General features: G+C 41.3%; 1 protein-coding gene and 1 long non-coding RNA gene across 2 annotated transcripts; one reads left to right on the top strand and one right to left on the bottom strand.

Moving 5' to 3' along the window:
• Window positions 1-15289: 15289 nt before the first annotated feature.
• Window positions 15290-23132, bottom strand: FABP12 (fatty acid binding protein 12). The gene is made up of 4 exons (XM_086335402.1): window positions 23054-23132; window positions 21046-21218; window positions 17503-17604; window positions 15290-15364 (listed from the first exon to the last, which is right to left on the bottom strand). The coding sequence occupies exons 1-4, from the start codon at window positions 23124-23126 to the stop codon at window positions 15290-15292; spliced, it is 423 nt and encodes a 140-aa protein (XP_086191528.1). The 5' UTR covers window positions 23127-23132.
• Window positions 23133-25084: 1952 nt separating this feature from the next.
• LOC147359283 (uncharacterized) lies at window positions 25085-37137 on the top strand. Its single transcript, XR_015140222.1, has 2 exons — window positions 25085-34799; window positions 36616-37137. It is a non-coding gene; the product is annotated as an uncharacterized LOC147359283 (long non-coding RNA).
• Window positions 37138-72089: the final 34952 nt, after the last annotated feature.

Raw genomic sequence — 72089 nt, 5'->3', positions numbered from 1 at the left:
CACCATTCTGAATCTCCCAACCACCTCCCTCCCCTACCCCATCCCTCTGGGGCTGTCCCAGAGCACCAGCTTTAAGTGCCCTGATTCATGCATTGAACTTGCACTGGTCATCTATTTTACATATGGTAAATACATGTTTCAATGTTATTCTCTCATATCATCCCACCCTTGCCTTCTCTCATAGTCCAAAAGTCTGTTCTTTACATCTGTGTCTCTTGCTGTCTTGCATATAGGGTCGTCTTTACTGTCATTCTAAATACCATATATATACGTTATTATACTGTATTGGTGTTTCTCTTTCTGACTTACTTCACTCTGTATAATAGATTCACTCTGTATAATAGTTTTGAGAAGCAATATTTTTGGAATTCTACCTCCTTTATTACAGCTAATACTTATCTAGTGTTTACTATGTGCCCAGAGATGTTCTAAGACCTTCATGTAGAATAAATCATTTACTCCTCTCATGAGTTCTAGGATTTGGGCATAATCATGAACCATTTTTACAGATGAAGACGCATACATTTCTGATAACTCGATCAAGGTGAACCAGATGGCATGGCAGCCATTGCTGTACTGTATGAAATTATTGGTCCTCATGTTGTTGACTTCAAAACATTATGCAGTACATTTTAAATGATTTTAGTTTTGATGTTACCCATCTGCTCCCCCTCCCAGACACATACATACCACATGCCAAGCATTGAGAAAGGAGAGTGAAAGGGGGAGAGAAGAAAGATAAATTAGTATATTCTCTATGTTTATGTAGCTTACTAATATTAGTTTACATTTGTTATGTTTAATTGAAACACTTTATATTTGCATTAATGTGTGATTGGAATATACATTTTGCATGAATACTGTGAAAGAAGAAGTCACAATATATTTGCTAAGCCAATGTATATTAATACAAAGAGGTGGAGTGGGCCTAGTGCCTTTTTGCGCTTCTGAGAGCTCATTTGTGGTATCTTCACACATGAGTAAGGTGAAACCTTTACAGCTTTGTAGAGAGCAAAGAGGAGAGAGATTCCTCTGCAAGTGGGAGTTAGATCGGTAGCCTGCAGCCCCTGGACAAATCAGTCCCTTTCTGGTGCTTCTATATTACATCTCCACAAGATCGCCTAAGAGGTGAACTTGTCCAGTGATAGGAGAGAGCGGCTTTGAAGGAGCCATTTTCTCAGCAACACTTGGTTTTAAAAGGAGGCTCTTGAGGACAGAAAAACTTTAAAGAGCCAAAGAAAATAAACGGTGTCATTTGAGGACTCCTTATAAAAGGAGATATCAAAGAGGTAGAAGGAGAATGAGGAAATGGTTTCATGACACCTCTCAAGTTATTCCTCCTAGGCTATACTAGTCTCTCCTATATTCAAGGCTAATAATACATAGATCCGGTCAAATCTAGTCAATCTTTTTAATAACTAACCATACTCTTTCCATATCTAAACAGGCATAGTTTTCTTCATTCATACATTTTCTCTTTTATGTCTAATAATTTACGTCAGTCTATATAAGATTTTATGGAATTCATAAAAACTAAACATGTATCTAAAAATAGGAAATTGATGTTGAAAAGTGATCAGTCATCATTATACATATATGGGAATAGCTAAATTAAAAAGACAGACAATACCAAGTGTTGGCAAGGATGTGAAGACACTGAAACTCTCACATACTACTGATAAGAATGTTAAATAGTACATCCACTTTGGAAAAGAGTTTGACAGCTTCTTTAAAAGGTAAGCATTCATTTACCATGGTTCTTTTTGTTTGCATTCCATCCAAAATCTATGTCATGAATGTTTACAGCAGCTTTTTTTTTTAATATAATAGTCAAAAGCTCAAAAGAACCCCAGAGTACATTAAAAATGAGTGTCTAAACCAATTGTTGTATGTCTGTGACACACAGATTGTAGTCCACCAGACTCCTCTGTCCATGGAATTCTCTAGGCAAGAATACCGGAGTGGGTTGCCATTCCCTACTCCAGGGGATCTTCCTGACCCATGGATCAAACCTGGGTCTCCTGCATTGCAGGCAGATTCTTTACCATCTGAGCCATCAGGGAAGCCCAATGAAATACTATGCAAGAGTAAAAAGAAATAAATGATCGATACACATATTTGTGATGAAAGAAGCCAGAACAACAAAGAGTAAATAGCATATGATTCCATTTTACTTAAAACTCTAGAAAATAAAAACTAAATTATAGTGACAGAAAGCAGGTTAGTAATTGCCTTCTGATGGTGAGGTGAGAAGAGAGGGAGAGAGTGGGGAGGGTTTGTTAAGGAAAACAAGGAAACGAGAGAACTGGATATGTTCATTCTCTCTACTGCGGTGATGGTTTCACAGGTGTATGTACCTTTCAAAGCATATCAAATCGCATAATTTAATATGTGCAGCTACTCTAAGCCAATTACATCTCAATAAAACTATTACTTTAAAAAAGAATAGTTAGCTTAAAATTGAACCAGCAAAACATATGGACAGCAAATACCTAGAAAAAGTAAGGGACTAGAAAAATAAAAAACTTAGCATTGAATGTATCAAAGTCTTTCAGATAAATCCTTCTATGATAAATAATAGACATAGTAGGAAGAAATGAAGCAGCATATGTAATATCTTTCAAGAACTGTTCAAAGGAAGATGTGCTTGTGCAGTTAGGTAGAGATAAATGGTGGGCTGAAAAGACAAGAAAGCCAACACATCTGATAATCTTGTAAAGCCTCTTCCAGTAAAGAAAATAAATCTAAAAGATTGAGAGTTTAAAAAGATGAAAAGGTTTAAAAAAATACATAAAGGAAATCAATCAGCTATCAAGGCAATATTAGAAAAAAAAATAATGTTGCTCAAGTCAGCTGTCCCCAACCTTCGTGTCACCAGGGACTAGTTTCATGGAAGACAATTTATCCATGGACTGGGGGGGGGGGGGGGGGGGGGGGGCAATAACAGTTTTGGCATGATTCAAGAACATTACATTTATTGTGCACTTTATTTCTATTATTATTATTTCAGCTCCACCTTAGATCAGCAGGCCTTAGATCTCAGAGGTGGGGGACCCCTGGCTTAAGTTACCTCTTATGCTGTACATAGCACCACCTAGAGGAAAACCACAGGAAATGCTATTTCACGTTGACGAGAAAGTGTTCGTCTCTCAGTCTTGTCTGACTCTGTGGCCCCATGGACTGTAGCCCTCCAGGTTCCTCTGTCCATGGAATTCTCCAGGCAAGAATACTGGAGTGGGTTTCAATTCCTTTCTCCAGAGGATCTTCCCAACCCAAGGATTGAACCTGGGTCTCCCACCCCACATTGCAGGCAAAATTCTTTAACATCTGAGCCACCAGGGAAGCCCCACTTCATGTGTAATAGAGCCCAATTCATTTACTGATTCATTCAACCTTCATTTACCATGTACCAGCACTTCTAAGTATATTCAGCATCATTCCAGGTGCTTGGAATACAACAATAAATAAAAAATAACAACAACAACAACAACAATTCCCACCTTCTTAGAGCTTATTTATCAAGGAAAACAACTTTGCTTTAAACAATTCATGGCCATGTGTGAATTCATTTTACAAATTTAAAAAAATATGCACTTTAAGATTTCAGAGGAAGCCTTTGTATGAAAAATAAACATAAAAAACCACTGTACATTTTTAAGTAGTTTTCTCACATAGGGATTTGGGTAAATCAGAGGGTTTTTTGGTACCACTCCATAGTCAATTCTAGGATTGTTTAAAATAAAAGGTATTCATTTGTAGGTGAAGCTAATTCTGATTTTTAAACCCTAGTGCTGATTGCCCTCATTCACTTTTGGAAGAAGGCATAATGATTTACTGATCACCAATGGACTGTCCAAAGCAAACCAACTACAAACATCATCAACAAGGGCAAAAACCTGCTGATGTTGTGAAAAGACGTAGCGATTCAAAGAGAGGGACTGAAGGACCAATCTGAACATTCAGCACAAATAGCACCCAGCAAAAGAAATATATTCAGGAAGTAGGGATGAACTTTAAAAAAACGTTTTACTTACATTTTTAGTGAGAGTTGAGATGCTGTAATGTTGATTTAAAAATATCATTCAGAAAATAATAAAGAATTATGGAAAAGAGAAAGAAAACAAAGATAAAAGATATGTCCTATACTTCTTTCAGGACTGAGGCGCACATCCATCCCATCTTCAGAGATGCAGGCTTATTTGGACTTACAGCTGTGATTCCATCCTGTAATGATTCTTCAAGCTGGCTTAACGCTCAACACACACACACAAAAAAACTAAGTCATGGAATCTGGTACCATTACTTCATGGCAAATAGAAGGGGAAAAAGTGGAAGCAGTGGCAGATTTTATTTTCTTGGGCTCCAAAATAACTGCAGATGGTGACTGCAGCCATGAAATTAAAAGATGTTTGCTCCTTAGAAGGAAAGTTATGAAAAATCTAAACAGTGCATTAAAAAGTAGAGACGTCACTTTGTCAACAAAGGTCTGTTTAGTCAAAGCTATGGTTTTTCCAGTGGTCATGTATGGATTTGAGAGCCGGACCATAAAGAAAGGCTAAATGCCAAAGAATTGATGCTTTTGAATTGTGGTGTTGGAGAAGACTTTTAGGACTCTCTTGGACTTCAGGGAGCTCAAACCAGTCAGGTCTGAAGGAAATATTGTACTTTTCATTGCCTGAAGCTTTATTTTCCATTAATTTTATTATGCTCAGGTTTTCATTAAATCCTTGGGCATTTCAGCTTATAGGTATACCCCATTTTATTGTGCTTGAGCTTGTTGCTTTTTGCAGATACTGTATTTTTTTCCTTTCTTTTAAAATTAAAGTTTTATGGCAACCCTGCATTAAGAAAATTTATTAGATCAGAACCTTTTTTTCAATAGCATTAATTTTTAAATTAAGGTATATAAGGTTGTTTTCTCAGATATAGTGCTATTATACACTTTGTGAACTACCATATAGTGTAAATTTAACTTTTATATGCTTTCTGGAAACAAAAAAATATATGACTTACTTTATTTGAGATATTTTCTTTATTGTGGTGGTCTGGAAGCACACCCACAACATCTCCAAGGTATGCCTGTACTGATATATTTTAAAGAAATTTTAAAGTCTGTGTCTGCTAGTTGCATCATCTCTGGGTCTGTTACTATTGATAGATTTCCCCCCTCATTATATATCTTATTTTCTATCCTTTTTTTTTGGTTGTGCTTTAATTATTTTGTTTGGGTGCCTGCACATAGTGAATGTAACATTGGTGAGTATCTGAATGCTGTCTTCCTTGAAAGAGTATTGGTCTTTATTGTCACAGGAACTTAAGTTCCTGGCAGATTAGTTTAATCCTTCCAAGGCTTTTTTTTTTTTTTTTAATGTTTGTTAAGGTGCTACTGGAGAAGACTCTTATGGGTCCCTTGGACAGCAAGGAGATCAAACTAGTTAATCCTAAATGAAATCAACCCTGAATATTCAATGGAAAGACTGATGCTGAAGCTAAAGCTCCAGTACTTTGGCCACCTGATGCAAAGAGCTAACTCACTGGAAAAGACTCAGATGCTGGGAAAGATTGAGGGCAAGAGGATAAGGGAATGACAGAGGATGAGATGGTTGGATGGCATCACTGACTCAATGGACATGAGTCTGAGCAAACTCCAGGAGACAGTGAAGGGCAAGGAAGCCAGGCATGCTGCAATCCATGGGGTCTTAACAAGTCCATGACTGAACAATAACAAAGGTGGCCTGACCTCACCGTTACTCTAGGAATAGTTTAGTGCTAGTACCAAAAAACCACTGTTCTGGGGTCTTCCTGAATGCTGTCATTGAATGTCAAAGGGCTCCACAAAGTCCTAGTGCAGGAGAAGACACAGCTTTTCCTCTTTGCCCATCCTTCATGGAGTAGTGGGAATGGAGGTGGGTGCTGCCCTGTATGAGCACTGTGAGTTGTTTAGTTTACGGCCCTTTGGTCATTCTCTCCATGGTCTCTAAAGTTTTATTCTAATATAAGCTGAGGATTTTGCCAAGATGGAGGAAGACCTTTAAGAGTTTTCTAGAGCTCTTTCTTCTGTAAATCTTTCCTCACCAGAGCCCTGCCCTGCATCTTTCAGCTGACTCAAACTCTCTCCCTTTTAATCTCTGTCTTCTCAACTCAGTGAGCCTAGTATCTTCTTGTGATTCGCCTCTGTGCACTCCCACTGGGCAGGTGTCCCCAGGCAGAAAGCTGGGACAATGGTGAGGTTTCCCCTCAAATGTTTCCCTTCTCTGAAACATCATGATCCTATATTTCCTGTAAATTCATTATCTAAAAATGCCTGCTTCATATACTTTGTCCAGCATCCTAGCCATTTTTGGTGCAAAGGTAAGTCCAAATCCTCTTCAGTATATTATGGCTAGATCAAATTTTCTTTTGATTTCATCTGCACTTGCAATACAGTGTGAGTAAGGACATGGAAACCCACTCCAGTATCCTGGAGAATCCCATGGACAGAGAAGCCTGATGGGCTACAGTCCATAGGGTCGCCAAGAATCAGACACAAGTGAAGCCACTTAGCACACATGCACACTTATACTAATGAGTATAGATGCTCACTTCAGTAAAGCATGTAGCCAGCTTTATGAGATTAGAATTCATTAGAAACATGTATCTGAAGTCCTAGTGCAGGAGAAGACATAGCTTTTCCTCTTTGTCCATCCTTAATGGAGTAGTGGGAATGGAGGTGGGTGCTGACAATAGAGACTTGAGAGGTTAATACCCATCAGTACAACATACTGCCTCTTTGAATGCCTACATCTGTTCAGGAGATGGTAACTCTCTAGGGAAACAAACAAACAAACAAAAAATGAAGTGTAGTACTACAAGAGAAGAAAGGAACTGGAATCTAGATTGAAGACTATGCTGACCTGAACTGTTCTATTGCAAACTGTGGGCTTTCCAGGACTTTATAATTTTGAAACACATTTTAGACTCTCCTCAAGGGAAAAGACAAAATAAAGATTGCCAAACACAAGATGTTACATCTTGCATTCCTATGTTTCACATGTGATAAATCTGTGCTTGGTATTCATGGGTCACTATTACCAAAAAAATAAACACAAAGTCCCAATACTTTACCATGTGTGTGCTTAGTCGCTCAGTCATGTCTGACTCTTTGTGAACCCATGGACTGTAGCCCACCAGGCTCCTCTGTCCATGAGGATTCTCCAGGCAAGAATACTGGAGTGGGTTGCCATGCCCTCCTCCAGGGCATCTTTCCAAACCAGGGATCGAACCCAGGTCTCCCACACTGCAGGCAAATTCTTTATCATCTGAGCCACCAAGGACAGCCATACTTTACTACAGGCACTGAAATAATAGTAATAGAATTCTGGAGGTTAAATTACTCTTCCGTTCCTTCTCCATCCTTTGCTAGCCTTCAATATCTTTTAAAGTAAAATGTAACACACAATTAGAAATAATCCTGGCTTTAAGCATAATCCCAGAAATAAAGCTGAAAGACCTACTTTTCTTTCAAAGCCTTCTACCTGACTGCAATGTTACTTAGTGACTGAGGGCAAAAGCTTTATAATGTGATAGCCTGGGATCCTGGATGTGTCATTAGTATCTCCATAAGCTTGGGTATTATTTAACTTCAGTGACCTAGTACATGTCTTAACACACAGTAGACAGTCTATACCAGTCAGAATAAGTAGAAACCACACAGCAAAGAGTTTTTAATATAAGAAATTGTTGAAGCTGGTATTAGAGAACTAAAAATGTCACAGAGATAACAGAGAGAGAGAGTAAGCAGCAGAATTCAGCTACTAACACTATGCGTTGCAGGAGCAAAGGAAGAGGAATGGGGTTTTAGACTTTAATAGCTTGGAGGAAGCCTCCCATATGCTGGGACTCAGACTTCAGAGTAGAAGGCACACTGCCAAGCTGGTGCTGGTATCCCCTGAGTATGTGAAGAGACTGGGTTAGTGAATGAGCTTATCTCATTTGTTTCCCTTCTCTCAGGGACTCCTGTTCTAATTTTTCTGAAGTCCTGTGTCTTACAAACCAGTGTTTCATAGAATGGGTGTGTTTTTCTGTTGTTTCAGGTGGGAAGTAAATTTGACCCCTACTACTGGATCATGGCCAGGAAGCAACTCTCTAGTATTTTCTAAGTAAATAAATTAGCCACTTTGGGCAATCAGTTTAGCTGGTTTTCATGTCCTGTTTAGTTTTCCAGTGAACTTATGAAATCAGACATTATATGGCATAGCTTTGAGGCAAAGTTACTTAATAACACAACTCTCTAAAATCTAAGACCAAACATTTTAAATCATGCTTAGCACTCTCCTTCTTTCAAATTCAATCTATCTGTAAATTCTGTTAACTCTAATTTAGAACTGTATTCCAAATTCCATGACCTCTTGCTATCCCCACTGCCATCTCTATTGCAAGTCACATCATCAACATACCTGGATTATTGTTTCAACTTCCTGATTGATCTGCTTAAATGACAGGCTCATTTCCCAACTCCCTTATGTGCCACGTCGCTTCAGTCATGTCTGACTCTTTGCGACGCTATGGACTGTAGCCCACCAGGCTCCTCTGTCTATGGCAAGAATACTGGAGTGGGTTTCTACATGCTCTTCCAGGGGCTCTTCCCAATCCAGGGACTGAAACTATCTCTTACATCTCTTAAATTGGCAGGTGGATTCTTCACCCTAGTGCCACCTGGGAACTCGCTCCTAGCTTTACTCAAATGTCATATTCTTTGTTCCTACCAGCATGACCCAGCAATACTTCAGACTGCCAGCAGGTCTTCAGTAGGTTGCAGTAGCTGCATTTGATTTCAGTTTAGTTTTCCAACTCTCTCAGAACCATGGCATCCCAGCAGAGGAACCAGCCCCACTCATATGGAGTCTCCTTCTCAGAAATCTGGGTCTCAACCCCACCGGTCTCTCATGAAGGTCGCTCTCAGCAGACGGGAAGTGAGTAAAAGGTGTCCTATAGAACACGGGTCCCCAACATCTTTGGCAACAGGGACCGGTTTCATGGAAGACAATTTTTCCACAGATGGGCAGTGGAGGTGGGGTGCAGGGATGGGAAAGGGTGGTTCAGGTGCTAATACCAGTGTGAGCAATGGGGAACAATGAGGAGAGGCAGGGGAAACTTTGCTCTCTTGCCACCTGCTCACCTCCTGTTGTACATCCTGGTTCCTAACAGGCTGAGACCAGTACTGGTCCTCTGCTGGGTATTGGAGACTCCTGCTCTAGAACCTTGCTAGAACATGGGAAAAGCCGATGGAATCATGCATGGGATTTTGGGACGTCCTGCACAAACAGAAGCGTTCTGCATTCATCTGTTTTATACATTAAGGCTCTGCATATAATTTATTTGGCACAACTGTCAATTAATTGAAAAAAAAAAGATGTTGAAAACTGCCTGTGACCAAAATCAGGTCAATAAGTTTTGCAGCTTATGCAAAGAAGTGCTTAGATCACAAAATAAGGCATGTGTAATTCTTTGCCATAAGGCTTAAATGAGTCTGTTTCTATCAGCTAAAGTCATGTATGTATCTGGTGCTAGACTGGATTCAGTATATTCATTTTGTTAAATGTCAAAGATCATCAACAATTCTGCTCAAACTAGGTTTAGACTAGTGGCTTTAGTTTTCCTTTCGTTTTGTCTATAGGATTCCAAATGGTCTCTAGCAATTGCCAAGAACAGATCTACACTAGACGCCAGAGAGCAGTCAGAACTTGGACAACCACAGACAAGACCTCGCACCTTCGTCCTCAAGGGCACCTCAGTTCTCCAACCTCTTGAATGAGAAATTCTATTTTATGAGCCTCAGAGCCCTGTCTCGTGCTAACAGCATCTTTCTGTGTCTTCTCCACACAGAAAGAAAGCAAAAGTGAAGTTGCTCAGTCATGTCTGACTCTTTGTGACGCTATGGGCTATAGCCCTCCAGGCTCTTCTGTCTATGGGATTCTACAGGCAAGAATACTGGAGTGGGTTGCCATTTCCTTCTTCAGGGGATCTTTCCAACCCAAGGATTGAACCTGGGTCTCCTGCATTGCAGGTAGTCTCTTTACCATCTGAGCCACCAGGAAATCTGTGTCAAGGTGAAAATTCCCCAGATTCATAGCATGCAACTGTATTCTTCCACTGATTCTTATACATAATTCTCATCTACAAATGCTAAGCTAAAACTTACTTGACTTTCTGTTTCTCTTAGTCAGCTCCTCCAGTCCCTGAATCTTAGATTTTATTCCTTTTGATTGTACACTAAGCAAGGATTTCCTGACAAATCTGTCTCACACAAGGATAGATTAGTCATTGTTTGGCTGCTTTTGCTTCTTAAATCTTCAGGTGATCTTTCTGAACAGTTTAGGGCATGAGAGTTTAGGTAGGGCAGGTTTCTCAGGCTTTACACGTTCAGATTAATGGTTTTAACTATGCATTTATTTGTATTATTATTACACAGAAAGACTCTCAAAGAAACTCTAATCTTGATTTTTGGGAGAGGCATTCTGGCATCAGGGTTAAAGAATATAGACTTGGAATCACAGGGACCTTGCTATGAACATTGACCATGATATTGATGACCTGAGGAACTTCAAGCAAAAAAAATTAACCTCCCTGGGTTTTAGTTTATACCTTTGTTAATACTTTACAGAAGAGAAAGAAGATAAAGTTTGCACAAACAGTGGTAAACACAGTGCCTGGCCCTTAATAACTACTCAAAAAGCAGTCTGCTATTAATATTATTATTTTATTTTCCACCTCAAATTGTCAACTGAATTACTCAAATGGAACATCATTTTTCCAAATGTGTTTACCAGAAAGAAAATGCTCAGCATTTTTAATTCCACTGTTTAATAAAACCCAAATATCCTTCCTTTCTGTAGTCAGTGGTTTTCTGATTTTTATTCTAGTAATACTTTGGCCAAATCTGAATCAAAGAATATAATTTTTAAAAAACAATAAAAATACTTTAAACATTTTTAATATTTATATTTTGACCGTGCCAGATCTTAGTTGAAGCATATGGAATCTTCAACTTTGTTGCGGTAGTTGCAGCATTGGGCATGTGGGATCTGTTAATAGTTCCCCGACCAGGAATTGAACTCCCTGCATTGGGACCAGGGAGTCTTAGCCACTGGACCACCAGAGAAGTCAAAAACTTTCCCAGCTTAGGAAATACAGGTCAGGTCATGTCTTTCTAGGAATGCCTCCACGTTCCCTAAGTATCCTGAATGATGATCATTGACTTGAACTGTGTTGGTGCAGTCCACACGGAGGCTGCAGCCCAGAAGGCTGCGTCCCTAGGACAGATGGGAAGGACACAGGGTCCACCTGTTCTCCTGCCACCATGACTGCTGTCCTCATCCTTGCTGCTCCCGCCACCCTGATTGTTAATATTCTTTCCTCCTGAGCTAGACAGTTATTCACCAAGAAAGTGGTATTAGACCTTCCTTTCCAGGTGGAAACATTTGTTTTAAAATCTGCTACAGATCTTCCTCGACTCACAATGGGGTTACACGCTGATAAACTCATCCTAAGTCAAAAACATCATGTCAAAACATGCGTTGAAAACATCTACCCTACCAGACATTATAGCTTAGCCTAACCTACCTTAAATGTGCTCAGAACACTTATATTAGCCTACAGACAGGCAAAATCATCTAACACGAAGCCCGTTTTATAATTATATATACTTTTTATATATTTTATAATTTTATAAGTATATGTATATATTTTAGGAAATATATGGCAAGAATACTGAAGCAGGAAATGACAACCTACTCCAATATTCTTGCCTGGAAGATTCCACAGACAGAGGAGCCTGGCAGGCTATAGTCTATGGGATCACAAGAGTCAGACATGGCTTAGCAACTAGACCACCACCACCAGACTGGGGAAACAGATCAAAATTCAAAATTTGAAGTATGTTTCTACTGAATACGTATCTCATTTACACCAGTGCAAAGGTGGAAAATCTTGCTTGGAACTGTCATATGTTGGGTCTTGTCTGTATTTATAGATTCCTTGAGATTAGCATACTGATGTGGTACTTTCCAACTGATCCCTTCTCTTCTGAGTCAATCCAGGACAGTGAACACAACTTAGCTCTCCTTCCATCGCCAGTTCTCACACGGCACCTGGTACATATTGAATGTACAGTGAATCCTGAATCACAGCATCACTTTAAAGCAGTGGTAGTCTTGATGGATTTGGTTATAGATGGATTGCCAATTTTAAATGGATACTTGAGGGATATTCCACATCCATCAGCCAGAGTGGGTGACCTTTTACTTTAGTAATTTTCAATCAGGTGAAGGGGTGAGAAGAAGGTAAGCTGTTCACTCTCCCTCTTGGAAAACTTTTGCTTGCTGCAGTTGTATTTGTGAGTGTATGTTTTGGAATACTCTAAAGTGTCTAGACTTGATCAGATTGTTGACAAAATCATATTAACATCAATATTCAAACGCCCAGGAGTCATCGGGGGGTCCTGTGTTCTGCTGGAACTGATACCTATCCCTTTACCACAAGGCTTCCTGCACTGGCTCCCACTGCCCACAAGACTGCTGCTGCTGCTGCTGCTAAGTTGCTTCAGTCGTGTCTGACTCTGTGCGACCCCATAGACGGCAGCCCACCAGGCTCCGCCATCCCTGGGATTCTCCAGGCAAGAACACTGGAGTGGGTTGCCATTTCCTTCTCCAATGCATGAAAGTGAAAAGTGAAAGTGAAGTCGCTCAGTCATGTCTGACTCTTTGCGACTCCATGGACTGCAGCCTACCAGGCTTCTCTGTCCATGGGAGTTTCCAAGAAAGAGTACTGGGGTGGGGTGCCATTGCCTTCTCCGGCCCACAAGACTACCCCTTACCAATGCAGACAAGAACCCCTCATACCAAAGACAGAAGCACTGTTAGGGAAGGTCCCACAGCCACTGACCCGTGTGGTGTCAAAACGGTGCTGGGTTCAGTTCCAATGCGGGAGAAGGGTCTTTTCTGTCTCGATGCAGCAAGCTGTTACCTGGGCTCTGCTGCAGAGCCTCCCACATCTACAGCCTACACCAGGTCCCAGAGAAACTGCTCCTTCAGCCTCTGCCTAGACTCTTTCCTCTGTCAACTCCAAGAAGTCCAGAGGATGTTTTCCTATGCCTTCCATTGTCTTCTGCATTGTTCCAATATGCCCAAAGCAAGCACTCCTCTCACTTCTCCGGAGCGCCAAGACCCCTTATAGACCAATGCAGGCAAATAAGCAATGACATGCCATGAGTTCAAATGGTCAAACTCCATGTTCTCACCTGGACAAAGTTGTAGCGCCCCACCACATGTTTTAAGATGAAGAAAAGCTTGTGTGTTCCTTAGTTTGATGTAGTGTTATATTTGATTCATGCTATATACTGTGAACCTGTTTCTACCTAGATTCCCTTTGTTACGACTGTGGGGTAAATAATTAGGAAATATGGATTCCAGTTTCCAATTCTTCCTGAAACCATTGGGGTGATATTGACATGTACAGTTTGCCAGTCTTGATCTGTTTGCTGATCTGACCTACAAGATAAAGTGATGAGTCCACATTTGATGCAAATAAAACAATGTATTTTCCTTTGTATTGGTTTTCAGTGATAACTTAGATGATCAGCTATTGCACTCCTTCCAAACCTATTTATTTCCCTCTCACATACAGCTGAGATATAACCTGTGAGTTATTCTCTGTCCCGATTAGTTTATTTAAAATTTGAATTATTTTCCCAATATTTTGCAGTTCATGTTCATGTTGAAATTAAAAGATGGACACAATATGCCCACAAGAGAAAAGTTAACATGAATCCGCCTCCCCGAATATATTATAGCAATTCTGACTTAAACAGGATGTATCGTTCCAGTTTCTCATAGAAGCCAATGCCAAGGTACTCTATCAGTTTACTTCAGTCGCTCAGGCATGTCCGACTCTTTGGGACTCCATGGACTGCAGCATGCCAGACTTCCCTGTCCATCACTAACCCCCAGAGCTTGCTCAAACTCATGTCCATCAAGTCGGTGATGCCATCCAACCTTCTCATCCTCTGTCATCCCCTTCTCCTCCAGCCTTCAATCTTTCCCAGTATCAGGGTCTTTTCCAAGGAGTCAGTTCTTCATATCAGGTGGCCAAAGTATTGGAGTTTTAGCTTTAGCATCAGGCCTTCCAGTGAATATTCAGGACTGATTTCCTTTAGGATGGACTGGTTTGATTTCCTTGCAGTCCAAGGGATTCTCGAGAGTCTTCTCCAACACCATAGTTCAAAAGCATCAATTCTTTGGTGCTCACCTTTCTTTAAACAAAACCTTTTTTTCTTTCAAACAAAACCTGTGCTCACCAGGACCCAGGAGGAAGGAGCAGTGATCCAACAAGAGGCTGACCCAGACTTGCCTGTGAGTATCCAAGAGTCCCCACCAGAGATGTGGGTTGTCAGTGGCTTGCTGCAGGATCGAGGGCACTGAATGCAGCAGTGTGTGCATGAGACCTTTTGAAGGAGGTCACCATTATCTTCATTACCTCCACCATAATTTGGTCTCAGGCCAATCAACAGGGAGGGAACACAGCCCCACCCATTGACAGAAAATTGGATTAAAGATTTCCTGAGCATGGCCCAGTCCATCAGAACTAAACCCAGTTTCCCTCACAGTCAGTCTCTCCCATCAGGAAGCTTCCATAAGCTTCTTATCCTTATCCATCAGAGAGCAGGACAGAATGAAAACCACAATTACAGAAAACTAATCAAACTGAACTCCAGTACTTTGGCCACCTCATGCGTAGAGTTGACTCATTGGAAAAGACTCTGATGCTGGGAGGGATTGGGGGCAGGAGGAGAAGGGGACGACAGGATAAAATGGCTAGATGGCATCACTGACTCGATGGACGTGAGTCTGAGTGAACTCCGGGAGTTGGTGATGGACAGGGAGGCCTGGCATGCTGCGATTCATGGGGTCGCAAAGAGTCAGACATGACTGAGCGACTGATCTGAACTGAATCAAGCTGATCCCATGGATCACAGCCCTGTCTAACTCAAAGAAACTATGAGCCATGCCGGGTAGGGTCACCCAAGATGGATGGGTCATGACAAAACATGGTCCACTGGAGAAGGGAATGGCAAACCACTTGAGTATTCTTGCTTTGCGAACCCCATGAACAGTATAAAAAGTACTCTATTGTACAGGCGTATTCAGCATGGCATCCAAAGCTGTTGGCATTTTTGCAAAGGTTCTCTCATATTAGTTGTCATAATATTTTTATTTAAACAGCCTTGGCAGTTTGGATCACAGTTTGAGAGTGCCTAAGAGTTTGAGACTGGGTTTGTTTGTACTCTCTCATATGTTCGTGTGCAGGTAACATTGTTCACCACACTTTCCTTGAAGACAAACAAAGGACAAGATATTTCAGTACTGCTGGTGAAACTGACATTTAGAAAAAGGCAAACTAATTGCTATGCATACATACATTCCTTAAAAATTTGGAAAAGAAATCTATAGACAACTATAAATCAAAACTATTTACGAAGTGATTTTGCCATGTATACATATATAAGATTTGGCACCAATAAAACAGAATATTTCACTTGTGATAAAGTAATATTCTACTTAAAGTAAGAGTATATATGTACATACACATATAAACCACAATTACATATGATATATATGACACAATGTGTAAATATATGCGTATATGCATATACAGATATATATACAGAAAAAGTTTATTTATATGAACTTGAAATCTTTATTAAAACATTTTCAAATGCCTACATTGAAGCATTTTTATAGATACTCTATATTTTTCAAATAATAATATACATCAATACAGTATTTCATGATTTTCAGAGCACTGATATACACATGATGGTATTTAATTCTATCCAAAATTTTTTTTCCTACATTTTGAAGGCAAGAAAACTGAATCTTGGAGAGGATGAATGGCTTTTCCAAAGTCACATAAGAACTGAACATAGAGATGGAAATCCATGTCTTCAGATTCTGAATCTAATATTTTTTCTAATGAACTATTTAAACCTATCTGTTTAGTGATTAAGGTCTTTATAGAAAGCAATAAAATCAATCATCCTTAGTCTTCCACTTCCTATTTTATAAGGGGATGTACTCCATTGTTGAAAAAAAATATCCTTACATTAAGAAATGAGGATAGATTTTTTTATATTTCCTTTGAAAGAACTATTTTATACTGTGCCCAGAACTACCATTTTATTCATTTTAGTGGAGGTAGGGTTTGAGAAGAGGAGAATCATGAACATGTTTCCCTCCATTCTGTACAAACGAAAAAGATGATTGGGGAAGCCATCCTGAGAGGCACAGGATAGACTAAAAAAATGTAGATGTTGGAATTAAGCCAACCTGGATTTTAACCCCAGCACCACCACATTTTCACAGCCAAATATCCTCAGGTAAGTCAGTGTCTGATTCTCAGTTTCCCCACCCATTAAATGGATTAAGTAATCTTATTTCACAGGAGTATTGTGAAGATTGGTTAAATAGTACATGAAAACATGGGGACACGGTAGCCATTAAGTGTTAGTTTTTACTTGTGTCAATTGATCTAGACATCAGCCAGACAGTACTTAAGCTTTGCCTCTCTCGTTTAAATTTCCTTTTCATGCTTTCACTTGGTGTTGATCTGGAAAACTGAGAAATTCACCCTGGTGTGGAGCAAAGGGTCAGCAACAATTCTCAATCCCTACTGAAATCTTTCTTGCACAAATACGTGCTTGTTTTGGCTTCCACACCAATCCAAATATGAGGCAAGACAATTTTATAAATTCTCTCTAGGTTTTTAGTTTCTCAATCCTTGCACATTTTCTAATCTTCATGATCATATATTTATCTGCCAATATCCCCCACTCCCATTCTTATAAAGCAAGAGGAAAAAGAAAAACTACATTCATTCCTATTGTTTTAGAACAAGCTGTGTGATTTTATATACAGTTACTGCGTGCATGCTCAATCGCTTCACTCATGTCCAACTCTTTGAGACTCTATGGACTGTAGTCCATCAGGCTCCTCTCTCCTTGGCATTCTCCAGGCAAGAATACTGGAGTGGGTTTCCATGCCCTCATCCAGGCAATTTTCTCGACCCAGGAATCAAACCTGCATATCCTGCATCTCCTGCATTACAGGTGGATTCTTTACCCACTGAGCCACCTGGGAAGCCCATATTTTGGTGTTGCTGCTGCTAAGTCGCTTCAGTCGTGTCCGACTCTGTGCGACCCCATAGATGGCAGCCCTCCAGGCTCCGCTGTCCCTGGGATTCTCCAGGCAAGAATACTGGAGTGGATTGCCATTTCCTTCTCCAATGCATGAAAGAGAAAAGTGAAAGTGAAGTCGCTCAGTTGTGTCTGACTCTTCGCGACCCCATGGACTGCAGCCTACCAGGCTCCTTCGTCCATGGATTTTCCAGGCAAGAGTACTGGAGTGGGGTGCCATTGCCTTCTCCAATATATAGGTGTTAGATAGAAAAAATGATAAACAGTTCACTCACCACGACCATTTTCTCATCCACCAGCTTCCTCCTTATGGTGATCTCTTTGCCATCCCAGTCCTGAACCTGAACCAAGGAGTCATCATCTAAGATTACCGTACTCTGAAACACAGACAAGACCAAATTCAGCTCAGACTGTGACATATGAACTCTAAAATTTTATCAGGAGACAAATTCTTTTCAGCTGTTGTGATATTCTCAGGTAGTTTTTGAATGGTGTTTACAATTCCATTTATTCTGAGACTTCATCAACAGTAAATTTGTTGGCTGATTCTTCTGGGGGAAAAGGTTTTAAAAGAGTAAAAACTAAATATTACCTTCAGGAGTAAGTAAAGTTTTTACAAAATATATTTATTGTACACGCCAAGTATTATCTTTTTGTGTAAAGAATCACAAGTGAGTTTCAAGTTTAAAAACATATGTGAAGCTGATTCAAACTCCCAATGTAAGATCCCATTTCCTCTTCTTACTCCAACAATATAAAAATAATTATAGTGTTGTGGGAATATAAAATGGTGTGGCACGTATTACAGTGAAAAAATGATGGGATTTGTAGAGCTTCCAGTTGATGAACATATAATTTTTTTTAATAAGTTTATCTATTTACTTCTTTATCTTTGGCTGTGCTGGGTCTTCACTGCTTTGCTCAGGCTTTTCTCTAGTTGCAACAAGCAGGGATTACTCTCTAGTTGTGAGGTGAGGGCTTCTCACTGTGCTGGCTTCTCTTGTGTGGAACACAAGCTCTAGAGTGTGTGGGCTCAGTAGTTGTGGTTGCTGGGCTCTAGGGCACAGGTGCAATAATTGTGGAGCACAGACTTAGCTGCTCCTCAGCATGTGGGATCTTCCTGGACCAGGGATTGAACTCATGTTCCCTACAATAGCAGGTGGATTCTTTACCACTGATCCACTGATCCACCAGGGAAGCCCTGATGAACATATTAGTGTGCTGGGAAGGTTGTGTACCTGGAGGGGTATGGAAACTTCAAACCATTTCCCACATACCTTGTCTTATGCATTTCTTCCCTTTTGTTGTTCCTGAGTTGTATGCTTTATAATAAAATGGCAATAGAGAGTAAAGCAATAATAATAATAGTAAAATAAATAATAAATAGAAATGATAGTAATTGTAACAACAACAGTAGCTAGCACTTTGGTAGCACTATTTATTGTGTGTGAGGCATTCTTCAAGAGTATTAACATATTCATGTAATTCTCACATCAACCTTACGACGTAAGTACTATAATTATTGGGCTTCCCAAGTGGCTCAGTGATAAAGAATCCACCTGCCAATGCAGGAGGCACAGGAGGTGCGGGTTCTATTCCTGAGTTGGGAAGATACCCCAGAGGAGGAAATGAGAACCCACTCCAGTGTTCTTGCCGAGATAATCCCATGGACAGAGGAACCTGGAGGGCTATAGTCCACTGGGTCACAAAGAGTTGGGCATGACTGAGTACACACACACTCTATAATTATCCCCTTTTGCAAATGAAATGGCTGAGTCACCATGAGTCTGTGACTTGCTCATAGTCACACGGTTGATTGAATGATTGGTGGCAGAGGTGGGATTTACACCCACACAATCCTGAGCCAGAGTTTGCAGCCTGCTCCTCAAAGTTTAGAGATAAGCCTGTTAAACTCTATTGCAGTTCAGTTCAGTTGCTCAGTTGTGTCCAACTCTTTGCGACCCCATGGATAGCTTGCAGCATGCCAGCCTTCCCTGTCCATCACCAACTTCCAGAGCTTGCTCAAACTCATGTCCATTGAGTTGGTGATGCCATCCAACCATCTCATCCTCTGTCATCCCCTTCTCCTCCTGCCTTCAATCTTTCCCAGCATCAGGGTCTTTTCCAATGAGTCAGTTCTTCGTATCAGGTGGCCAAAGTATTGGTGCTTCGGCTTCAATATCAGTCCTTCCAGTGAATATTCAGGACTGATTTCCTTTAGCATTGACTGATTTGATCTCCTTGCTGTCCAAGACACTCTCAAGAGTCTTTTCCAAGACCACAGTTCAAAAGCATCCATTCTTTGACACCCAGCTTTCTTTATGGTCTGACTATCACAGCCATACATGGCTACTGGAAAAGCTTACACCTCAGAGTTTATGCATCCACTGAGCTGGGTTTTCTACCAGAATTATTTACAGTCTGTCCTGTGATAGATAATGATAGTTACCAAATTTCCTTTCTGCACTTCTATACTTTCCAGTCTTTTTGTTTTGGTAGTTTTTTTTTTTTTTAATTTAGTATAGACATCTTTATTAAACATTTTTGGTCAAAATTCTTCCATTTGATATTATACAGGAATGTGAAGTCTCATATTATTTAACAGAAATCTGATAATGTGGTATTCAGTTCCTTTTATTAGGACTTCACTATCCATATTGTTTAACAATCTATTGAGTGCTTTCATTCAAATGATACATATTTATTGAGCAAATATTAATATTATGTAATATCACTAGGTTCTGTGAAACAGAACAGACAAGACATCCTTTCTTGGAAGAGCTTATATTCTAGTGTGGAGGAACAGTCAATAAACAAAAAATATAAATAAATTGTGTAATATAGGTAAATTGTATATTGAAGTTGGAGCCCATGAGTGAAAGTGTGTTTCAACTCCAGGTGTAGACAATAAAAAGCCTAGTGTCTCTTTCCCTATTTTGTTGACTTAGATCACAAACTTCAGATGGTCCAGCTACAGGTTAGTTGAATCTCCTTTAGCCTGGTCCCTGGAGAAATTAAGAGGGACAGATACTCTACGCCCCCATCTCCAGCCTCCTCCTCCACAAAGAAACTTCTCCAACTCCACCATAACACTGAATATGTACTATGAGTTAGAACTCCGATTGTGTAAGCACTGAGAGCTTGTGGATAATTTGTTACTGTGACATAACCTCACCCATACCTGCTAATGGGCTTCCCATGTGGCACAGTGGTAAAGAATCTGCCTGCTAATGCAAAAGACACAAGAGACTTGGATTTGATGGATTTGATCTATGGGTCGGGAAGATCCCCTGAAGAAGGAAATGGCAACCCAATCCAGTATTCTTGCCTGGAGAATCCCATGAACACAGGAGCCTGGTGGGCTACAGTCCACGGAGTTGCAAAGAGTCAGACTTGACTGAGCATGCACACACATACACACGCATGCATGCCAACTAACACAAGTTTTTTATTCATTATAAATCCATGTATGGAAAACTGCTACAAAATGGAAAGGCAGAGTTTTGTGTCTGAGGTCTAAAAATGATTCTGAAAGTGTTTTCTGTTCAATATTTGCGTAAGAATTGTTAAAAACACCATTTTCAGTTCTGGTCCCAGATACCACAGCCTCTGGTGATGGAATCTGGAAGTAGGCATTTTTTACTAACATGCCGTGAGATTTGTATGTATATTAAAATTTGAGTTCCTCAGACCAAGGCTTAAGCCAAAAGTTTATCTAACACACTTTAGATATGTTCACCATAATTGCTTACTTACCTGGGAAGATTTCAAAATTAACATTCGTAATTAAATTTATCTGAAAATGTTGAAGGCCTCACCTTGGTTTTATGGCCACCTGGTGTGGTTTCCTCAAATTCTTCTCCCAGTTTAAAGGAGATGTCATTATTTTTAAAGATGCTTTTGGTTTTTATAATGATCAGATCTTCCTTTGTCATGATGGTCACAGTGGGCTTTGCCAGACAGCCTAGTTTCCTGCTGGCTCTTCCTATTCCTGGAAAACAGATAAAAGGACACAGTGATTAAATCTGTTGTTGTCTCCCAAGACTCTCATTAGCTGTATATGCTAATTAGGAGGTTTTAGAGCTAAACAGATTTGACTCTGCTTGAATTCAAACTTCTAAGCTAGTAGCACCACCATTATATGTTAAAATAGGGTATTTTTTACAGAAAAAAAAAAAATCTATCTCCAGTTTTGATCTAACAGCTGTCATGTTTTCTGGTCCAGTAGCTATTAATCCTATTGTTTCATGGACCCTTCTGAAAATTTTCTTAAAGATATCAACCTTCTTCTTATTTTAAAAATGCACTCATTTACATAGAGACTAAACCCTTTGGCATGAATTCTTCCAGATCTTTATTCATTCTCTTACATTCTTTTATGTTCACATGTATAGGGTTTGTTTTTATCTATTATGTATTTTTACTGTTGTGAAATATACATAACATAAAATTTATCATTTTAACCATTTTAAATGGCAGTACATGTAAGTGCAATTTAAGTACAATTAAGTGTCAGTAAGTACATAAACAATGTTATGCAACCATCACCACTATATATAGAATTTTTAAAAATACAAATGTTTTGTTATAACAACTGTTATTCAACTTGATTTTCCCCTATATCTGTATGTTTTGGAGAGTTTCCATGTCAGTACATATAAGCACAGATTTCGTCATAGCTACATAATATTTCATAGTATGTACATTCTGATATTTAGTTATTTATGCCCTATTGATGCCTAATTTAAGGATCTTGAAATAGGGAGAGTATCCTGGGTTGCAGGTGGACCCCAAATATAGTCACAAATGTCCACATGAAATGTCGAAGAAATTTCCCTTATAAGAAGAGGAAGAGGGATATTAGACTCTAGGAGAAAATGTGACTTAGGAGCAAAGAGTGATGTGCCATGGCCACATGCTAAGGAATGCCAGCAGTCATCAGAAGCTGGAACACAAGATCTATCCTCAAAAGGCACAGAGCAAATGTTTGCAAAATGAGCATTTTTCAAGATAATAATGAACGGATTTGTGGACACAGGTCGGGAAGGAGAGGGTGGGACAAACTGAGAGAGTAGCATTGATGTATATACAATCTCTCAGTCGTATCTGACTCTTTGCGACTGGATGGACTGTAGCCCGCTAGGCTCCTCTGTCCATGGGATTTTCCAGGCAAAAATGGAGTGGATTGTCATGCCTTCTCCAGGGGATCTTTCTGACTCGAGGGTTGAACGTGTCTCTTGCATCTCCTGCATTGGCAGTCAGGTTCTCTACCAGGAGCACCACCTGGGAAGCCCAATATATACACTACCACGTGTAAAATAGATAGGTGGTGGGAAACTGCCGTATAGCAAAGGAAGTTTACCTCAGCGCTCTGCGATGACCTAGAGGCGTGAGTTAGGGGAGGTGGGAGGGAGGCCCAAGATGGAGGGCATATATGGGTACATATAGCTGATTCACATTGTTGTACAGCAAAAACTAACACAAAGTTTATACTCCAATTAAAAGTAATACTCCAATTTTATATTGGAGTATATATACACCAATTAAAAATTAATTAATTTTTAAATGTGATTTTTTTGTTTTAAATCATTTATTGAAATCATTTACTATTTAGTATATGGCACATGTGCAAATCAAGGGTAAATTACTTGAGAGCAGGGATTATGTCAACTTCAACTAGTTTTGCACAGAACTGTATCTAGGTGCTAAATCAATATTTATTGTTTCTATGTGAAAAACTGAAGGAAGAGGTTCACACAGAGCAAGTTCTGTGCTGTCAAAGCTCCCACTTTTACTGGCTGTGATATGCAAGTAAATATGGCTCACCCAGTTCTTTCATATATGCTTCAAAATTTTCACAAGAAATGGATTTCCATGTTCCCTGGAACAGATCAACCATTCTGCCTAAGTTGACTTTAAGGAAAAATTGCATCATATAAATAAGTATGTTCCTTGAAATATGTTGGAACCTGTTTTCAATACAATTCTGGTTGATAGTGCAGAAGAGTCAGGGAAAAAAAAATAATAAGGTACTCTAATCTTTGTCATTGTCCCATCAAACCACCCAAAGCAGGAAAGCTCTCTCAAATGTAAGGAAGTCAAGATGAAAATGGAACATGGTACAGATTTTAGCAGGACTAGATGTAATTTTTCCAACTCTAATTTAGGGTCAAAACTAATGTTACAAATTCTTTTCTGTTTCCTTCCATAAGAACGCTACACACAGCAATGAGTGAAGCAAGTGCAAACTGAGACAGCTGTGTCTTATGTCTAAATTCCAGGTCTCTCTCTCTGTTTCTCTAGTCAAGGATGATCTAGAAAAAAAGCCAATGTCTTAGCTGTATAGAGAGCTTGTAATATTTTCATTTTTGATCAGTTCAGTTCAATTCAGTAGTTCAGTCATGCCCGACTCTTTGCGACCCCATGGACTACAGCTTGCCAGGCCTCCCTGTCCATCACCAACTCCCAGAGTTCACTCAGACTCGTGTCCATTGAGTCAGTGATGCCATCCAACCATCTCATCCTCTGTCGTCCCCTTCTCCTCCTGCCTTCAATCTTTCCCAGCATCAGGGACTTTTCAGATGAGTCAGCTCTTTGCATCAGGTGGCCAAAGTACTGGAGTTTCAGCATCAGCATCAGTCCTTCCAATGAACACTCAGGACTGGTCTCCTTTAGGATGGACTGGTTGGATCTCCTTGCAGTCCAAGGGACTCTCAAGAGTCTTCTCCAGCACCACAGTTCAAAAGCATCAGTTCTTCAGCGCTCAGCTTTCTTTATAGTCCAACTGTCACATCCATACATGACCACTGGAAAAACCATAGCCTTGACTAGATGGACCTTTGCTGGCAAAGTAATGTCTCTGCTTTTTAATATGCTGTCTAGGTTGGTCATAACTTTCCTTCCAAGGAGTAAGTGTATTTTAATTTCATGGCTGCAATCACCATCTACAGTGATTTAGGAGCCCCCAAAAATAAAGTCAGCCACTGTTTCCACTGTTTCCCCATCTATTGATACTTTGAACTAAAAACCAGAGAGACTCCATAGATGGCATTTGAACCAAAATGTTAAGTTTAGTCAGTGCTAGAACAACCATTTTAAGTCATGTACATATTGAGCAAGAGAATGGAGCATAAAGAAAAGGAAGGAAATACAGCAACTATGATGAAATCTTTCCAGTGAATATTCCAGTTAATTTAGGGTTGACTTGTTTGATCTTGTTTTTATGCAAGGGACTCTCAAGAGTCTTCTCCAGCCCCACAATTTGAAAGCATCAGTTCTTCAGCATTCAGTCTTCTTTACAATCCAACTCTCACATCTGTGGCTACTAGAATAACCATAGCTTTGACTACATGGATCTTTGTCAACAAAGTAATGCCTCTGCTTTTTAATACACTATTTAGGTTTGTCATAGCTTTTCATCCAAGGAGCAAGCATCTTTTAATTTCATGGCTGCAGTCACTGTCCTACTACCCTGAGTGTAATTAAACCACTGCTCATTCAACCCACATCCATACACTGAGCTGACCTCTCCACAACTCATGTCCAGGCTTCTTCTACTCCTTCGGCTGATCACTAGGACCCACCCATAGTCCTAGGAATGATCTGAGGGGGTGGGTACTCAAGCAGTGGGGACATGGTCTGGGCTACCTGCTCACAGTTACCTCACATCTCCTGGTCTTACCCAGCCTTGATCCCAGATGCACAACTTTGATTTTACTTGGGCCTGCTGCTGGGGCTGCCTGAGTTTATGACTCTGTGGGTCTGACAGAATCCAGCTCATAATGGACAGTTCCAGACACATGGTTACTTGGCATCCTCTAATCAAGAATTCCGTCTATGCTCAGTCCCTGTAACACAACAAGAACTCTTTGCAAAAAGCATATAAGTTCCCATTGCAGATGGCGTGGCCTTGTTCCCCAGTGTCGGAGGTCTGTGTTGTGTAGCTCCTACCCTGCTTTACCTATGTGTTACGCTGGGTCTTTTCCCAACACTAACACCTCCAACAGCATAGAGTTTACCAGATCATCTGACCCAAGTAGCAGAGCTACTTGTATTGCAGCCCTGACTTCCTGCTTCAGGCCTCACTCAGGGCAGAGATATTCACTTGTCACCCAGTATATGGGCTGGAACATGTTTATGGATGTGGAGTCTGTTTCCTTCTTTCAAGTAGAAAGGTAAGATGTAGCAAATTGTCTTAGAGATGTCTTCACCTTCCCTTGACCCACCCGGATCACTAAACACTTTATAACCCTAGAAGTTTCCTAGTTGTCACCCACTTTAACACTCATGCTTTGCCATGCCTGTGTCTTACCAGTGCCTCCAGCATGCGAGCCACTTCTTGCTCACCCTCCTGATCAATGCAATGTTGTGTAGGATGTCCAGACAACCCAGATCTTATCTGAATGTGTATTATGACAGAGAATAGAAGATAATGAAGCCTCAAACAGACCTGTACATGTATATAGTCAACCGTTTCATGTAAATGCAAGCAGTTTCTGATCTTTCCAGATTGGGAGAAAAAAAAGTGCCAAATCACATGGATACTGTGTACCTGAGGCCATATTCATCTGCTCTTGCAAAAGTAACACATAGCGCAGCAGCCGCAATCGGGGCTATTATTTGAGCTGGCTGTGGCCTACAGTCATTCTCTAATTCATTGGTTTCTACAGGGACCAGACTGGTGAATTAAATGGAGCTATGATATGAACCTCTGTCCCCTGCATTCTCAATATTGTTTAGAGTAGCATTAATTTCTACCATTCCTCTTCATCACCACTTCCAAATGCAGTATTGTTAGATTCACCATCTTCGCCAGGATTGACCAGGGGCTGGGATAGAGAGGAGAACGGAATGTAGAAGTACAGTTTCAAAAGATTCCATATCGCCTTCTCACTACGATAGCTCATTTGGTTGGAATGGGAAGAATTCAAGATGGAGGCTACTCCAATGGCCACCTATATCAGTCCCAGTTATATAGTTAAGGACAGGGGAGGTCATCACTGGTTGGGTCCACAGACTTACTGGATACACTGAGAACCAGAATGTTGATTATTACCTGGCTTTAGTACATCTCCTCTCTAACATGCTGCTTTGGAACTCTGTGAGTCAATGTTAATTCAGATCCACTACCCTTATAATGTTTGGATATCCCTCTTTTCCCAGAATTTATTTTCTCAGCTGAATTACAGTTTATCTCTTTTGAGGAAAATGGAGGAGGTAAACACACTGTATTTTCCCCATGGCATTTTAAGATTCTTCCTCTTGTGGACTTGGTAACCTCTTTAGCCACTGTTTTCCGGGTTTGAAAACTGCCTGAAGTTTGAGATCTGGGCAAAGGATCATGAATTTCTATTGGCATGATGACCCTTAGCCTGCTGCTCATACATTCTTGTCTTTTGATTGTATTGATTAAGCAGTATCCCCATTAGTTATTCATCTACTTTGCCTCTAGGGGTGCCATGTTCTATTAAGCATCTCCACAATTCCCTCCAGGTCAAGCCCTTTTAGCTACAACCCCCTGGCTTCTGGCAGGAAAGTGCTGCCACCCAGTCCCTATTGCTTCCCATTTCCCTATTGCTATCAATGAGCAAACTGACTGATTGATATGGAATTAATATGGATACACATATAGCTATAAATATCTTTTTCTCTTTTTAAAGAAAGGTATAATAACTATATTGATCCATACCAGAAGTACAGCTCTTTTTATTTTCCTGTAGAGAAGGAGAGATGAGAGCCCCACAATATAAGAGTTGCCAGTGCTTTGGTATATTGAACTTGAGTTATTTCAGCTAAGCAATTTGAAGTGCATTGGAGCTGGACAAGGCATTGTGCATACTCCGCAGAGACTGGCATGCTAGGAAAACTCAGGCTTCACTCATTTGCTATTCATTCAATAAATCTTTGTTGCTGTTATTTTCTTTTATTTAGTCACTAAGTCGTGTCTGACTCTGCAACCTGATGGACTGCAGCATGCCAGGCTCCTCTGTCCTTCACCATCTCCCAGAGTTTGCTCAAATGTATGTCCATTGAGTTGGTGATTCTATCTAATCATCTTATCCTCTGTCATCCCCTTCTCCTTTTGCCTTCAATCTTTCCCAGCATCAGGGTTTTTTTTTTTTTTCCCAATGAGGCACCTCTTCTCATCAAGTGGCCAAAGTATTGGAGCTTTTCAGTACCAGTCCTTGTAATGAATATTTGGGGTTGATTTCCTGTAGGATCAACTGGTTTGATTCCCTTGTTGTCCAAAAGACTCTCAAAATAAACTTTGAGTCCCTGTTAAATGAAAGACCCCAGTGCTGGGCATGAGGTGTATAATGATGAATGAAAGAGATGTGCAAAATGTTTCCAATATTATGAAAGAGAATATGAAATGATGCTAAATTCCTCAATGTTTCCATATGGAGATCTATCTGTACAATATAAGCAGGGAGAAACAATTCCTTTTTTAGAGCAAAGATTGGCAAGCTATGATCTACGTCCTAAATCCAGCTACCACCTATAGGTAAAGATTTATTAGAGCACAGCCACACTTATTATCTGTGGCTGCTTTCAGGCTACAGTAGAAGAACAGGGTATTTGGGACAGACACCACATGGCTTGCAAAGCCTCAAATATTTACTGTCTGGCCCTTTACAGAAAAATGCTTGCCAATCCCCATTTTAGAGTCTTGTATGTATCTACGTGATAGTTGCTCAGTCGTGTCCAGCTTGTTGCAACGCCACGGACAGTAGCCCATCAGGCTCCTTTGTCCATGGAATTGTAGAATAATAGAGAGGGCTTTCATTTCCTCTTCCAGGGGATCTTCGCCACCAGGGATCTCCCGCATTGTAGGCGTATTCTTTACCATCTGAGTCACCAGGGAAGCCCTTTAGAATCTTAGGTCTGACTTAAATTAATATTTAAAACTCGGGATCATAACAATTACTGTGTGTGTGGGCTTTCTTTGGGCTTTCCTTGTGGCTCAGCTGGTAAAGAATCTGCCTGCTGTGCGGGAGACCTGGGGTCGATCCTTGGGTTGGAACGATCTACTGGAGAAGGAAACAGTTACCCAGTCCAGTATTCTGGCCTGAAGAATTCAGACTATAGAGTCCATGGGGTCGCAAAGAGTTGGACATGACTGAGAGATTTTCACTTTTTAGAATCAAACCTCATATGCATCAGAGATGCTCAGAGGGCTCAAACAAAACTTTGTGCACACCAGGACCAAGAGACCCAAAAAAGACTGAGCCAGAACTGTGTTTGAGTGTCTCCTGTGGAGGTACTGATCTGCAGTGGCCTGCAACTGGGGCAGAAGCTCTGAGTGCAGGAGACCTGGTCACATAGCCTGTGGCATAAGCCATCTTGGAGGAGGTCACCTTTAACCCGACCATAGAGCCGCTGAGCAGACGACCCACCCATAAACTTCAGAACAATTATACCAAAGAAATTCCTTCACTGTTTATAAAGTTCTAGGACCCACAACAGATTTCCCAACCTGGGGATTTGGCAAAGGGACTGAGAACCCCTGGGGAATTTGACTTTGGAGGCCAGTGGGATTTGATTACAGAACTTACACAGGACTGGGGAACCAGACTATTGGAGGGCACAAACAAAACCTGTGTGCACCAGGACCCAGGAGAAAGGAGCAGTAACTCCACAAGAGACTGACCTAGACTTGCCTATGAGTGTCCAGGGGTGTTCGTCAGAGGTGTGGGTCAGCAGTGGCCTGATGCAGGGTCAGGGCACTGAGTACGGCAGTGCCTGCATCAGGCCTTTTGAAGGAGGTCCATTATTTTCATTACCTCCAGCATAGTTGGGGCTTCCCTGATAACTCAGTCGGTAAAGAATCTACCTGCAATGCAGGAGACCCCCGTTTGATTCCTGGGTCAGGAAGACCCACTGGAAAAGGTATAGACTATCCACTCCAGTATTATTGGGCTTCCATGGTGGCTCAGCTGGTAAAGAATTTGCCTGCAATGTGGGAGATCTGGGTTCAATCCCTGGGTTGGGCAGATCACCTGAAGAAGGGCAAAACTATTCACTCCAGTATTCTGGCATGGAGAATTCCATGGACTATATATAGTCCATGGGGTCACAAAGAACCAGACAGGACTGAGCGACTTTCACTCTCACTTTTCACTTTTGTTAGGTAGGTGGAATAGGCAAAAGGAGTCCAAAATAGCAGTGGCTAAAAGACAAGGAAGGTCAAAGGAAGGCCCGAGGACCAGAGTGAAGACTTCAGGCAGAACAAACAGCACTCCTGGCTAAGCCCAATTTTCATAGGGCAGGCCCAGGTGGAGGAAAAAATATATAAAAGGAGGAGCCAAAGTGCTTTCTGATGGACTCTCTTTCTCCTGTGTGTGTGCGCTCTCTCTCTCTCACTCACTCTCTCTCTCCTGCTATCTTCTAAATAAAATAGAGTTGTAACACTGATTCAGAAAACGAAGATCATGGCATCTGGTCCCATCACTTCATGGGAAATAGATGGGGAAACAGTGGAAACAGTGTCAGACTTTATTTTTGGGGGCTCCAAAATCACTGCAGATGGTGACTGCAGCCATGAAATTAAAAGACGCTTACTCCTTGGAAGGAAAGTTATGTCCAGCCTAGATAGCATATTGAAAAGCAGAGACATTACTTTGCCAATAAAGATCTGGCTAGTCAAGGCTATGGTTTTTCCAGTGGTCATGTATGGATGTGAGAGTTGGACTGTGAAGAAGGCTGATCGCCAAAGAATTGATGCTTTTGAACTGTGGTGTTGGAGAAGACTCTTGAGAGTCCCTTGGACTGCAAGGAGATCCAACCAGTCCATCCTGAAGGAGATCAGCCCTGGGATTTTTTTGGAAGGAATGATGCTAAAGCTGAAACTCCAGTACTTTGGCCACCTCATGGGAAGAGTTGACTCATTGGAAAAGACTCTGATGCTGGGAGGGATTGGGGGCAGAAGGAGAAGGGGACGACAGAGGATGAGATGGCTGGATGGCATCACTGACTCGATGGACGTTAAGTCTGAGTGAACTCTGGGAGTTGGTGATGGACAGGGAGGTCTGGCGTGCTGCGATTCATGGGGTCGCAAAGAGTCGGACACAACTGAGCAACTGAACTGAACTGAACTGACTGAACACTGATTTTCCCAAGAACTATAACACGATTTGTCCAAGACCCGAGAGCTGTGACACGCTGAGGGCTTTAATGTCCGTCACTGCAAATCTTTGTTGTGATGAGACAAAGAACCGAGGAACATACACTCGCATGACATCTATGGTGCTGTGACTCGGATTTAACCTGGCTGAAACAACCTCCGCACGGAAGAGGCCAAGCACAGCAGGAGCCCAACTCAGTGAAGCTCCCGTGCTAGAAGCAGAAGGCAAAGAAACCCAACGCAGGGGAAGGCCCATCATGCTGGAAAACGGGACAGCGAAAAATGAACTCAGCAGAAAGCTCACGTGGCCCAGTCTCAGATTCCAGAAGACCTCCGGTTAAGGTAAGAGGTCCTCGCTCCTATGGCTGGAGGGACCTTTACAATCTCTTGTTTCTTGTTTCCTCGAACCTCCCGCGAACAGGCGGGTGGCAGGGGCACAACTGAGGGACTCTGGAGAGGCTACTCCTCAGCATGTCCCAGAGGCGCTATCTGCTGAGCCCCAGTAGCTGTTACACAAGCCAGTGGGAGTTCTTCTGTCCTTTCTCTTCTCTGTGCCAAAGATCAGACCAATGAAACTGTGAGCACCGGTCAGATATTTAGCAAATTTTCTGGCGGGCTATGAAGGTGATTCCTTGGCACGTTTTCCCCACTGCTTTTCCCTCCTGTCCTTCAGCTCTCTCCCGGGACTCAAGCCCCACCAAAACTAATGAAACTCAGGCTCTGATGTCTCATTGCAAAAATTCATTGAGAGACAAAGCGATAAGAGGTGGATTTGTTAGGATCCAGAGAGAAGCCACTGGTCAGGGTGTGCTGGGGCCATGGTATTAGGCCCGGATAGGTTTTATGAGGGGGTGGAATTCATATGCTAATGAGTGAGAGGATCATCCCAGCCATTGGGGAACCACCCACTCCTCCCTCTTCTGACCTTGTGCCTTGGAGCTGTCCTGCCACCTCTGGGTGTGTCTGTTGGCTTATAGACTGGGGATTAAGGTTTACTTGAATCATCTTGGACCCAATTGATTTTAATTGGTTTACATTATACCATTGTGCTATGTCATTCTTTCAAAGGTTGTGCTCTGCCCCCTTCCCTCCTGTTTCATGCTCTTTTCCTGAGCCCCATCCAGACCCACAATTGCCTGTACAATCTTCTGGAGAGACAACCAGAAAATAGCTGGCCTTGGGAGGGAAATACTCTATAATATCCAACCCCCTAATCCTACCCAATACTGGTCACACTAGAGATCTTGGGGATGCCCAAACTCCAGTCCGGGGAGTCCCAGGAGGTCATCACGCCTTGACCTGCCTAGGGATTGGTCTTCAAAAGGTTGTCACACCTCAACCTGCTTGGGGATCCTCTAGTCCCGGGGTCCCAGGAGGTCATCATGCCTCTACCTGCCCAGGGACCCAATTCTTGGGAGGCCGTCATGCCTTGACCTGCCCGGGGATTCGATCTCTAGGAAGCTGTCACGCCTCAGGCTGCCTGGGGATCTGCACCCTGACCCAGGGACGCCTGGCTCTCAGGTTGCAACAGTACTAGGTAGGATGAACTTACATCATATCTATTCCCGTCCACAGTGGGCAAACTAGCAATGAGTTACAAACCTTTTAATTGTACCCAGCACTGGTCACACTGGAGATCTTAGGGATGCCCAAACTCCAGTCCCAGGGGTCCCAGGAGGTCGTCACACCTCAACCTGCCCAGGGACCCAATTCTCAGGAGGCCGTCATGCCTCGACCTGCCTGGGGATCTGCACCCTGACCTGGGGACGCCTGGCTCTCAGGTTGCAACAGTTCTGGGTAGGATAAGCTTCAGAAAGAATCACCCCTAAGGAAGTCCACCCATGGAAACATAAAGAAGCCTATTATTTGTGGGACTGTACCCAGTCTCAGCAATAACTCAGGAGCCCAATGAGAACCCCATTGCCTTTCTGGAGAGGCTAAAAGAAGCACTCCAAAAGTTTACCAACCTGGACTTAGACTCTTATGAGGGATGGGTGATTTTAAAGGACAAATTCCTGTCCCAATGTGCATCAGATATCAGAATTAAGTTACAGCAGCTACAACAGCAGGACCCTGCTGCCTCTTTAGATGAAATGGTCCAGACAGCCACCAATACCTTTTATAACAGAGAACAGGAGAAGGAGGCCAAGGCCCAGGAGAAGGCGAGAAAGAAAGAGACAAGGCATGCCCAGATGCTGGCCGCCCTCCAGAGAAGCCCTATGGCAAACCCCAAGTCCTTGAAGGACAAGGCACCAGACAAATGCCTGATCTGTAAACAGGCGGGGCATTGGGCCAAAGAGAGTCCAAACCGTGACAAGTCTCCTAGAACGGCTTGCTACAAATGCCATCAACTGGGACATTGGGCGGCACTCTGCCCTTGGGACCCAAGAGCCTCAAGGTCAAGCGCCAAGCCTATCCTCACAATGGTTCAAGAGGACTGAAGTGGCCCGCTCCAGCCAGCCCGCCTGTCATGGATAACCATCACGGGGCTGGAGCCAAGGGTGCAACTGGATGTGGCAGGTAGGTCCGAGAATTTCTTGGTTGACACAGGGGCTACCTACTCTGTCTTGATCTCCTACTCCGGAGCCTTCTCCTCCCAAACCTGTACCATTTTGGGTGCTACAGGAAAAGCAACTACTAAAAGATTCACCCGAGCACTTCTTTGTTGCTGGGATGGACAAATATTTTCCCACCAGTTTCTGGTCGTCCCTGAGTGTCCTACCCCCTTATTGGGGAGAGATATACTCACTAAACTGGGGACCACCCTTGTGATGGGAAGTTTTTCAGCCCCTAGAGCTCTACAGCTCCTGATTACTACTGAAGAACCCATTACACCTTCAATAGAGAAGGACCAAAAACTGTGGGAAGACAAAATTAACCCCCAGGTGTGGGACCAGGGGATCCCTGGACGAGCCCACCAAGCTGAACCGGTCATCATTGTCCTCCTAGATCCCACTCGGTTTCCTAACCGGAAACGATACCCTCTCAAAAGAGAGGCTCGGGAGGGACTACAGCCTTTAATAAATAAATTCCTTGCTTGTGGACTATTGGTCCCCACCAGTTCGCCATGTAACACCCTAATCCTCTCAGTAAAGAAAAAAGACGGAACCTGGTGAATGGTTCAAGATCTCTAGATCATAAATGAAGCTGTAGTCCCCCTCCATCCCACAGTACCCAATCCCTATGTAATCTTGGGAGAAATCCCACCCAGTGCCAAGTGGTTTACGTCTTGGATCTCAAAGATGCATTTTTTTGCATACCACTGGCTAAAGAATCCCAATACCTTTTTGCCTTTGAGTGGGAGGCCCCAGGAGAAAAACACCAACAGATGACTTGGACAGTATTATCTCAGGGGTTCAGAGATAGCCCCCACCTGTTTGGACAGGCCCTTAGCCAGGATCTCCTAGATCTGGACCTGGGACCTAATGGGAAAATATTACAATACGTAGATGACCTACTAACCTGCTCTCCAGATGAGAAAAGTGCCCAACAACATGCAATTCAGGTTCTAAACTTCTTGGCAGAAAGGGGATATAAAGTCTCCCGTGCTAAGGCACAGATGGTCGAGACAAAGGTCACTTACCTGGGAGTTCAGATTACACACGGGCCCAGGAGGCTGTCCTCTGATCAGGTACAAGGAATCCTCCAGTTGCCCTCCCCCACGACTCAAAAACAATTGCGAGCTTTCCTGGGGCTAACTGGTTATTGTAGAATCTGGATACCCAATTATGGTCTAATTGCCCAGCCCTTATATGAAAGCTTAAAGGGATGAGAGGATTCAATCCCACTGATGTGGGGAACTCCTCAAAAGAAGGCAGAGGCTACACTAAAACAGGCCTTAACTCAGGCACCTGCCTTGAGGTTGCCAGACCCATAAAAAGCATTCCAACTTTATGTCCATGAAAGAGAGGGAATAGCCTTGGGAGTGTTAACTCAAAGGTTGGGATCTGAGCCCTAGCCTGTAGCTTACTTATCCAAGAGGCTCAATCCAACTACCCAAGGTTGGCCCCCCTGCCTTTGAAATCTTGCAGCTATTGCAGTCATGATAGAAGATGCTTTAAAACTCTCTTTGGAAGCAAACTATTTTTACCAGCCACCAAGTAAAACAACTCCTAAATGGGAGAGGCCATTTATGGATGTCTGATCAAAGAATCCTCAGATATCAAGTAATGCTGATGGAAAATCCAGGCCTCACTATATCCCCTTGTGAGGTTCTTAACCCAGCCACCCTCCTACCTACCCCCGAGGGCTCCCTCCCCTTTCACTCTTGTCTAGAATCCTTGGACCACTGGACAAAACCCCGAGAGGGATTGTCAGAAGATCCTCTGACCAATCCTGAGGAAATCTGGTACACTGATGGAAGCAGCTTTGTCTTGGATGGAAAAAGAAGAGCCGGGTATGCAGTAGTCTCCAATTTTGAGACCATAGAGGCTAAGCCTCTGCCACCAGGTGCTTCAGCCCAATTAGCTGAGCTCATAGCCCTGACTCGAGCTGTAGAGCTGGGAAAAGGAAAAAGAATAGCCATTTACACTGACTCCAAGTATGCCTTTCTGGTGCTACATGCACATGCGGCTGTTTGGAAAGAAAGGGGCCACTTGACCACCCGAGGGTCCCCAGTCAAATACGGTGATCAGATTCTTTGACTCTTGGAGGCAGTCCATCTGCCTACTGAGGTTTCAGTCTCCCACTGTAAAGGACACCAAAAAGGGAACACGGAAGTGGCACAAGGGAACCAAGCAGCTGATCAGGCAGCTAAGAGAGCAGCATTACAGAACCATAACATAATAGGGATTGCCACCTTAGTTCCACAGACTAATTTGCCAGAAACTCCTTCATATACTGAAGGTGAGACTCTTAAAGCTAAGAGTGAGGGCTTTCAAGAAGATCATATGGGGTGGTTCCAAAGGGAGGGGCTCCTTTTTCTGCCTGGGAACCTCCAATGGAAGCTGGTTAACTCCTTATGTGCCACTACTCATTTAGGAGAAAAGGCCCTCCAAAGATTACTAGAAAGGTCCTTCAGAGGAACAGGCCTCCAAACAACTATAAGACAGGTGGTCTCCTCTTGTCCCACTTGCCAATGAAACAACCCCCAAGGAGCTCGAAGACCCCAGCTGGCCCAGCCCGTCCAACGGCGTGGAGCCTACCCAGGAGAGGACTGGCAGATGGACTTCACCCAGATGCCAGTTTCTCATGGGTATAAATACTTATTAGTTATGATAGATACATTCACAGGATGGATTGAAGGCTTTCCCACCTGGACTGAGAAGGCTGAGGAGGTGGTAAAAAAAACTGCTCCATGAAATCATTCCAAGATTTGGTCTGGCCAGGTCATTACAAAGTGACAATGGGACATCATTTACTTCTAAGGTCACCCAAGGGGTCCCGAAAGCACTGGGCATTACTTATTATCTCCATTGTGCCTGGAGGCCTCAATCTTCAGGAAAAGTAGAAAGAGCCAATCAATTATTAAAATCAGCAATAAAAAGATAACCCAGGAGACCTCCCTGGGATGGAAGGAGGCTTTACCAAGAGCTCTCCTCCGCACCTGCATTGCCCCTAAGGAACAGGTTGGTCTTAGTCCTTATGAGATGCTATATGGGAGACCTTTTGTTTATGTCAATGACCTCTTCCTAGATCCAGAGGTTCAGACCCTCCAGTCTTATACCATGGCCATTGGGCAATTCCAAAGGATATACGCTTGTGGGGTATGAACCAGGACCCAAAAGATTCTAAAGAGTCACCACGATATGCTCCAGGGACTCAAGTCCTAATTAAAGTCTGGAAAAATGGGTCCCCAAAGGCTCAACTCCAGCCCACATGGAAGGGCCCCTACCCTGTAATACTTTCTACCCCCAGAGCAGTCAAGGTACCAGGACATGACTCCTGGATTCACTACTCACGAGTCAAGCTGTGGAAGAAAACAGAAGAGGACACTCGATATACCTGTGAGCCCCTGGGAGATCTCAGATACCTATTCAGAACTACCAATGAGTGCCATTCTAATGAACACCCCAAAAATCTGGTTTCTGGGGATAAGATTTCTCAGGATAACTCTAAGGAGCCAACACAGCTTGACAGAGACTGTACTCCAAGACAGACAGGAAATAGATCTTCTGATTCCTGAACAAGGAGGGACTTGAGCCATCCTGGCCATGTGAATTTAAAATTGACCAATGTCCCTTCTAGTCCTTGTTATGCTACATTGATGATGCTTATGATTATTCCATGTACTGTCAATTATCTAACCTGTTTTGTCTCTGCCCAGGTCAACCAGCTACAACATGCAGTGCCGGTTCAACAAAGATATAAAACTACAGCCGACCAAGGAAATTGTCACACACCCTTGGACACCACTATAAGGACTCTGAGGATTGAGACTAGCAAAAGGGGGAGGCCCAATACCCCTCGCCATCCCAGTTCAGCAGGAAGTAGCCAGAAGGACCTCGACGCCCCTATTCCCAAAGAATTGGGCCTCCCATCTCTTGAGGGGGGAATGTTAGGTAGGTAGAATAGGGAAAAGGAGTCCAAAATGGCGGTGGCTAAAAGACAAGAAGGTCAAAGGAAGGCCCGAGGACCAGAGTGAAGACTTCAGGCAGAACAAACAACACTCCTGGCTAAGCCCAATTTGCATAGGGCAGGCCCAGGTGGAGGAAAAAACATATAAAAGGAGGAGCCAAAGTGCTTTCTGACGGACTCTCTCTCTCCCACGTGCGAGCACTCTCTCTCTCTTTCTCACTCACTCTCTCTCTCCTGCTATCTTCTAAATAAAATAGAGCTGTAACACTGATTTGCCTAAGAGCTATAACACGGTTTGTCCAAGACCTGAGAGCTGTGACACACTGAGGGCTTTAATGTCTATCGCTCCAAATCTTTGTTGTGATGAGACAAAGAATCGAGGAACATACACTCGCATGACACTAATCAAACTGACCACATGGACCACAGCTTTGTCTAACTCAATGAAACTATGAGCCATGCCATGTAGGGTCACCTAAGATGGATGGGTCATGGTGGAGAGTTCTGACAAAACGTGGTCCACTGGAGAAGGGAATGGCAAACCACTAAAGTATTCTTGCCTGGAGAACCCCATGAACAGTATGAAAAGGCAAAATATATGACATTGAAAAATGAACTCCCCAGGTAGGTATGTACCCAATATGCTACTGGGGAAGAGTGGAAAAATAACTCCAGAAAGAATGAAGAGATGGAGCCAAAGTGAAAACAACACCCCATCATGGATGTGACTGGTGATGGAAGTAAAGTTCAATGCTTAAAGAGAAATATTGCATAGGAACCTGGAATGTTAGGTCCGTGAATCAAGGTAAATTAGAAGTGATTAAACAGGAGATGGAAAGAGTGAATGTCGACATTCTAGGAATCAGCGAACTAAAATGGACTGAATGGGTGAATTTAATTAAGATGACCATTATATCTACTATTGTGGGCAAGAATCCCTTAGAAGAAATGGAGCAGCCCTCATAGACAACAAAAGAGTCTGAAATGCATTACTTGGGTGCAGTTTCAAAAATGATCTCTGTTCATTTTCAAGGCAAGCCATTCAATATCACAGTAATCCAAGTCTATACCCAACTAGTAATGCTGAAGAAGCTGAAGTTGAATTGTTCTATGAAGACCCACAAGAATTCTTAGAACTAACACCCAAAAAAGATGTCCTTTTCATTATAGGAGACTGGAATGCAAAAGTAGGAAGTCAAGAGATACCTGGAGTAACAGGCAAATTTGGCCTTGGAGTGCAGAATGAAGCAAGGCAAAGGCTAATAGAGTTTGCCAAGAGAACGCACTGGTCATAGCAAACACCCTCTTCCAACAACACAAGAGAAGACTCTACACATGGACATCACCAGATGGTCAACACCGAAATCAGATTGATTATATTCTTTGCAGCCAAAATGGAGAAGCTCTATACAGTCAGCAAAAACAAGACCGGGAGCTGACTGTGGCTCAGATCATGAACTCCTTATTGCCGAATTCAGACTTAAATTGAAGAAAGCAGGGAAAACCACTAGACCATTCAGGTATGACCTAATCAAATCCTTTATGATTATACAGTGGAAGTGACAAATAGATTCAAGGGATTAGATCTGATAGACAGAGTACCTAAAGAACTATGGACAGAGGTCCATGACATTGTACAGGAGGCAGTGATCAAGATCATTCCCAAGAAAAAGAAATGCAAAAAAGCAAAATGGCTGTCTGAGGAGGCCTTACAAACAGCTGTGAAAAGAAGAGAAGCGAAAAGCAAAGGAGAAAAGGAAAGATATACCCATTTGAATGCAGAGTTCCAAAGATTAGCAAGGAGAGATAAGAAAATCTTCCTCAGTGATCAATGCAAAGAAATAGAGGAAAACAATAGAATGGGAAAGACTAGAGATCTCTTCAAGAAATTAGAGATACCAAGGGAACATATCTTGCAAAGATGGGTGTAATAAAGGACAGAAATGGTATAGATCTAACAGAAGGAGAAGATATTAAGAAGAGGTGGAAAGAATACACAGACTTGTACAAAAAAGATCTTCATGACCCAGATAACCACGATGGTGTGATCACTCACCTATAGCCAGACTACCTGGAATGTGAAGTCAAGTGGGCCTTAGGAAGCATCACTACAAATACAGCTAGTGGAGGTGATGGAATTCCAGTTGAGCTATTTCAAATCCTGAAAGATGATGCTGTGAAAGTGCTTCACTCAATATACCAGCCAATTTGGAAAACTCAGCAGTGGCCACAGGACTGGAAAAAGTCCGTTTTCATTCCAATCCCAAAGAAAGGCAATGCCAAAGAATGCTCAAACTACCGCATAGTTGCACTCATCTCACACGTTAGCAAAGTAATGCTCAAAATTCTCCAAGCCAGGCTTCAGCAATATGTGAACCATAAACTTCCAGATGTTCAAGCTGGCTTTAGAAAAGGCAGAGGAACCAGAGATCAAATTGCCAACATCAGTTGGATCATCAAAAAGCAAGAGAGTTCCAGAAAATATCTATTTCTGTTTTATTGACTATGTGAAAGCCTTTGGCTGTGTTTATCACAACAAACTGTGGGAAATTCTTCAAGAGATGGGAACACCAGACCATTGTATGTACCTCCTGAGAAATCTGTATGCAGGTCAAGAAGGAATAGTTAGAACCAGACAGGGAACAAGAGACTGGTTCTAACTTGGGAAAGGAATATGTCAAGGCTGTATATTGTCATCCTGCTTATTTAACTTATATGCAGAGTATGTCATGTGAAATCCCAGGCTGGATGAAACAAGCTGGAATCAGCATTGCCAGGAGAAATATCAATAACCTCAGATATGCAGATGATACCACCCTGATGGCAGAAAGTGAAGAAGAACTAAAGAGCCTCTTGATGAAAGTGAAAGAGGAGAGTGAAAAAGTGGGCTTAAAACTCAACATTCAAAAATGAAGATCATGGTGTCTGGTCCCATCACTTCATGGCAAATAGATAGTGGAACAATGGAAACTGTGAAACACTATTTTGGGGGGCTGAAAAATCACTACAGATGGTGATTGCAGCCATGAAATTAAAAGATGCTACTCCTTGGCAGAAAAACTATGACCAACCTAGACAGCATATTAAAAAGCAGAGACATTAGTTTGCCAACAAAGGTCCATTTAGTCAAAGCTATGCTTTTTCCAATAGTCATGTATGGATGTGAAGGTTGGACTATAAAGAAAGCTGAGTACCGAAGCATTGATACTTTTGAACTGTGGTATTGGAGAAGACTCTTGAGAGTCCCTTGGACTGCAAGGAGATCCAACCAGTCAATCCTAAAACAAATCAGTAGTGAATATTCACTGGAAGGACAGATGCTGAAGTTGAAACTCCAATACTTTGGCCACCTGATGTGAAGACTGACTCCTTAGAAAAGAGCCTGATGCTGGGAAAGATTGAAGGCAGGAGAAGAAAGGAATAAAGGATGAGATGTTTGAATGGCATCATCAACTCAATGGACATGAGTTTGAGCAAGCTCAGGGAGTTGGTGATGGACAGGGAAGCCTGGCATGCTACAGTCCATGGGGTCTCAAAGAGTCATTTGCAACTGAGCTACTGAACTGACTGAAGATTTCATTGCTTGAGATACAAGAATAGTGGATAATATTTGCCTTCCACAGCCTTTTCATCAAGAAAACACATTTTTATAACTATGTCACAGATAAGGCCAATAGACAATTTAATATAAGAATTCAAGCTCTGGCATTTTACAAAAGTCATGTGAGACAGAGATGGTTATCAGTAAATACAAATAAAATATTTTAAAAATTGCTTTGAATGGTATGGGACAGAAGGACACACGTATTTAAAATTCTTTGATTAGGAAAAAATAACAGTATAAAAAACTCCTGCTGTCTGCCTCCCCAAGTCTAACCTGAAGTAACTAAGGTTTTGTTAAATTTGAAAGCTTTCTGCAGAAATAACCCTGAATACCCCACCCTTTTAGTGACCTTAGTAATGTTGAGACTTCAGATTTTTCATGCATTTCTAAGATCCTTAGGTTAAAACTGTATAATAAGAAAAATATCTTTAATAATTTTCAAAGAAGAACGTATTGACAACAGGGAAAGTCTGTTTCAAAAGTTTAGGTTTTGTGGCAAACAGAAAGTGGTGATCTAAAGAGTTGTATTTCCATATTAGTTGGGCTTTATTGGGGTGTTGACTCAATGCATATGAATTTGGGTGAACTCCGGGAGTTGGTGATGGACAGGGAGGCCTGGTGTGCTGCAATTCATGGGGTCGCAAAGAGTTGGACACGACTGAGCGACTGAATTGAACTGAACTGAATGGAACTCAGGAACACAGCCCTCTTTGGTCACCCCCTCAGTGTGTACTACTCAAGGACAACAGAAGAAGAAAGGTGTTTCTTCATGTTCATACTGTACAGAAGAGTAGATGAAAGTGACTAGCAGACAGAACTGAATGGAATAAAGCACATGGACACCCAAGAAAGCAATCAAATGGCACCCTTCCATGCCAGTATTCTTCACACACTGAAGAATATTTTTTAGTAGGGTTGAGAAGTGTAGTGAGTTGAATTAAGTACCCCCCCACCCCCCTGCCAAAAAAAGGTGTGTCTAAGTCCTAACCCTGGTACTTGTGAATGTGAACTTGTTTAAAAATAGGGTCTTTGCCGTTGCATTTAAACTAAGGACTTCAAGATGAGATCATGCTGAGGTTTTGGGTGTGCCCTAAATCCAAGGACACATGTCTTTATAAAGGAAGAAGAGATAGATTTGAGACCCAGAGACAGGGGAAAGATCAACTGAGGCAGAAATTGGAAGACAGCCATGAGCCGAGCACTACCCGGAGGAGCCACAGGAAGCTGGGAGAGAGGTCTGGTGCGGATTCTTCCTTAGGGCCTCTGGATGCTGTCAATCCCTTAACTTCATACTTCTGGTCTTCAAAACTGTAAGAGAATAAATTTCTGTCATTTTAAGCCACCAGCTTGTGAGGATTTGTTATGGCAGCCCAGGACACTAGTAAAGGGAGAAACTAATTTTTAAAGGTCTTAGATGCTTTATGTTTAAAATAAGGATTTCATTTAAAATTAAATTAATTAATTTTAAATTAGACATTTAAAATTATTAGTAATTGTCTCTATCTCATTGGATTTTGTTTTCGGTCAATTTAAAGTTATATTTACCAAGGAGAGATGTCAGTTTATATAAATAATAATAACTATTAGGTAATTTTGAAATAGGGGCTTCCCTGGTGGCTCAGTGGTAAAGAAGCCACCTACAATACAGGAGACATGGGTTTGATCCCCGGGTTGGGAAGATCTCCTGAAGAAGGAAATGGCAACCCACTCCAGTATTCTTGCCTGGAAAATCCCAAGGACAGAGGAGCCTAAAAGACTACAGTCCATGGGGTCACAAAAGTATTGGATATGACTGCGAGACTGAGCACATGTGTAATTTTGAAATAGAATAAAAGGCTAAATACAAGTAATTAATAATGGTATAATTATATAATAAAATTATATAAATTATTTCTTTTAAGTTCAAGTAATCAAGATTTCTGGGAGAAATAACAATAACCTCAGATATACAGATGACACCACCCTTATGGCAGAAAGTGAAGAGGAACTAAAAAGCCTCTTGATGAAAGTGAAAGTGGAGAGTGAAAAAGTTGGCTTAAATCCCACTGCTGGGCATACACACTGAGGAAACCAGAAGGGAAAGAGACACGTGTACCCCAATGTTCATCGCAGCACTGTTTATAATAGCCAGGACATGGAAGCAACCTAGATGTCCATCAGCAGATGAATGGATAAGAAAGCTGTGGTACATATACACAATGGAGTATTACTCAGCCATTAAAAAGAATACATTTGAATCAGTTCTAATGAGGTGGATGAAACTGGAGCCTATTATACAGAGTGAAGTAAGCCAGAAGGAAAAACACCAATACAGTATACTAACGCATATATATGGAATTTAGAAAGATGGTAACGATAACCCTGTATACGAGACAGCAAAAGAGACACTGATGTATAGAACAGGCTCATGGACTCTGTGGGAGAGGGAGAGGGTGGAAAGATTTGGGAGAATGGCATTGAAACATGTGAAATGTCATGTATGAAACGAGATGCCAGTCCAGGTTCAATGCACGATGCTGGATGCTTGGGGCTGGTGCACTGGGACGACCCAGAGGGATGGTATGGGGAGGGAGGAGGGAGGAGGGTTCAGGATGGGGAACACATGTAAAAAAAAAAAAAAAAGACATTAGATCTAGAAAGGAAAGTTAAAATTAAAGGGATGCCTGGGGGTAGACTAATATTAAAAAAAAAAAAAAAAAAAAAAGCTCAACATTCAGAAAATGAAGATCTTGGCATCTGGTCCCATCACTTCATGGGAAATAGATGGGGAAACAGTGGAAAGTGTCAGACTTTATTTTCTGGGGCTCCAAAATCACTGCAGATGGTGATTGCAGTCATGAAATTAAAAGACATTTACTCCTTGGAAGGAAAGTTATGACCAACATAGATACTGAAAAGCAGAGACATTACTTTGCCAACAAAGGTCCGTCTAGTCAAGGCTATGGTTTTTCCAGTGGTCATGTATGGATGTGAGAGTTGGACTGGGAAGAAAGCTGAGCGCCGAAGAATTGATGCTTTTGAACTGTGGTATTGGAGAAGACTCTTGAGAGTCCCTTGGACTGCAAGGAGATCCAACCAGTCCATTCTAAAGGAGATCAGTCCTGGGTATTCTTTGGAAGGAATGATGCTAAAGCTGAAACTCCAGTACTTTGGCCACCTCATGAGAAGCGTTGACTCACTGGAAAAGACTCTGATGCTGGGAGGGATTGGGGGCAGGAGGAGAAGGGGATGACAGAGGATGAGATGGGTGGATGGTATCACCGACTCAATGGACATGAATTTGAGTGAACTCCAGGAGTTGGCGATGGACAGGGAGGCCTGGCATGCTGCGATTCACGGGGTCGCAAAGAGTCAGACACGACTGAGCTACTGAACTCAACTCAACTGAAGCAAAACATTTTTCTTATTTCTCTAGTCTTTTATCCTCTTCCCCTCTCCTGCCAGTTTTCTTTTGAAATATTCAGAAGCATAAGACTTCTTTTGGGGAACACTGAAAGATTTAAGATTTAAACAATAAATCTAAACCTTAAACTAAAGATTTCAAGATGAGATCATTCTGGATTTGGGGTGTACCCTAAATCCAATGACAGATGTCTTCATAATGGAAAGAGAGAGAGATTTGAGATGCAGAGACAGAGGAAAAGGTCATGTTGTCTAAAAAGATTTAGACAACAAAATAAGTTACTTGATCTTAGAAAAGAGAACTATGTTGTTACTATCCTTTGTCAGAATTTTAGCAGACTGCTAACTTTGGGTTGAGTGCTGTCCACTTCAGAGTGATCATGTGAGTTGGACAAATCAAAACACTGGAGAGTCTTCCTGTGGAGATGAATTGAGACAGGTCAGAACCAGGCAGGCAGAAGGCCTATGATTCAGATCCTGCTGGGTTCCCAGGCTCTCCTGCCCTTCTCTTCCCATAGTCAGAGCTGTTTGAACCCCACCTGCTGCCTTAGCATTGCCCTGAGGCCAGTTCCACATTCACCCGTAAAGCAGCCTAAACCCCAGTGGTTCTCAAGCTTCAGATGCATTTGTAAAAATGCCAACTCATGTGTGTTGCTCTAGATTTTCTCAATCCAAATTATCAGGGCCCAGACCTGGCAATATGAATTTAGATTTCCTCCAGGTGATTCTATGCCAGTGCATGACTCAGTGATGATGGACAAACAAGCTAGACCAGTAGTTCTCTAAGTGTGGTCCCTGAATCAGCATCATCACCATCCCTCGGGAACTTGTTAGAAATGCAAATTCCTGGGCCCCATCTCAGGCTTGCTGAATCAGAAATGGGAAAGGAGTCCAATTATCTGTGGTTTAACAAGCCTTTCAGGTGATTCCTATGAGGGCTCAAATTTGAGAACCATTGCTCATACTTAGACTCACTTCCAAAGAACCAAGTCTGGATAAGGGGAAAATAGTAATTCCGAAAACCTGGTGAGCATCACTTTAATCAGGTGACCAGGTTTAACACCCTTCGTGTTAAATCTTGCTGGTGTCATGTGCCTCCTGATATGATGTCCTTCACCCTCGTGGTCTTCTTCCTACAGAACCATAATCCAAATCTAATCATTAGGAAAGACCAGACATGTGAAGAAGCACTGAAGAATATTCTACAAAATACTCTTCAAGACTATCAAGGTCTTGAATAGCAAGGAAAAACTGAGAAACTGTCAGACTGGAGAAAACTAAGGAGACATGACAATTGAATAAAATGTAGGATCCTGAATTGCATCCTGGAACAGAAAAGGACAATAGTGGGAAAAGTGGAGAAAAATGTGAATAAGGTCTGAAGTTTAGTTACTAGTATTGCACCAGCATTCATTTCTTAATTTTGACAAATGTATCCCATGAAGTAAGATACTGACATTAAGGAAATGGGACGAACAGTATATGGGAACGCTTTGCATGTTTTGGAACTTCTCTGTAAATCTAAGAGTATGCCAAAAAATATTTTTAAAAGTCAACAAAAACATAAAAATAGAGGAAAAAAGTGTGGTCCACAGATCAGCAGCATCTACACCACTTGAAAGCTTGTTAGTAGTGAAGATGATCAGAACCCATTCCAGACTGGCTGAATCAGAGTGTGCATTTTTTTCAGAAGATCCTCAGGTCAATCATTCAATGTACAGTAAAAGTTGAAAAACCCTGCTCTTTACCACAAGCCTGGGATTTAGCATCAGCTCAACCTTGTCTGAGCTTGAAACACATACTAGTTTCTATTTTGAGCCACTGCCTATTTATTAAAACCCAAGCTCTGTTTCAACCTGATTGAGATCAATAAGCTCTGTGCTACTCCTTGGGGCTCAGTCCTTATGTGTTATAACATTCCCCAAAGGCTCAGATCCTACCTTTTATTTATGAGATATTTCCTTCCTTAAAAGGTGGGAGTCTTGCCTTTGATCCCTAAGCCTGCCTGGGGCCTGCTACAGACTTCCTTCTTGCTGACATGGCTCGTATTTTAGGTGCTGCCTCCTCGAAGCACCCGGTCATAGTGTTCCATGCACCTCTTGAGCTGATAGCACTGGGATTTGCACTTATTGTCACTAAAACATCAGATGTTATACTCTATTTGCAGATTCAACCAGGCCTGTAAATATCTAGAGATAGGATGGCATGTGCAGAGCTTGCTTCTCCATCAAATAGCTCAACAAAAAGAGGAAGATTTCCAGAAATTCCAATGTTTAAAACTGGGTTCAACAGGATCTGGGATTTGAGATAAAAGCTAGAGGCCTAGGAATGAAACCGGAGAGGTAAACAATTTTCTCTGCGTCCAGATTTTTTCTTTTGGTGTCATTGAATCTCAGAAATAAGAACCTACTGATTTTATAAAGATAGTTTGCTTTTATGGATATTGTAAAATCCAGCCAGAATGGTGAGCATGGACACTTTTCCTGAACATGTTAGCATTAACTTTCTTCTCTTGGAGGAAAGGATTGCAGTGAATTCCTGAAGTTTAAAAGTTAAGAGAAATGACTCCTTGAAAAGATGCCTGGCCCAGTCTACCCAGAAGAAGACCAGGCTTCTTGTTTTTGCAGGGAAACACTGGGCCCCTGTCTTGGGGCATCTTGGCAAGCATCATCCTCAGGAAATATTGTGTGAATTGGACCAACTCTGCAGGGAAGAGTTGCACCAGTAGCCAAGTAACTTGAGAGCAGATGAGGCTACCATGCAACGACCTTAAAGTTAGCACCAACCTGGTGAATGGGGCATGGGAGAGGCTCACGGGATTCCACACCTGTCTGAGCAGTGGAAGAGCTCTGGACTGGGGTGGGAGTGCCCATGTGCCGGCAGCGGGTAGATAGCTCATGAGCATCCAGTTTGCAACTCTCTGGTGCACTGAGTGTGCTCAGTTTGCAGTGACCTGGAGATACCCATTTGAACCAACACATCCCACCCCACAAATGCACCGATTTCCAACCTTTTTGTGTAATTTCTTTTAATTTAAACATTTGAAAAACTCTAATCTTGCTGCTGAACAACTAAGGGGAGAAGAGATTTTTCTCACATTTTGATCAGGATAGACAGGAGACTTGTATTATCTTTCATAATATAAGTGACTAGAGTAGTTTCACAATCCAGAGAAACAGGAGACCTGGGGAAGAAAGGAGCCAGGCTACCTGAGGGCATTGACCCCTGGCTGCAGTGGAGGAGGCAAACTCACCCTGAGATGAACAGTGTGGACTTTCGTATCAACGTTAGGAAGAAATTCCACTCTTTTGGAACAATTTAACATCATCTCCATTTAAGATATTCAAGTTTAAAATTTTGACACTTGGAATCTAAGAATTGCAATGAAACACCCAATAAGAAAAAACATTGTCATAGAAGGAAGGAGGTTTACTCCTTTGGCTTTGGGATCCTAAGTTGCATTACAAAACCAATTAGCTGTAGGCTAGGCAGTATGTGAGTCATTTTTTTCTTCTCACATTAATATCACCTGTGAAATCTAAAGTGAATGATGACATTCCAAGGACAATTGCATATGATTCTTCTTCAGCAAGTTCAGGCAACTTAGAGTGGCTGTCATAAGGGAATACATCATCTCACGCTATTTTAATGATGATGGCTCCACTGGGAAGGACCATAAGGGGGAAAATGAGTTTAGTTTCTGGGCTGTGTCTGAAGTCAAAGTGAAGCTGAAAAGCAGATACTATATTGAAATTAATTTAGGGTTTTGTTGATAACAGATGAGAAATTAGCTTCAGGGATGTTTAAAAAAAACACCAATAATTTTGAAAAGCAATGAGATCCATTCATTCATCTGTAGATATACAGTTATTTATATTCTGATCAAAAGCATGAGAAAAAAATCATAGTAAAATGTCTGGAATGAGATGCACTAAGTTAAAAGTGAGTGTCTTCAATGATAGGACAATGGGAATTAACCTATTTCTTCCCATTTCTCAATAATATCAGTTTGTCTGAAATTGTTCAATAATTAAAAGAATAAATTCCTTTCAAAAATTACAGAACAAAAGGACAAATAAAGATATGATTACATGATATGATGATATGAATAATATATAATTCTACTTATATGAAGTATCTGAAGTGGTCAAATCATAGAAACAGGAAGTAGGAAGGTAGTTTTCAGGGGCTGTGGGGAGGGGAAGGGGGTAGTTTCAGTGTCATAACATCAAAGATAGAAAGATCTAGAGATCTGTGCACAGCAGTGTTAATATACAAAACACCACTGACCTATACACTTAAACATGTATAATTTACCATTAAAATGGTAAATTTTAATTTTACTTTAAAATTTTTAACTTAAAAAAAAAAGTAAAATGAATAGTACAGGACCTCCCTAGTGGTCCAGAGGGTAGGAATCCTCCTGCCAGTGCAGGGGGCAGGGGAAGATCCCACATGCCTCAGGGCAGCTAAGCCCATGGTCTGCAACTATGGAAGCCTGTGCTCTGCAACAAGAGATGCTACAGCAATGAGAAGCCCACATACCACAAGGAAGAGTAGCCCTGGCTCACCACAGCTATAGAAAGACATTGTGCAGCAATGGAGACGCAGTGTAGTCAAAAATAAAACCATTTTTTAAAAATGAACAATACAATACAGGACCATATGTAAAAATAACAATGATGAAAAGATTAAAATGTTTAAATGAAGTATATTCAACAAGGACTTGGGACACTGTCAAGATATGGGAGTTAAGGTCAGAAATGAGCCCAAAGTGCCTGCCTGATGCTGGCACCATGCAAGAAGTTGGGCGTACGGGAAGGGAAGCAGTTTTGCAGAAGAAAAAGAGATACAAGATATGAATTCAACTTAAGGAGCCAGTGTCTAAACCAGTCTAAAGTTTGCCTTAGAAAGTTGGATACACAGATCTAGAGCAAAGGACATAAAGATCTGGATTAGAAAGAAAAAAAGAAAACGCAGTGATCTGAAGTGGGTGGGGTAACTTTCACCCTAGATTAGAACAAAAAATAAGATAAATGCAGGCTAGATGAAAAATGAACATGTAACAACAACCAGTGTGTGGGGTAACTGAGAAAAAGGGAGTGTACTTATTTCTTAGGGCTGCCGTAACAAATTACCACAAACTAGGCAGCTTATAACAACAGAAATGTATTCTCTCGTAGTTCTAAAGGCCTGAAATCTGAAATCCAGGTGTCGCTGGAACATGCTCCCTCCAATGGTTCTGGCAAAAACTCCTTGTTTCTTCAAACTCCTGGTGTCTCTATGCATTTCGTGACTTGTGACTGCATCACTCCAGGGACTGCGTCACTCCAATCTCTGCCTCTGTCTTCACACTGCCTTTTCTTCTGTGTGTGTGCCTTTTCCTCTTCTATCTCTTCAAAGGAAATTTGTCATTAATCTAGAGCTCACCTTCATAAGCTAGGCTGATCTCACCTCAAAAAATTCCTGACTATATGTGCAAAATCCCCTTTACCACATAATATTACATCCCCTGGTTCCAGGGGTTAGGATGTGGATATCTTTTGGGGAGTTACCATTCAACCCACTATATGAATAAGGTCAGGAAATTATAAGAACTTTGGGGGTGGGGAAGGATGAGTTGGGATTTAGAGATTAGCAGATGAAAACTATTGTATTTAGAGTAGATAAACAACAGGCCTACTTTATAGCACAGTAACTATATTCAGTGCCCTGTGATGACAAACCACAGTGGAAAAGAATATGAAGAATAATATATATATATGTAGATATATAAAACTGAATCACTTTGTTGTACAGCAGAAATGAACACATCGCAAATTAACTACACAGTAAGTCACTATCTGGCAGATCCTGCTCATAGCACCAACAGTCTCGCTGTTCCTCATTGTGTGGACTATTCGCTGAAACCATGGTAGACAAGGTGTAAGCTAAGACGGTAGAGGAAACCTCAAGGAGCCATAGAAACTGCAGACATGTTTATTCTCTTCTGGCTGGTGCAGCAGCCATAGCAGTGATCATAACACAACCTCAGGGTCACCGCAAAGCCTCAGATGGTGCTTATATAGGCGTACTGCACAAAGTAGCCTGTAATGAAACAAGTACCTCGTGAGGCACATACCCAGTGCTGTAAGTGATCTCAGCTGTTACATAATCATTATTTATAAAACATGGGGTAAGAGGCCGTGGGGCAAGAAAGCCTGACCATACCATCTTTGCTGGTTTGCTCTTTCCCTACAGTCCGTATATATGAACTTTCAGGTTTAGAGCTTTCAAAGATGTGAGCATGCCCAGAGAAAGGACAAAGAGAGACAAGAAGAAGTAGCTGAAGAAGCAAAGCGATTCATGATGCAGGCAATGGCAAGGGGATTTTCTTTATTTGAGGAGGCACTGTTTAAAGAATTCGCCTGCCAATGTAGGATACACAAGAGACATGGGCTCAATCTCAGGGTTGGGAAGATCCCATGGAGAAGGAAATGGCAACCCACTGCAGTATTCTTGCCTGGGAAATCCCACGGTTAGAGAACCGGGTGGGCTACAGTCCATGGGATCTCAAAAAGAAACGACTGAGCGACTGAGTACCATCATTCATTGTTGTTAATTTTTGAAGCATAGAACCTGAATGTAGAACAGTACACAAAGGTTGCAGCAGCCATTCAGAAGGCAATTCAGTGTTACTGCATCATCTATGACAGAAGAGCTACTACCCAGACATCACTGGATCATGTTTTCAGGAGGGTCAGTCAGTTCAGTCGCTCAGTCATGTCTGACTCTTTGCGACCCCATGAATCGCAGCACGCCAGGCCTCCCTGTCCATCACCAAATCCCGGAGTTCACTCAGACTCAACGTCCATCGAGTCAGTGATGCCATCCAGCCATCTTATCCTCTGTCATCCTCTTCTCCTCCTGCCCCCAATCCCTCCCAGCATCAGAGTCTTTTCCAGTGAGTCAACTCTTCTCATGAGATGGCCAGTACTTCTCAAAGTACTGGAGTTTCAGCTTCAGCATCATTCCTTCCAAAGAAATCCCAGGGCTGATCTCCTTCAGAATGGACTGGTTGGATCTCCTTGCAGTCCAAGGGACTCTCAAGAGTCTTCTCCAACACCATAGTCCAAAAGCATCAATTCTCTGGTGCTCAGCTTTCTTCACAGTCCAACTCTCACATCCATACATGACCACAGGAAAAACCATAGCCTTGACTAGACGGACCTTTCCTGGCCAAGTAATGTCTCTGCTTTTGAATATGCTGTCTAGGTTGGTCATAGCTTTTCTTCCAAGGAGCAAGCATCTTTTAATTTCATGGCTTCAGTCACCATCTGCAGTGATTTTGGAGCCCTAAAAGATAAAGTCTGTCACTGTTTCCACTGTTTCCCCATCTATTTGCCATGAAGTGATGGGACCAGATGCCATGATCTTCGTTTTCTGAATGTTGAGCTTTAAGCCAACTTTTTCACTCTCCACTTTCACTTTCATCAAGAGGCTTTTGAGTTCCTCTTCACTTTCTGCCATAAGGGTGGTGTCATCTGCATATCTGAGGTTATTGATATTTCTAAGGTAGGTAGAATTAAATCTAGCAGGGACCCAGAACCAGTGCCATCAGTGTCAGGCATGAGTGAAATCTCTGCTTGCCCTCCATCTCCTATTACTAATGACCCTTCAGCTCTACCATCTCCCACCTCCTCTCCCGCCTCCAGTTGGTAACTCTTACCTGTTCACTAGATGCCCCTTACCCACTCACTGTATTCCAGCTGTCATACTGAACTACTGTACTTTCCAAGATACTATATCATAAGATTAAAAGAAATTGTCTTCTTTATTTTTTGTGTTTTATTTGTGTGAGAAATACTGTAAGCCTATTAGAATACAGTATTACACAGCTGATTATTTTAGTTATTTACCTCAGCTAACTTTGTTGGACTTACAAACACTGAACTTACAAACGAGCTCTCTAAATGGAACACATTCATCTGTAGGGGACTTACTATACTTCAGCAAAATGAATTAAAAAAAAAAAAAAACTATGGGGAAAAGGATCTGTTTGTATGAGTCAGTCAATAAGTCCTACACTTAGGGAAAAAAAAAAAAAAACCTGCTTAATTTTGTGTAACACACCTTTCCCCAAATGCATTTGGCATTGTCTTCTCCAGTGTAAATACAAAGATGAATGAGGTCCAATCCCAGACTTTATGAAGGCCAGTGGGAAAGCAGCGTGTTCTCAGAATAATTGGATTGCACTGTTTATGTGCTACAATAGAAAAATGTTCAAAGTGATGGAGGCCCAGTTAGAGGTAAAAGCAATTTTCTGTAGAATCAAAGAGTGTAAATGGAAACTGGCCAAAAAAAAAAAAAAAAATGCTGAGGAGGAGGCTTAATTCCAGAAAGAGGCTTCATGACCAGTGGCTTGGAGGCTGGGAAGTTCTTATGGAGTGTTTAGAGAAAGAAAGTTTGGATGACCCTAGAGGGTATGGCCTGAGTAAACAAGAATTTGTGCTGAGACTGTGCACAGACTTTTATCCTTACTTTTGTGTCCCTCTCTAATCAAGAGCTGGAACATTAAAGGGAGTCCAGTGTGGGGAAAGAAAAAAGACTGCTAGTTACCATAGAATTTAAAGAATCACCTAGGGCTCTGTGCCTTTAGATTGATCTACTTTGAGCACAGGTTTCCAAAGATAAAGGTTAGAAGGACCTCCCTGATGATCCAGTGGTTAAGACTCTGTGTTTCCAATAGGGGGGGGGCACAAGTTAAATTCTTAGTCTGGGAACTAGGATCCCAGATGCTGCGTGGTGTGGCAAAAAATAAATAAATAAATAAATAAAAAAGCAGGACAGCAGTGGGAATGGGCAACACGTGGGATACAGGGAAGAGGACTGTAGTAGAGGCCAGAAGCAATGATGATCTCTGGGCTCGTCAGCTTGGGAACATGGACGAGGAGCAACACCGCTGAAAGGAAGTGAAAGCCGAGAAGGGACATGGGAAAACAGAGTTCACAATCCCTCACATGAGATTTCAAATCTCAACAGTCTGGTGCACGTCACTTGGTGGTGAGCCCAACCTGAGTTAACATGCTGCTGCTGCTGCTGCTAAGTCGCTTCAGTAACAGGAGGACATTTTTAATATTCACACTTTACAGTGAATAAACACATTTTGCTGAAGAAACACTGGATTTGATTATAAGATATTGTTCCCATAATACAACATGTCTCATCTTACCTTTCTCAGGTTTGATAAACCTCAGAACCAGGTATTTCTGAGTTCAAGACCTAATGTTTTTAATATGTCATCTTGCACTTATAATGAGTCCAGTGTGAAAGCTGCATTTGAGGAATTCAACATCAACTTGCTCTCCTGTCAAGAGAAAGTATACACAGATCAGAGGTGTGTGTGTGTGTGTGTGTGTTTGAGTGTGTGTTTTGGGGGCGGGGAGAGACAATTTTCCAGCAAACTAGAATCATTTCTATCTATAGTGAAAATTTTAAATAAAATGTCAAAGTAATCCAGGGAAAAAACTCTCCTCACAAGAAGAGTTCTTGAATTTTAACAACTTGAAACAAATTTCCCAGTAGGGCTAAAGCTTAAGGCGTAATGTATATAGTGGCACTGTACACAGATTTTCTTGTATCAAAAATCCAGCTCAGATTTTTCATCTAAGCTAACTTCTATGAGAAAATTTCAACAAGTAAACTTTACATATTTTCTTCTCTGTGATTTGCTTCCACTTCTTAGCTCTTACTGAACCAGACCAGCCTAACAGGGACTGCTGCCTGTCTTCACATGCCCTCATTGACTCACAGAACGCTCAGATTTCTTTTGAAGTGAGGCCTTTGGAATACAGCCGTTTTCTAGACGCTATTTTTACTTGCTCAAGCAGATTTACAAGAGTGATCTGCAAAACCTCACTTGTTCCCTTTAGGCGGATTTGCTGAGAAATGTGGAGAGGAAAAAAAACAATCAGGCTTCCCATGCTTTCTATTTAGAGAGAAGAAAAGTGGACTTTGAAAAATTAGCAACAATTTAGAAAAGAAGGCATCCTTTGCTGGCTCACAAAGTCCTGATTCCTGGACCAGGTCTAATTTAACTTGGTGAACAGGGAAGAGCATGTTACCAAAGCGTGTGTGTGTGAACATGCATGCACACGCACACACATATACACACCATAGATCGCTGAAGGGACAATTTAAGAAGTGCAAACTACCTATGTGTAAAATAAAAGTTGCAAGGATATATTGTACAGCACAGGGAATACAGCCAATATTTTATAATAACTTTAAATGGAATATAACCTTTAAAAATTGTAAACCATTGTGTTGTATTCCTGAAACTTACATAAATTTGTAAATCAACCGTACCTCAATTAAAAAAAAAATCCATGTCCACCAGATAAAAAAGTGTTTCTCTCTCCCCTCCCTCCTTTCTCCTGTCCTCCATCAGCCTTCCCACTACACAGTGACCTCAAAGATCACTGGGATTCAGTGAAAATCAAACATGTTGTTGCAAGTAAGGTTTCAGAACAGATGAGTTCATTTGATCACATTCCAGTTTCCTAATTACTATGGATAAATTATAATGAGAGGAAATACACATAAATTATAACTGCTCTATTTTTCCATTCAGCAGAAATAATACAGTGTGGTGGTGCTAGTGGTAAAAAACCTACCTGCAGGAGACAAAAGAGACCTGGATTCAATCCCTGGGTCAGGAAGATCCCCTGGGGAAGGGCATAGTAACCCGCTCCGTTATTCTTGCCTGGAGAATCCCATTTACAGAGGAATCTGACAGTCCATGGGGTCACCAAGAGCTGTACACGACTGAAGTGACTTAGTAGTGAGCATAAATAATTGCAACACATACTGATATTAACACTTACTATTTTATCTCTGCCCAGAGTGGGACAACTCAAATGAGACATCATGACTCATTTGAAATGAGACCCTGTTTAAATCGCTCAGTACTGTATCTGTCATTTGGTTTTCCACGTGTCACTCATTCACTGAATACATATTTCACATGCACTGTGTTCTTGTGCTCGTAGCATTTCTGTCAGTGTCAGAAACAAGGTGAGAACACAAACTTTTCAAGAGAAGAACGTTAACCGTTGATTGACAAGCAGCTATTCTGGGCCCAATAACTTACTTTGTCATTTAATTTATTCTCTAAAACCATGGTTATTATTATCCCCATTTTCTAAAGATGGCAAACACATTTAGAGAAATAAAAGAGCTTTCACAGAGCTCATACAGCTAAAAGGTGATGAAAACCAGATTCACCTTTTCCATCAAAGATTTATGTACCACTTACCAAGTGTCTGGCACTACCTGGGATATATCATGATACAAAACAGACAAAAGTCCTTCCCTGCTACCACTTTCCACTGTAACAGTGGCCTTCAACCCTGGTTGAGAACACACTAGGATCATCTGGAGAGCTTCTAAAACACACCTGCACCAGTGTCTGTGTGTGTGTGTCTGTGTGGGGGTTAGTGGCTCAGCCATATATGACTCTCTGCAACCAATGTCTACTCCTGGTAATTTCTGGAAGTAAAACTCAAGTTTAAATACTTTAAAATTCACCAAGTATTTCAAGAGTGAGTCCAGTATGGAGAATCTTTCATTTATTAGCTTATGCTGAATATGAGGTCACCACCCTCAAAAAATTTACACTGTACAGAAGTTACAGATAAATGTATAAAAATATAACTCACTTGGAAAACAATTTTGAGGTAATGCATAAGCAAATTTAAAATTACATCATACATATTTAAAGTAAAGGAATTCATGAAAGACACAATTACTTTTAGAGTTGGGATGGTGTTATGCACAAAATTGCACCCCCCCAACTCATATTTTAAAATTCAAACCCCACTATCTGAGAATGTGGGTGTATTGGGAGATAGGGCTTTTAATGAGGTAATTAAGTTAAAATGAGGTCATTAGGGTGGACTCTAGTCCAATCTGAATAGTGTCTTTATAAAAAGAAGACATTTGGGCACACAGAGAAACAGAGATACAAACACAGAGGTGAGACCATGCAAGGACACAGCAAGAAAGCAGCCATCCACAAGCCAATAAGAGAGGCCTCTGGACACGACTGAGCGACTGAACTGAACTGAAGTGATCTGGAGAAATCAACTCTGCAGACCCCTTGATCTTGGACATCTGGCCTCCAGAACTATGGAGAAAATTAATTTCCATTGTTTAAGACACCCAGCCTGTGGAATTTTTTAGGGTAGCCTAGCAAACTAATACCCATGGGTTCATGGAAGTATAATTTCTCAAATGAAGGGAGTTAAGAAAAAAGCACTTGAAGGCAGTGTATGCTTTTGCCTAGAGTCAAAACTCTAGTCCAGTTCTCAAACTTGGGTGTGTAACAAAACAATCTGTGGAATTCAGTAAAGTGCATATACTCAAGGTTATCTTACTTCCACAAGTTTGAGCCATTCTATTCTTTGCCTGCTTCTAGTGATTCTGATAGGCAACACAGAAATGGTGCAACTCAGATGGGACTTGAACCTATGGTCTTTTAACTGAGATCACACACCTGGTTTCAGGACTCAGTGAAGCTCAGGTTCTTGGTGTCTAACTGCAGAAAGAGTTCAGTGAGAGGCAAAGTTATAGGTAAGAAGTGGATTATTTAGAAAGAAACACACTCCATAGACAGAGTGTGGACCATCATGGAAGGCAAGAGCAGCCTTGAAATATGATGTGGTTAGTTTTTATGGGCTGGGTAATCTCATAGATTAATGAGTGGAAGGATTATTCCAACTGTTTTGGGGAAGGAGCAGAGATTCCCAGGAATTGGGCCACTGCCCACTTTTTGGTCTTTGATGGTGGCCTCAGAACTGTGGTGGTACTGGCGGGTGTGTCACATAGCCTGTTAATATGTTACAATGAGAGTATACTGAGGCGCGAAGTCTGGTGGAAATTGACTCATCTGCCATCTTGGACCTAATGGTTCTAGAACCTATTTGGTTCTAATCATTTTATATAATGTCTTCAGGCTGTGTGATTCTTTTAAAGTTTGTGCCATGCTCCCTTCTCTTCTGTCTTAACACCATTTAGAATCATTGGACTAAGAAGGTGGAAACTGGGAGGACTTTCCAGTAGTCATGTACGGATGTGAGAGTTGGACCATAAAGAAGGCTGAATGCTCAAGAACTGATACTTGGCACTGAATTGAAATTATGCTGCTGAAGAAGACCCTTGAGAGCCCCTTGGACAGTAAGGAGATCAAACTAGTCAATCCTAAAGAAAATCAACCCTGAATATTCATTGGAAGAACTGATGCTGAAGCTGAAGCTGAAGCTCCAATACTTTGTCCACCTGATGCCAAGAGCTGACTCGTTGGAAAAGACCTTGATTCTGGGAAAGATTGAAGGCAAAAGAGAAGGGGATGACATAGGATGAGATGATCGGATGGCATCACTGACTCAATGGACATGAATTTGAGCAAACTCCAGGAGATAGTGAAGGACAGAAGTCTGACATGCTGCCAGTCCATGGGGTCACAAAGAATTGGACCCAACTTATCAACTGAACAACAACAACATTGGCAGGTGAAAAGTGGTTGTTACTGGGGGATAAATAGAGGCTAGAGTAAGTATGACACATATGGAGGAGGGTGGTGATGTTAAGGAAATACACACCATTAGGAAAGAAAAAGATATGGCTAATTTTATGTGTCCATGTGGCTGGGGCATGTTGCCTAGATAATTGGTCAAGAGTTATTCTAAATGAGTCTGTGAAGGTATTTTTGGATGATATGAACATATAAATGGGTAGGCTTTGGGTTAAGTAGATAATATGAGTGGTCTTTGATGTTCTTAATCATGATGACCTTCCCCAAGTAAGGAGGAGTTCTGCCAGCAGAAAGCCTTTGAAATAGGTGTAGATAGATAAATGATAGACAGATAGAGAGAGGCACATGAACACACACACACTGCTAGTTCTGTCTCTTTGGAAACCCTGATTAATATGGAAGGAGAAGTTAGAAAGATAACACAATACATTGAAGGAAGACCTTCATGAACAAGTTAGAGTTTGAACTTGTTGGGGGATATATAAGTTTTCAGATAAACCAGATGAGCCTTCAGAGTACAGGTTTTGCTGTTGGTACTCAAGTACAAAGATCAGTATACAGTACAGATTAATCCCTTTTCTATTTAAACTGACACCACAGAAAGAGGAGCAGGTGTTTAGAAACATCACTGACTCCATGGACATGAGTTTGAGCAAACTCCAGGAGGCAGTGAAGGAAAGGGAAGCCTGGCTTGTTGCAGTCCATGGGATCACAAAGAGTCTGACATGACTTAGTGACTGAATAACAAAAAGGAATTTTATAGCCTACCTTTCTAACTTTGTTTTCAAAGACTCCTGCTCATACCTGTCTTGTGTCTCTAATGCCATTGGAAGGATGGGAGAAGATACTGCTTGTATTTGCTTTAAAATGTTGAAATCATCTGTATTTATCATACTCTTGTTTAGGTTTGTAAAATAGTTAAATTTTCTTAGCTCTAGACCAGTATTGATGTCCTTCTTAATTTGTTTAAATTTGTCAGTTCTCTCTCTGTTATTTTACCCTTTGTGCTGAGATGCCACTTCATTCCTTTATAGAGTCTTTCATTCCATTCAGCACTCATGAAATAAACATATATTGAATACCTACCCTAAACTCTACACTGTGATGGGCATTGAGGATATAGTACAGTGTTCAACAAGACAAAGGTCACAATCTTGGTCTCATTATAATCTCATAAAATTATACTTAGTGCAAGAAATAAGGGGAAACGTTATAAAGCATACTGACCAAGACACCTATTAGCTAAGCAAAATGTGTTGGAAGTTTTCTTTGCCCATGCCGGATTTCTAGAAAATTCATGGAGCAGAACTACCATGAATGGACATTCCAATAGGCATAAACTACTTCTCCAGGAGATAGGCTCTTTTCCTCCCTCTCTCCCCTCCCTTTCACTTAGAAAATATGTTTCAATCCATACTATGGAAAGGTTAAGTGAAGACACAAAAGCCACCTGGGGGATCTTCCCAGAGCTTTCAATGCAATAGGGATTAAACAGAAAACATTTCAAAAATCATACAGATCAATGTAAACTCTGGCTATAGGTGCAGTTAATAAAAGGCACACATAGAAATGACAGTAGAACTCACTTAACCTGAATCATCAGAGTCAGTGCCAAGCACAGGTACCTGGGTTTTTACTTATAGAAAATTCTACCAGGTTCTAGTTGGGCAGTTTCTCAGTTCACTGAGCCTCTATCTATGCTAGAAATAACATTTTTTTCCCTTCAAAATTATAAGTTATTTAATATGAAATATTCAGAAAACGAAGATCATAGCATCTGGTCCCATCACTTCATGGCAAATAGATGGGGAAACAGTGGAAACAGTGTCAGACTTTTATTTTTTGTGCTCCAAAATCACTGCAGATGGTGACTGCAGCCATGAAATTAAAAGACACTTACTCCTTGGAAGGAAAGTTATGACCAACCTAGACAGCATATTCAAAAGCAGAGACATTACTTTGCCAACTAAGGTCCGTCTAGTCAAGGCTATGGTTTTTCCAGTGGTCATGTATGAATGTGAGAGCTGGACTGTGAAGAAAGCTGAGTGCCGAAGAATTGATGCTTTTGAACTGTGGTGTTGGAGAAGACTCTTGAGAGTCCCTTGGACTGCAAGGAGATCCAACCAGTCCATTCTGAAGGAGATCAGCCCTGGGATTTCTTTGGAAGGAATGATGCTAAAGCTGAAACTCCAGTACTTTGGCTACCTCATGCGAAGAGTTGACTCATTGGAAAAGACTCTGATGCTGGGAGGGATTGGGGGCAGGAGGAGAAGGGGACGACAGAGGATGAGATGGCTGGATGGCATCACTGACTCGATGGACGTGAGTCTGAGTGAACTCCGGGAATTGGTGATAGACAGGGAGGCCTGGTGTGCTGCGATTCATGGGCTTGCAAAGAGTCGGACACGACTGAGCAACTGAACTGACTGAACTGAACTGACCCCTAAAAGAGCTTAAGCTTTTAATTGTGTAGCCACACAACTCTGTATCTGATTGTGAGGATGAATATTTTCCTTTTGAGTAAGTAAATAGTGTCTGAGTTGAAAGTGGATCCCCCGTTGTGATTAGGACGGAATAGGATAGTTAGCCAGTTAGTTGTGGAAGTTCCAGTAGGGGATTTCAGGTAGAGAGGGAAACCTGGGAAACTGGGAGACCGCTGGAAGTTCATGATTACTCAAGAGAAGTCTCATAACTTTGTGGAACGAAGCAGGTTTGCTTAACTATAAAGCCATAAATAAAAGTACTAGATATGCCCCAGGTCATTAGGTGAAAGAAAAATATCACCACCCTTCTACTGATTTGAATAAATCCTATGATAGTCCTAGTTTGACCTCATAGGGTCAGACACTCTCTTGTCGGATACGACAGAGTAGCTAGTGATGTAAACTTGATGTCTACTCAAAGAAGGCAGTCTTTTCCCCTCCCTCACTTTCCTTTGATTATAAAATTGTAGCTCACTTAATCCTTGGTGCAGAGGCCCCTCACCTGACCATTTGCATCTCTCAAAGCATCCTATATTAATAAATCTATTTCTTGCCTATCACTTTGCCTCTCACTGAATTTCTTCTGCATTGAGGCACGAAGAACCTGAGCCTCAATAAGTCCAGGCACCATGTGAATTATTCTGATTCAAAGACCATGGGTTAACACCAAACTAGGTTTAGGCTCTGTTTGAGTTCGAATCTGAAGTACTTGGTTGCAACTGGACAAAGATAGAGATACCAAGACACTCTGCTATAATAACATCAAATATCCCTTTCTGGGTACAGAAGATCAAGCCGTTGCTATGTACTCATTCCACATGTTTATCTAATGGGCTATGGTAATAGTTTTCATTAGACTTACCTGGAGAGGAACTTCCTTGATGGTCCAGTGGTTGAGAATCCACCTGCCAATGTAGGGGTCACAGGTTTGGATCCTGATTTGGGAAGTTCCCACATGCTGTGGGGCAACTAAGCCCATGAGCTATAACTACTGAAGCCCACATGCCTAGAGATTATGGTCCATAACAAGAAAAGGCATAGCAATGAGAAGTCCATGCCCTGTAACTAGAGAAAAGCCAAGCACAGCAACGAAGACCAATAACAGCCAATAAATAAAGTAAATAAAGAGAATTTTTTAAAGAATCACCTGGGGAACTCAAAGACTGTTACTTGAGTCTAATCCTCAGAGAGTCGTGTTGGTCTTGATATAACTGGGTTTAAAAAGAAACTCTCCAATTAAAAGGAAATGTAAATTACATCCCCACCAACAGTGGGAATTGGTGTAGCCACTATGGAAAACAGTAGGTAGTTTCCTTAAACAATAAAAGTAGAGTTACCATATGATCCAGCCATCTCACTCCTGAGTATATATCTGGAAAATATAAAAACTCTAATTTGAAAAGATACATGAACCCCAATGTTCATAGGAGCACTATTTAGAATAACAAAGTCATGGAAGCAACCTAAATATGCATGGATAGATGAATGGTTAAAGAAGATGTGGTATATATATACAGTGAATATTATTTGTCCACAAAAAAATAAAAGAAAAGCTATGACAAACCTAGACAGCATAGTCAAAAACAGAGACATCACTTTATTAACAAAGATTCATATAGTCAAAGTTATGGTTTTTCCAGGAGTCATGTACAAATGTGAGAGTTGGACCATAAAGAAGGCTGAGTGCTGAGGAATTGATGCTTTTGAACTGTGGTGCTGGAGAAGACTCTTGAAAATCACTTGGACAGCAAGGAGATCAAACCAGTGAATCCTAAAGGAAATTAACCCTGAATATTCATTGGAAGGACCGATGCTGAAGCTCCAAAACTTTGACCACCTGATAGGAAAAGACCCTTATGCTGGACAAGACTGATGGCAGGAGGAGAAGGGGATGACAAGGATGAGACGGTTGGATGGCATCACCAACTCAATGGACATGGGTTTGAGCAAACTCTGGGAGATGGTGAAGGACAAAGAAGCCTGGTGTGCTGCCTTCTATAGGGTTGCAAAGGGTTGGACACAACTTAGCAACTTAACAACAACAACAATAAAAAAAGAATAAAATAATATCATTTGCAGCAACACGGAAAAAAGCAAGAAATGGTGAGGAAACTGTCCCTCCTACTGAAATGTTGAGTAATACTATGGAATCCTGGGAAAGAAAGCTGAGTTCGCTTGGGACCAGACTGAGGAGTCCTTTCAACTACAGAAGCAAACATTTACTCTTTAATTTCTAACAAAGAAGACACCCTGAAGTTCCTCAGCAGGTCACTGATAAGATGACATTTAGTGTTGGTAGTTGTAGAATGGCAGGGAAAGATTAGAGAAAGAAAGCTAGGTGGGAGGGTTGGCAATAACTTATCTGTAAGATCATGAGAGTCTGGGTCTTCCTGATGACTGAGAGAAGAAAAACAATGGGGTATATGAAAGATATATTTTGAAATAAGAATCAACAAGAATTGGTCATTGACTATATGTAGGTAGTAAAGAAAAAAAAATGAGTCAAAATTATTCATAGATTTTAAGCCTGAGTGCTTTTGAAAACATGAAATCTTGGGAAACTTCATGAAGATACTGGGATCTTTGGGCCGATGTTATAACATGAACAGAATAACCAATTGTGGCCGTTGTGTGGTGAGGGATAAACACACACTTAGTGTACTTCATCCATCTCTTTTCTACACTTTATTAGAACTGCTGCTGCTGCTGCTAAGTCGCTTCAGTCGTGTCCGACTCTGTGTGACCCCATAGACGGCAGCCCACCAGGCTCCCCCGTCCATGGGATTCTCCAGGCAAGAACACTGGAGTGGGTTGCCATTTCCTTTTCCAATGCATGAAAGTGAAAAGTGAAAGTGAAGTTGCTCAGTCATGTCCGACTCTTCGCAATCCCATGGACTGCAGCCTACCAGGCTCTTCTGTCCTAACACGGCATTTTTTTTTTTTTAAGACAAAATAATCCAATACAAGAATGAAGTGATGCTCCAATCCCTTAATCAATTTGAAGATTTTCAACTTATGGAGCCATGTTTCCCTATTATAAATTGAGGTCACTGTATTAATTTGCTAGGACTATTGTAACAAAATACCACAGGGTAAGCAGCTCAAACCACAGAAATTAATTTTCTTGAGGTTCTGTTAGCTAGAAGTCCGAGATTAAAGTGTCAGCAGTCTTGGTTTCTCCTGAGAACTCCCTAGCTGGCTTGCAGATGGTGGTCTTCCTGTGTGTCTTCACACGGCCTCTTCTCTGTGTGTCAGCAGCCTTGGTGTCTCTCCCTCTTCTTACAAGGACACAGGTCATATTTGATAAGGATCCACCATATGACCTCATTTAGCTTTAACTACTTCTTTAAAGGCCGTATCTCCAAATATAACCACATTCTGAGGTTACTGATGGTTAGAACTTCAACATACAAATTTTGGGGTGTGTTGCACAATTCAGTCTATGACAGTCAATGTGTTCTCTTACTATCATTCTTTTGGAGAATCTCAATATTCGAGAATCAGAAAATTAAGGTGAAGTATTTTGGAGAGGTATGTTCAAAGTTAAGGGAACTTCTGGCCTCTTCCATAAAGCAGATGAAATTAATCTACCATTTCAGTCCTAAGAACTATATAAAATAAACATTCATTATGCAACGAAATTATTCTTTTTTTCCCCCTCCCTATGATTATTCTAAACATTCTGGATCAGTTCAGTTCAGTCACTTAGTCGTGTCTGACTCTTTGCGACCCCATGGACTGCAGCACTTCAGGCCTCCCTGTCCATCACCAACTCCAGGAGCTTGCTCAGACTCATGTCCATCGAGTCAGTGATGCCATCCAACCATCTTATCCTCTGTCGACCCCTTCTCCTCCTGCCTTCAATCTTTCCCAGCATCAGGGTGTTTTCTAAGGAGTCAGTTCTTCACATCAGGTGGCCAAAGTATTGGAGCTTCAGCCTCCGCATCAGTCCTTCCAATGAATATTCAGGACTGATTTCCTTTAGGATTGACTGGTTTGATCTTGCAGTCCAAGGGACTCTCAAGAGTCTTCTCCAAACCACAGTTCAAAAGCATCAATTCTTCGGCGTTCAGCTTTCTTTATAGTTCAACTCTGGATAAAAGAGGGGAAAAAAACCCCAAACACTTCCCATCTCATCGAATCATTTCTATGTCCCTAGTTTTCTAGTTGCCTGTCTCCTTATAGTCTCAGCTAGTGTGTGGGGACTGCCGTTCGAGACGTTCATTTTATTCACTTTCTATGTATTTATTCATTCATTCATGTAGCAAATATTTGAGTGTCTATTCTGGGCCTTTCATGTGTTGAGTCCTAGGATACAACAGAGAACAAGGCGAACAAGCTGTGATACAGCTCGTACAACACGGGATGGAGCACAGACAAGCAAACAAACACCAGAGGTACTGTGTGGTAAGCATCAGGAGGAGTTTGAGGTGAGGTACTGGGGTCGCTCAGCCCAGGAACACTTGACCAATCTATAGGATTCAGGAAGGGCTTCCCTGAGAAGATGACATGTAAGCAGTACCCAAAGACTGAATGGGAAGAGCAAGAGCAGTAGAGAGTGGGGAGAGAGATTCCTGGCAGCGAGAACAATGACAAATTCTCTGGTGTGAGGAAGAGAGCAAGGCCCCTTAAAGCAGTTGGAAGACATTCAGAACATAGGAACAGGTCGTACCAAGGTGGGAGTGCATTACAACACCAAACGGGAAAGGAAGCAAGGGTTAGACCACAAGGCATGATTCTAAGGAAATTACGTTCTATCCTTAGGCAATTGGAAACTGTTAAAGAGACTTGAACTGGAGTCATTTGATCAGATTAGGAGTTTAATGAATTCATGCAGGCTTCTGTGGGGAGAGGAATTGGAGACTAGATGAAAGGAGACATGTTAGAAAGTTGTGGAACAAAATAAGAAAATGCTTGGAACTAGGGTGATGACAGTGTGATAAAGAAAAGCGTGATTTGTGAAAAAGTTAAGAATTGTGGAGACCAAGCTACGGTTAAGTACCACAGAGGACAGTGATTTTCCTTTTTCTGTGTTTTGTTCACTGCGATCTCTCAAATGCCATCCTCTAAACTTACTGGGGACAGCAAAGAAGATGCCAAGCGGGTGTTGGCTTAGCTACACACCACTGACTGGATTCTCTGAGAGGGTATTACAACAGTGGAATCGACTTTTGAGGGCCTACTGTGTTCAAAACACTGCTCTAGATACCTTGCGCATATTGGACAATCTTATGTCATCCGTCACAAAAAAGGTAAAATGGAGAACCCAAGAATTGGAGATCAAGGTAGTGTTCTCAGGGCGCGCAGTACTTAATAGTAGAGTTAGGATTTGAATCGAAGCCCATGCTCCTCCCATTACGATGTGCTGACATCATTGAAATCCCATGCTATGCTTGTCTCCCAGTAATAAGATGGAACATCATTTTTTCCAGTGGCCACTTTCTACTTGTTCAGGGCCTGAAAAAGTAATCGACTTTTGGATGGCTCCTTCGCCATTTACTATCTTCAGGCACTCAGCCTAACCAAACCCCCAGGGCTGAAAAGAAGAACCAGTCTAGGGCCACGATCTCAGACAAATTGGTCCAGGCTCACAGTCTGAACTCCCCTACAGAGTCTGAGGTGGCATGAGGTCAGGGCAAACACTTTTATATTTTTCTTTCTATGAATTTTCTTGGATGACAAATTCCACTCTCAAAATATTTTAAAAAGCAATGAGGAAATTCAGCCTCATTTCTGACTGAGGGAAAATTGTGGGCTAAAGAGGGAGTCATGTGTTCCTTGGGAAACAATGACCACATGGTCTGAATTTTTAAAATAGTCAGAGAATTTAACTATGAGTCAGTTAGGTAGTCCAAATACATTTGTGCTTATGCTCAGTGGTGTCTGACTCTCTGCAACACTTGGGACTGTAGCCTGCCAGGCTCCTCTGTCTATGGGGATTCTCCAGGCAAGAATACTGAAGTGGGTTACCATTTCTTACTCCAGGGGATCTTCTTAATCCAGAGATTGTCTTATGTCTCCTGCTTTGGCAGGCAAGTTCTTTACTGTTAGCACCACCTGGGAAGCTCTTATTTGTCCGCTATTCTCTGTCAGATATTGTTCTAGAGTCTAGCTGCATGGGATAAGTAAGACAAAGTCCCACCCCCTCAGAAAGCTGACATTCTGATGGCTGGGGAATGAATCAATAAACATAAAAGTTGGACAATAATCCCAGATTTTGGAAAATTTGATTTTAATAATTTTGGGAAGTTTTTAAAATGCGAAGTCCTAATTCTAGACAAATGGTTCCAGTTTTTCTTTTTTAATTAATAATAAACACTTGAAAATGGAAACCTAGTTTTAAAGTGAAAATTTATTCAGTCACTGATAAAACTTTCATAGAAATGATGGAAAGTATTTAGTGTCATAAACTAGTTCTCCATCTTTTAAGGATTTTAACTCTTTAATATCTTTAGGAGACTTATCAAATATTATTTTTATTTCTATAAGTATTCTTTATTACTTAGTATCAATTCAGTTAATGCAACATCTTATACTATATTTAAAATATAGCTATTCTATTAAATTCCAGTTTGGAATAATTTTTAAAATATATTCTTAATAGAATTTTTTTAATGGAAAAGAAGACATGGAACAAAATCAAGAGTGTTTAGGAAAATAATTTCAATTCTAGAGACACTAGTGGAGAAAGTTAGCTTGAGTGACCAAAGATTTTAGATGTTCTATTTTTTTTTTTAAATAAATAAATTTGGATTGAGGGAAATTGCTAAAATTAATTCTTAAATACAATTTGTGAATATGTAGGAAATGAAATGGTGATCTTGAGATCATGGTATTTAAAAAACAAATCATAGTTTTTAATAAGCCAGAACAAACCATGATAAAATGCAGTGCCTTGATATTTTTTAAAGTCATTTCTCCAAATCTTTCATAATATCTCTGTCAATAAGATTTTTAAAATTGTGTACATAATTCTGCAGTTAGCAAGTTTCATTCCTGCTTGCACAGTAACATGGATTAGTAGTTTGATGAAAGCCAGCAGGAACACTTTTTTTTATCTACTGTGTTCTGAATGAAGATATGGAAGGCGTATTATCAAAAGTACCCATGCTCAAAGTTTAGGGTCAAAGTTACTGTGTTTGAAAGGAAAGGTTAGATTTAAAACATCTTGATTGACAGAAACAATTGTAAAAGGACAGACTTGCTGGGCTACTTCGATAGAAAACTCATTACTATTGCTACTTTTCCCTCGGATTTGCTAGGACTAGCATCCAGAGCTAACTAAGCACTTATTTTTATACAGTATGCAGCACTGGGGAGAAATAATAAGACAATAGTCATTAACCAGAAAGGACTAGATCTAAGGGTAAATGATAAATAAGACTTTGTTACTGCCGCTATTTTCTTCAAGTGAGTAGCATCAAATTTGAGAGTAGGGTAAAAAAAAAAATCCCATAGAAATAACATAACTTTCCTCTTCAGACACAAAAGCCTCCTATAACATCCTAGAAAAGCTATCTGCCCTTTCTTGTATTTATTCATGGCTATATCACAGTTAAAACAGTACCTGGAACTTAGTCATTCAAAAAAATACTTGTTGATTGATTGAAAGATTTTATTTTAAAGAAGGGAAACTTACTCTTTTCTTAGGCACTGCATTTCATTTCTGAAAAATGCCAGTTGCTGGAATGGTCTTCCTTACACTGAGTCAAACTCGCTTTTCTTTAACCCCTGTCTGTTAGATATAATTAGGCTTTCCTAATATGGACAAAATAAATCTAGTTTTCTTTCAAATAAGACAGCTAACATTTCCCCCAGGAGCATTTGTTATTTCTTTAGGAAGTTCCATTCAGTTCAGTCACTGTCATGTCTGACTCTCTGCAATCCCTTGGACTATAGCACACCAGGCTTCCCTGTCCTTCACCATCTCCTGGAGCTTGCTCAAACTCATTCCATTGAGTTGGTGATGTCTTCCAACCATCTTGTCCTCTGTCATCCCCTTCTCCTCCTGCCTTCAATCTTTCCCAGCAACAAGGTCTTTTCCAATGAGTCAGCTCTTCTCATGGAAGAGAAGAGCTTCAGGTGGCTGAAGTATTGGAGCTTCAGCTTCAGCATCAGCTCTTCCACTGAATATTCAGGGTTGATTTCCTTTAGAAGGAGGTATCTAATTCCTGAACTTAATGTGGTTTTGTGTCCCTTGATCATTTTCATATTCAGATCACCTCCTCTGAATATGCCTCAAATTTTCATAGGTTTTCTTAAAATGTGGTTCCCCAAGTTAAGCATCATATCACATTATTGTGAAGTTAGATTATGTGTCCAAAAGAAAACTATAAGAGTAGCGATTATTGGGTTGGTCAAAAACTTCATTTGGCTTTTTCCTAACATCTTATGGAAAAACCCAAACAAACTTTTTGGCCAACCCAATGTTTTAGTTCAGTCTGAAATGAGTTCTTTAAGTGTTTTCTCAAACTACAAGGAGGTCCTGGCTGACATCTGTGTTAAACATATTAATTTTTTATTTTTCAAGAATAAGATTATATTTTTCCATTTTGTTTTCTACAACAAGTCTTTTATTAGTCAAATGATAAAATAAAACATTTGTTATAAGAAAAAATGGCTGGGGAATTTCCTGGTAGTTCAATAGTTAGGACTTGGTACTTTGACTGAGGTAGCCCCGGGTTCAATCCCTGGTTGGGAAGATCCTCAAACCACATGGCATGGCAAATAAAATAAATAAATGAAAATTTTCTTCCCATATGATTAACTGATTCACTTTGCTGTACACCTGAAACTAACACATTTTAAATCAACTATGTTCCAATAAATTTTTAAAAAATGAAATAAGCTTCAGATAATAGGAAGGAAAATAAAAGACCTGTTCCCCTATTCTTAAAAAAAAAAAAAAAAGAAGGAAAAATGATTGATTCTAAATCATTTAAATTTTGTTTTAAAATCTCATACAGACCTAATAAGATAAGCATTTCTTGCTCTCTGCTTTCAGTTCTGAAGCCTGAGACAATATCCTAGTAACCTACCAAAGGATCTGCATGGGCAGGAGGCCTGTGGAGGAGCCAGGTCAGTATGGGACACTCAGCGACGGTTGTCTGAGAAACCAGGTGGGTGAGAGGCCATTGGAGCACATAACCCACTATTGCCCAAGTTCCCCTCTAGGCCAAATGGACACGAGCATTGCGTGAACGGCACTATTGGCAAATAGAGAACTGGTTTCCTTGGCGTGCCCCTGCCACTCTGCCCCATGATCTGAAAGGAGGGAGCATGCCAGAATTCTCCCCCAGAAAGAAGAAAAAGAAGTAGCCATAAGGGCACATGAGGGCACATCCCTCCCAGCCCTCCTCACACAGTGGGAATGGAGGCAATACGTGTGAGAGGGGAGTCTCCCCAGCAAACACCGGGAGGATACGCGGTAAATAGATAAAAGTTCTGCCAACTTCAGCAACTAGCGTTTGGAGTGACTTGCAGCTCTAGAAAGTTCAACAGTGAAAGTTGGGAAAACCAGGTCCCCATTTCCTGGTGGTCACCTTCTTCATTCTCCCTGCAGTACAGAGACACTGGGCCTTCTGCTCACACCTCCTTCCAGGTTGCATGACTGCTTTCAACCAAGGCAACCATGGCCATGGCTGACCGAGACTCAGCCAGCTACCCTTGGGGATCACGTGACCAAGGTATTCCTGGCACTTCAGTGGACAGAGGTTGAGTGAGTGCTTCCAGGGGAAGGCAAAGGAATAGGACATTTGGTGGTAAGAGGAGTCTCCCTAACGTCCTTACAATTTTTATCTGGTTCCAAACTTGCATGCTCTACTTGGCAGTATGCAGATGGTGGCTGAAGCCAACCTTTCTCCTTAGAGAGAAGGTTGGTAATTATATCTTGATCCTGGAGCATTTCCTCAGGGAGTCTCACCCCCACCCACTCCCAGTTCCTCTCAACCTTTAACAATTCTCTCCCTGGAAGGAATTCCAAGGATGAAATATTTTCCATCCTATAATATTCCCAGCGATGTTTTATGCCCCCTATAGAGTGGTGTCTTGGGAACTCTGCTGATCCATGCATGGGTCAACCAAGATAGACCTTGTGCTCAATTCTTTTCATTCATGGGTCTAGGACCCATTTCCTTTTCCTTGACCAGGATGATAAGAGGTCAAGTTCAAATGGGATCAACAGTCATGTGGCCAAAAGGAGCTCTTTCCTCACTTGCCTTGCCAGGTAGCTTCTTTCTCTTACCATCTAGTGGGCTTCCCAGGTGGTAGGTGGTGCTAGTGGTAAAGAATCTGCCTGCCATGTTGATGTTTGGCAGAAACTAACACAACACTATAAAGCAACTATCCTTCAATTAAAAATAAATACATGAAAAAAAAAAAAAGAATCTGCCTACCAATGCAGGAGACTCAAAAGATGCGAGTTCGATCCCTGGGTCAGGAAGCCCCTGAAGTAGGACATGGCAACTCACTCCAGTATAAGAATACCATCTGGAGAATTCCATGGACAGAGGAGCCTGGCATGCTAAAGTCCATGGGGCTGCAAAAGAGTTGGACATGACTGAGCACATTTAGATCCATGTTGTTAGCTTTCTACAATTATAATAAAGGCAGTGGGGAATCCTTGACCTACCCTTTCCTGAAAGCTCAATCATGTCCAACTCTTTGTAACCTCGTGGACTGTAGCCTGCCAGGCTCCTCTATCCATGAGATTTCCCAGGCAAGAATACTGGAGTGGGTTATCATTTCCTTCTCCAAGGGATCTTCCCAACCAGGGATCAAGTCCTAGTCTCCCGCATTGCAGGCAGATTCTTTACCGTTTGTGTCACCAGGGAAGCTCTTTCCTGAGACCACTCAAAAATAATTCTTGCCTAGTAATATAGACTAAATTTAGCATCTGATTCTTTGTTCCTGTAGGCTAAAGAAAGGCTGGGTATGTATTACAACACTACTCCTACCTACCCTGGGGAGAGGTTCATACCACTGTATACCCTAAAAGGTTATAATTTGTCTGTGGTGTGAGATGATAAACCTCTGTAGTCTGGTCCAGGATGAAGAAATTTAATTTCTGAAGCACTGAGCCAAAGTTCACAAGTGGAAAGGATTCCTTGGTGGTACAAGCAATTCTTGGTAGGAATGTGACCTTCAGACATCACCATATGGAAAAATTATACACTCTGTTTATATATTTGCTCTTTACTTCCCTCCATCCTCATTCCCAGCCAAGTTACAATCTTTTTTTCCTTGAATTTGTTTTGAGAGAAAAAAAATCATAAAAATATTTTCCTGACAAAATATTTTCTCATCATACCCTCAGCTGTATTTATCTACAGCTGTAGTAATGTTGTTTGCTTCTTGTACAATGACACAAAGACTGACAATAAAGAATAACAAATAACTGTAAAAATGCTTTTTTTTAGGAGAGCATTTGTATGACAGCTTGAACTGACAACATTATGCATATAGATCATCTTGAAGTGTTATTGCACGTTGAAAAGAAGATAAATCTATTGATAACTATAGATGTTATGAAGAAGAAATTATTTCTAGCTTTGTGCTAAAAATCAATTGGATGAACCAAGTCCATAACATGACACTGTAGCAGCAGTTTTAAGTCTTATTTTTACTGTTTATACATTTGGATGCTGTTATACCAGATGATCTTCATCCCTGAAGTTTTCAGCTAAACTTGGTTTCCTAGAAGAGACTGTTAACTTTCAAAATTGCTTTTTATTGGTAAAAAGAAAATACTGGTTTTCCTTGTGACTGAATTTTCATAGTTGTAAGTGCTGCATTTATAATTCATGCTTGAGCAGGTGTGAAGAAGAAGAAAATAAGTTGCTGGTTAGGTAGGAAAATGCAGTGAAAATGAGCTGTGTATATACTTCAGGGAAGAACAAATGAAATCATTTCTTCTGTTGAGCACTAATCAGTATAGTGCAACTCCTGGTTTTGTACTGCATTTAATGTGCAACGTATATGCTTTAATATGTTAATGTTTCTGCATTAATATTTTCAGTTTACTTAACCAATTTGCTGCTAAGATTTTTCTGTCCCATCACTATTTTCTTTTTTTTGTTGTTGTTTATGATTTTAAACAAGTTTCTTCACTAAAAACTATGGTGATAAAAAAAAGAATAACAACTGAAAGAAAGAAGATATAA

This window comes from Bos grunniens, chromosome 14 (genome assembly GCF_055505025.1).
Source record: "Bos grunniens cultivar Pamir isolate PY7600 chromosome 14, Bosgru_T2T1.0, whole genome shotgun sequence".
NCBI lineage: Eukaryota > Metazoa > Chordata > Mammalia > Artiodactyla > Bovidae > Bos > Bos grunniens.
The sequence above is the reverse complement of the archived record's forward strand: the minus strand, read 5'-3'. Positions and strand labels throughout refer to the sequence as shown.

Bases quoted from the DNA above. Each gene is read 5' to 3' on its own strand.
- FABP12 (XM_086335402.1), bottom strand. From the start codon at position 23,126: ATGGTTGATCTGTTCCAGGGAACATGGAAATCCATTTCTTGTGAAAAT. The intron at 21,219-23,053 runs GTGAGCCATATT...TCTGTTTTCCAG, and splicing joins AGCATATATGAAAGAACTGG to GAATAGGAAGAGCCAGCAGG. The intron at 15,365-17,502 runs GTGAGTGAACTG...TTTGTCTTCAAG, and splicing joins TGGATGAGAAAATGGTCGTG to GAAAGTGTGGTGAACAATGT.